At 32.5% G+C, this 72,089-nt stretch overlaps 2 protein-coding genes across 2 annotated transcripts in view; one reads left to right on the top strand and one right to left on the bottom strand.

Moving 5' to 3' along the window:
- Positions 1-7,017, top strand: part of LOC139503151 (uncharacterized) — an 8,598-nt gene extending 1,581 nt beyond the window's left edge. Inside the window, exons 3-6 of the mRNA XM_071292884.1 lie at positions 895-1,046; positions 2,006-2,131; positions 3,263-3,356; positions 4,534-7,017. Of these exons, the coding sequence (XP_071148985.1) occupies positions 895-1,046; positions 2,006-2,131; positions 3,263-3,356; positions 4,534-4,607 (446 nt within the window). The 3' untranslated portion in view covers positions 4,608-7,017. The remainder of the gene's footprint in view (positions 1-894; positions 1,047-2,005; positions 2,132-3,262; positions 3,357-4,533) is intronic.
- Positions 7,018-40,154: 33,137 nt separating this feature from the next.
- LOC139504329 (uncharacterized) lies at positions 40,155-70,954 on the bottom strand. Its single transcript, XM_071294399.1, has 17 exons — positions 70,865-70,954; positions 70,474-70,572; positions 68,226-68,330; positions 66,237-66,329; positions 61,746-61,821; positions 58,522-58,770; positions 56,424-56,735; positions 53,966-54,328; positions 53,130-53,239; positions 49,818-51,035; positions 47,140-47,179; positions 45,826-46,106; positions 44,575-44,602; positions 43,372-43,674; positions 42,513-42,788; positions 41,374-41,715; positions 40,155-40,416 (listed from the first exon to the last, which is right to left on the bottom strand). Exons 1-16 carry the CDS (start codon positions 70,952-70,954, stop codon positions 41,381-41,383), a joined length of 3,978 nt encoding a protein of 1,325 aa, XP_071150500.1. The 3' UTR covers positions 40,155-40,416; positions 41,374-41,380.
- Positions 70,955-72,089: the final 1,135 nt, after the last annotated feature.

Genomic DNA, 72,089 nt, shown 5'->3' with positions numbered 1-72,089 from the left:
GTCATTGAATGATTGCGTGTAGAAATAGATTATTCAATAATTCACTGTTCAATTCATGTCGAATATGAATGTAGATTCGGACGGTTCACAGATTTTAGTAAAACAAATTAAGGATGTTCGCTGCTCAGTTTCAAAATAAAAAAAAAATCATAAAACTAGTATATATTGATAGGGAATAAATTAAGGAATCAAAAAAGCATTAAAATATTGGGGTCAATGTGCTTGTTTTCGAGATATTAGCCATTTGAAGTTTGGCGGGAAAATGTTCTCTCTTGATTTTTCATATCGTTATCATTGACTAGTTAAGGTTCTCAAATACTATTAAAGAATAAATAAAATTTTATAAGACTTTTACAAATGGCTTATAATTATACATATAAAAGATTTATAAAAGGAAAAATGGGGGTTCATGGGGAAAATTTGTTAATGCATTCAAATGGATAACACCAGAGGATTCCGAAAATCTGACAAAAATTCCAAAACATGACAAGCAGACGAGAAAACTAACTGCCTGACTTTATAAACAAAAAATGAACGAAAAACAAAAATGCAGGCTCTTGACTTTATACAGCCACACAAATGCAGAATGTGGCGGGTTTAGATATGTCCTCTATCCTAAGACAGTGGTGTAACAGTCCAACATAAAAACAAACTATAACAATCAGTTGAAAAAGGCTTAATTCATCAGATGGTAACAAATAGAAGTACATCTAACAAAAACACAGAGTTAATGTAGATGTGGCCGAGTACTTTTACATTCGAACAACAAAAATACACAAAAGTACATATCTGAGAGTAGTAACAGTTTAGCAACTAATGAAAAACATAGCATGCATCTAAGACTGTGTATATTATCGGACTCCAAATCATTATTTTTCGTGTCTTTCATTAAAGCGGCCTATTTCTACAAAACATTATCGGTTAATGGTAAGGATATCAAGCTAGATATATGGGATACAGCAGGCCAGGACAGATTCCGGTGTGTAGCAGCAATGTTCTACCGAGGCGCAGCCGGAGCAATAGTAGTGTATGACATCACAGACAAGGTATGAATTTTTACAATATAGACAATAAACAATATTTTATTAGCACAAACACATTTACATTAAATGGTTATGGTATACAAAATTAAGACAATAAACTGACAATAGTTAAATTGATTATAATTATATTAGAGTGACAGTCAGTGGTATTCACAGCAAGAAGAAAAAGACTATAAATATCAACAGTTAGCACATTATTAATGTTCATGAACAATTAAGGCAGCAACCATTTGATTTTCTGTGGGGGGCTATGGTTTTTTTTTGGAAAAAAAAGTTTGTTTCCAGTTTTTGGAGAAAAAAATAATTTGTTTTTGATTCTGAGAAAAAAAATTGTTTGTTTCACCCTCAGCTGCCACTATATGTAATGCTAAAATTGAAAGAAAAAATTGTTTTCGACTTGTCGCAAAAAAAATTTAGATTGTTTTTCGCCATAGGCGAAACAAATTTAGTTTGTACAGAAAATCAAATGGTTGCTGCCTAAATAAAGAACACAAACATAACAGTGATCACTCTAAATTGACGATTGTTGCAAGAACATATCATAAAGAAAAGTAAATAAACTCATCATATATACCAGGATTAACATTTTATATTTACGCCAGACGCGCGTTTCGTCTACAAAAGACTCATCAGTGACACTCGAATCAAAAAATGTTTCAAAGGCCAAATACATTACGAAGTTGAAGAGACATGTATGATAAAGTACAAGGAAGTATAAAATATAAATTAATTATGTTTAGTTGTCGAGATGTTTATAATTGTAACTACATGTAGTGCTTGTTTACCAATTCTGGAGATATTGATAACGCAAATTGTCAATGTAAAATACCAAGTTTGATTTAAAGTGACTCTGTTGGTTGAATAAAAGCGTGGCTTTTCATAATAATCCTGTCTTTGTCTGTTGGTTTGATTATTGCCGTTTATCTGACATTTTCTGTTAATTTGTCTTTATTTGGTTACAGGAATCTTTCCTAGGGGCCCAAAGTTGGATAAAACAACTTTTACAGAATTCCAACAATCCAGTTCAGATTTGCCTCGTTGGTAATAAGTTAGATCTTGCAGACTCAAGAAGATCAGTTTCCAAAGAGGTATGAATGTTTTTAGTTTCACGATAAATCATCATTAACCAGTTATAAAGATAGAGTATATATTTAATTCAGAAATTATTGCGCAATAGTTAAAACTCGCAAAGATAGCAATCGCATTTTAGTCTGAAATATCAAAACCGTAATAATAAATCCACGCAGTATTTGTTTTAATGTACAGTAATGTAAGCTAAATACACAGAGTTACAGATCTATAATTACAACCACTTAATTGCAAATCACTATAGTTGCGCAAACAAAAGTCAGTATTTATAATGCTATAAGGAAAACAAATGAGAATGTTTTTGTTTAGAGATTAGTCGTGACATTGACAGCGAAAGAATTTCAACCCATGCATGATCTATTTTTTATTTAGAAGAGCGAATATGTTATTTGTTTCAAGACCAACGTTCTACCACTAAGTATTGCCTTTTCATCCAGAGACAACTACAATTTTGAGACCTAGTTATCGATGTATTGTATGCATGTTTTTGTTTGTTTTTTTAAATGGCGGAAGATATCAAAAGGACATTCAAAACTGACAATGTCTTGGCAAAAACGAGAAGACGGACAAATGCAAAAAACACTAAAGATCGAGCAACACAAATTCTACAAAAAATGTTGATGAATAATTATTCATTACCTGTATATGATAGGGATGCATGCACATTTGAAACTGGTCGTTATACAAACAACAATAAAGCAATCAATCTGACATCGGACTTCTTATGAACTAAATGTACTGTGCGTATTGTTGTTTGTTTGTTTGTTTTTTCTACATTAGCTTGAGGTATAGGGGGAGGTATGAGGTCTACAAAAACTTGTTTAACCCCGCCGCATTTTTGCGCCTGTCCCAAGTCGGGAGCCTCTGGCCTTTGTTATTGTTGCATGTATATTTTTTTAATTTTAGTTTCTACCGTACATTTCGGAGTTAAGTATGACGTTCATTATCACTGAACTGTAAATTTTTAGTTTAGGGGCCAGTTGAAGCACGCCTCCGGGTGCGGGAGTTTCTCGCTGCATTGAAGACCCATTGATGGTCTTCGGCATCTGTTCGAGTTGTTGTCTCTTAGACACATTCCCCATTTCCCTTCTCAATTTTAATCTAAATGAGTCGTTTATTATTTGTTATAGGAGGGTAAGTCCTTTGCTGAGAAGAATGGATACTTGTTTGTTGAGACGTCAGCAAAGACTGCAGAAAATATTGATGGCTTATTCAACCAATTAGGTAATTACAAAAATGTATCAACTCATACACTAGACTATTCAAACCAGGATCTTGAGTATGATGGAGTTGTCTATCTTTGTCCAAGTTTCATTTTTAAAAAACGTTCATCACATGATAAATTTATGTCTATGAGATAATATACGAATATCTTATTCGAACAATTAGGTAAATATCAACTCATACACTAAACTATTCAAACCAGGATCTTGAGTATGATTGAGCTGTCCATCTTTGTCCAAGTTTCATTTTAAAAAAAAACGTTCATCTGATCATATGATTAATTTATGTCTATGAGATAATATGCGAACATCTTTCTAGCCAATCAGACTTGTTCCTCCAAAATTTAATTATTACAATATATATTTTTCTAATTGTTTCAATAGTTTATTGTGTATAGAATTAATGCCAGCATCACACATTGGCATATAGACTGGCGTGCATCAGACGTACAGAGAAAATTGATTAGGTCCGTATAGTTGCAAGCCAGCTGAACGCTAACCAATCATTCAACGCGCGTTGCAAAAGTTTGAAGTACGTCGAAATGCAAAGATATACGCTTGGTGAACGCTGAAACTCCAGGAAATGTGTATGCAGCATAAAAAAAATTCATCCAGCTCAAGCGTTTGTCAAGTGTATATATGCCTGTACGCTACACGCACGTAATACATACGCTACAAGCGCGTTGAAAACGCTACAGATAAGTTTGAGACACGTTATGGCACGATTCAAGATCGTTAAACTATAACTTAAACGTATGCGGGTATGTTTGTAACAAACACCCGATAACTAATGTAAATGTCACAGACACGCCGAACGCACGGATTGTCGTCCCAAATACGACCGGGACGCGTCTTAAATGCATTCAAGAGACTATTTTCCCTCGTAGCGTGCATTACATCTACGTTAGACAAACGCCAGAAATACGCCAATATACGTTACTTGAACGCCCGATAAATGCCAAGGTACGCTTCTCGTAAGTCCAATACACGCTTCAAGCTCGTTGTGCACACGATACAGATATGATTGACAGGTTGAATGCATCCATAATAACTAGCGTATTGTCAGCGTAAACGATTTTTTTTCATCACCCGGCGTACGTCTGAGCTATACGCTATGCGTGACGCCGTTATTACTGGTTATATACATTTTCATTCAGTTCATTGTTTACTTCTTTTAGTGAGAAAGATAGTTAATGCAGATGGAGAAGTGCCAGCTTCGTATGACAACGACAACAATATCAATTTAACATAATTTTATGTCTCTACGTGGATGATGCCATAAAAAAAAAGAAATATGAAAAAAAGGGAGACTACTTCTCGAAAACAAACTTGTCACGGCCATGATATTGTTACAATTTGTTTTGAAATCAACTGGAAATGGAGTTTTTTTCTGATTAGAATTCAATATAACTTGTTTGTACCTCTAGGTTGGGTTGAGTATTTTTTAATAACCTATGATTGCTCATCTAATTAAATGCTTTAAACAGTCAGTCGGGAGATTGCGGACAACACAAACTCGTATTTGCAAGTTTTGGGAACTAGTGAATTATCAGTGTTATTTTTCAACACGGTGTAGTTGTTTTTTTTTATCTACTAATCTACCACATTTGAAGAATGAATTAACTCTTAGCCGACTTTCCAATTATTAGATATTTTAGTTTATGAATTGTCTTTAGCGATTCAGAATCTTTTTTCCTTAATATGCGTTATTCTGCTAAACAAGCGGCATTACTCTGAATACAACTTTTTTCTAAATTGCAATATTGTCCTTTTCTAGATACTTTTTTTTTGTATAAGAATCTTTATTTTTAGGACTAAACCAAATTAAGATAATTATTAATGGTTATTTTTCTATATTCTTTTCTTGTCTTTGATTTTAACTGTTTTTTCAACTGTACATGATATATGGTTAATTGCTTTTCTGATAAAATACCAATATTGTAGATTATTTTCTGTGTGTTAAACGAAGGAATTTAAAAACGGACATTTTTACATATTGTTTCGTTTGTGTGTTATTGTTTTTTTTGTTTGTTTTGTGTGGTTTTTTTTTCTTTTATTTTAATGTACACGAAGTACCTATTTGCCAGTTATGTCCGTTCGTCTATGGTGATGTCAAAGATATAAAAGTCCTTTAGTAAAGAACATAATCATAATTTGTACCAATCGTCACAACTCGGCTGATTCCTTACCTCATCTAACGATAGAAGGAGAGAAGCGGAGTCACCCGAGGATTGCCGATTGCAGGATATATCATTCGTCACAACTCGGCTGATTCCGTACCTCATCTAACGATAGAAGGAGAGAAGCGGAGTCACCCGAGGATTGCCGATTGCAGGATATATCATTCGTCACAACTCGGCTGATTCCGTACCTCATCTAACGATAGAAGGAGAGTAGCGGAGTCACCCGAGGATTGCCGATTGCAGGATATATCATTCGTCACCACTCGGCCGATTCCGTACCTCATCTAACGATAGAAGGAGAGAAGCGGAGTCAGCCGAGGATTGCCGATTGAATTTGTACCTCACTTGACTTTTTTATTCCCTACATCTCATACCCGGAGTCATTCCCTTTATGTGTAGTTTTGTAAGTTTGAATATGTTTTTAAGAATTGAATGCTTCTTTTTGTAAATTTATTGGGGTGTAAAAACGTTGACCGAAGTACATTTTGTATGAAGCGCGGAAGCGCTTCATTCTAAAAATGTACGCACGGTCAACGCTTTTACAACCCTATAAAGTTACAAAAAGAAGCATTCAATACTTATAATTACATTTTTTAGCTATGATCATGAAAACACGAATTTTATATATTTAATATTTAATTCACCTGTGCACTTTATTGTTGGAGCACGTGTTATCATGAGTGAAAAGTTGTATTGAGCAATGCAACTGCTTACGGAATAACATGTGATGTGCAGTTAGCCAATCAGAATAAAATATTATAATGAAACATACATCTAATGTAATTATACTGGTATGAATGTTTATAAACGTGTTTATTTATTATGTAAGTTATGATTTGTTTTTGCCTTTTATATAGTGTTATGTAGTACATGTACATTACGTGTATATGTTTTTTTTTAATATTCTTAAAACAGAACATAGCATGAAGACTATATATTGTCGGAGATTATGTTCTGTTAAAGACATGAAATGTGAGTTTTTATTAGAATTGTAAAACAATAAATATTTAAACATTACAAGTATTTGGATATTGCTTTTTTCCTCATTTATTAACATGCAGCTTGATCAAATCGATAAGTCAGTGATCTTGACAAAAAGCATGGTTAAATTTGAGACACTTTAACTTGGTAGATTATGTATGTGTTGTAGGTGTCATACCACCAATTACTCCCTCAAATTTAGAACGTACGAAAGTAGGCCTACTCGGACAAAAATAGTGCATTTGATGTCATTGTTTACCTAAACTAACCAACAAATTGGCAAAAATGAAGCTTTCGGTGAAAGGGAAATATATTAAGATCATTTTGAGCTAAAATTTACTTGTTTATGAGTTTGCATTCAAAATTGAGGATTGATGCACTCCATAGTATACTAATTTAAGATTTCCAGAAAACCAGGTTTTTTTTTAGTGGTACCTCTATTCGGAAGACCTTTTCTTTTTTATATGATTTTAAACATGTTGAAAATCAACATGTAGAAAGCTGATACATGTACGATTCAGGATATACCTGGTTTTAGGGTATACCTGGTTTCTATGAAGTTAAACTTAAGGTAAAATATTTAGAAAGCTGTGAAAATTGTAAAATTTGGTTGAACAGATAGGGACTTTTAATTGGTGGTATGACACCTGTACTAAGTTACTAGTAGTAGCCTGTTACTCAGTGATTGTCGTTCATTGTTTTATCTGTCATAATATGATTTTCGGTGTTGTTTTTGTAATAAATCAGACAGCTGTTAGTTTTTTTCTTGCGCTTCCCACACCGGCAGTCCATCCATTCGTCAGAAACACACCAGTACTCTCCGACAGTTTAACAGTAGTAAAGCTTTCGAAATATAGGTAGGGTTATTTGTGATTACAAAACATCACACAAATATATTACACGATGCTTTTCATAAATTAAATGAAAAAATATGAAGTGAACTCCTTTAAAAACTAAGCTTATAATGTCACAGTCTAATAGTAAACATATTTTTAGATTTTATATTTTTTATTTAATTTTATTAGAAATTAAATTCTTGGGATATGGTGATTCTAACTATGTGTACGTGGTTGAATCATATCTAATGTTATTGATTACAATTTTATAATAGATATATATATATATATATATTGCATCATATCTAGTCTTAGAAAAGTATTTTCTTATTATTTATTAAGTTTAGGTATTTCCCTAGCTTTGAACAGAAAATTATAAGGATAAAATTAAACTGTACTTCATTCACACATAAATTAAAAATAAAGGGTTCTTTCAAATGCTGGGAAAAAACGGTATTTAGATATCAGACTTTTGGTTTCAGTTTTCGTGACCGTCCTACCCGTTTTCGTTTTCACTTACAAAATACATACGGACAAAAAAATTGAAGCTAGATAACAAAATGTGTTGCGAAGCAAATCTGTAATGAAACAGTTCATAATTTTCAATGGCGATTTTAATCGCTGTGTAATAAACACACCATTTCACCCTTTTTCTAAATGTGCGTTATTGATAGGTTAGACAATTTTGAATTTGTGATTTCAACTGTATGAATTTGACATATTATTCTGAGTTAAAAAAAAATGACAAGCATATTTGACCGTTAAGCAAGTATCAGCAAGCATTATCTGATTTCAACAATTTCATGGAAACAAATGTTGATAAAACTATCAATATGTTTATACAGTGGAATAAAACGTTTTATCAAAGAGGAATTCTTATGATCGGCGAGCCTCGCGTTATAAATTTGAAAATTTAACTGTCTAGAGTGGATAAATATCGTATTACACTCGATGCAGTGGTAGAATCTATATTTAGCCAATGAGAATACAGAAAATGTATAGCCATATATATGATAAAAGAGCATATCAAAGTTCAATAAAAGAGAATATAAAATGTCAATCAAACAGGACCCCACTGGCCAATAAAAGAGGATATTTACATCAGAATTTAGGTGATGAAAGACCGACAAAAGACCAAAATTTCAAAACGAAAAGATGGAAATGGTCTGCATATAGCTCTACAAAAAATGAATAAACAGATTTCTAAAAAAAACAATATATACATGAATTGTACAGTGACTATAATTGTAGCTTTCTAAATTTGTTTCGGTATATAATTTGGTCATTGTTGAAGCAGTATGGTACTTATTGCCATATTTGCTAGTTTCTGCGTCATTTTGGTGTTTGTGGTTGGATGCAACCCACATCTTCTCATATTTAGATCTCATTTATTATGTTTATGTAAGCATATTTTATAAACGTTATATATGCAATTCAGCGGCCATATGTTGGCTGTTACTAGTTTATAAACCAGCCGTACTTATACCTTCTTCTTTATATAAACTATTAACATGAAAAACCGCAGTAGTACCTACTCCATTATATAATTTGTTTACGTATAAAACTGGCGATGAATTGGTGGATTGTGATACCTTGACAAATTGCTAAATTTGCAAAATGTTTATTCGTTCAAGGTGGTGGTACCAAAGTTGCACCTATTTTTACAGTTTTTTCTCAACTACTCTTAATTAAAAAATAATCAATTCAAAAGTTTCAATTCTGTGGTCATTTTGAGTACGTATCATTATATACTACATGTATATAGTTTCACAAATTCGTATTTTGCATTCATACTAAATCTTATAAATATTGGTTTAAACCGACTTATTGACGATCCACGATTCTCTGATAAGAGTATCTAACATACATACATGATGCGCATGTCGTTACTACAATTCCGTGCCTTTCCACGAATGTGACCTACCGCATTAGACTATTTACCGGTTTTTGATAACATAAGCAACTCATGTTGAGCAGGAACTGCTTACGTTTCCGGAACACATGAGATCAACCCCCAGTTTTCAGCTGGTTTTGGTGGGGATCGTGTTGCTTATTCTTTAGTTTTCTATGTTGTGTCTTGTGAACCATTATTTGTCTGTTTGTCTTTTTCTTTTTTAGCCATGGCGTTGTCAGTTTTTTTTTTTTTTTTTTTTTTTTTTTTGTTCTATGAGTTTTAATATCCCTCTGGTATCTTTCGCCCCTCTTTTTTAACAGCAGATCTGCAAACACCAAACAACTGATGTGTTGTTGTATTTCCTCGCATTTTGCTGACAATTTTAATTTAGTACATGCTTTTTATTCATTTTGTATGAAATGGATGTCTGTGACACACATGTATCTTAATTTCTCAATTTTAAAAGTATACTTTTTGTAGAAGTTGCATGCCTCGTTTCCGAAAAGTCTACTTTTTTCACTAGAGACTTACTCTGTCTATATATATTGTTAGCGTCTTGAGTGTATTTACGTTTATTTTGGCAATCTTATTAAAATATTGATCTCTGATTACGTTATACATGTATACATGTAGTATAACGTAATCAAAGATCAATATTTTATTTTTTTAGATTGGTTTATAAATTTGGCTATATTGAAAGACGTGTTCAGTAGCAAACTACAAAAAACACAAATTGTTTAGTCTCTAAGAAAACCCATAAAATGCTATTTGCTTTCTTTTGTGTAGAAAATGCTGAATCAGCTTAACCTCCAAAAAGGAAAATTACAAAAATACTGAACACCAAGGAGAATTTAAAACGGAAAGTACCTAGCTAAATGGCAAAATTAAAAACTCAAACACATCGAATGGATAACAACAATGTCATATTTCTGACTTGGTACAGACATCCAAGAACACTTTAAACCATACATGGTTTTTGTTTAGGGTTCATGTGGCTTAGCCTTATTTTCCATGTTGTGTATGGTATACTGGCATTTGTATTTTGTTGGCTACATTAGCCATGGCGTTGTTGGCTCATTTTTGATAAATGAGTTAAAATTTTAGCGACAAGTCAGGGATATAAAAATAATTTTCCATTCATTCCGTTGGTTGTTAGAGTACACCCTGCATTTTTTTAATTCATTTTTGCTTTATTATTATTAGGAATTAATATAAACTGTTTTATGTATTTCATCCTTCAATGTTTGTGTTTTTGGACAATGAAGTGAAGTTACAAGCTACTACATACATTAAATTGGGAAGTACCAATGTATCAGCAGTAAGAAGAAGATATTTTCCAGAAAAGGAAACATTTGCCATGTAAACTGCCGGTTCTAATCCGAATAAAGGAGTAGGAAAGTCAGTTTTCTTCTGATTGGTGCAATCGGATGTTTTATTTTTGGCGCAAATGATACCATGTAATTTTAAAACATGTGGCGCAAATGTAGCATTGGAGAAAAAAAATGTGGAGCAAAAGGACGCATTTTTGGCGCAAACGGATATCTCCCGCATTTTGTCAGTTTATACGGACTTTTATATAAACTGTTTACACTTGTTTCAACTTATAAGTTTCATTTTTTTAAATTATTGTACAGAAAGTACTAAAACATGTTTGCTTGATGGTCTTGATAGGAGGGTATCAATTTTTGTTTTTTTCGTTATGTTTATTAAGTCAGTTTAAATACGCCAAAGCCCGGTACGAGGTACTAATTAAGGCTCAATTAACAGGTTTTATTCACATTGACACATTAAAATGGCAGCTGCGAGCCACAATATGAAGATGTTTCGAGTGGGAGACGTCACAAAACCGTGATATACAAATTGATGAAAAGGTTATAAACATAGGGATAGAGTACGAAAGAAGACAGATAAACAAACCTCGGTATATGCCTTGCTCATTGATGAAGACTGCTTTTTTAATCCAAAAGGCTTCTAAAGTTCTTCTGTAAATTTCTGTTCCAAATAATTTTTCTATTGCGATAACTTTTAAATTTTTCATCGAATGATTATGTTGAATAGAGTAGATCGTCTGTTTTGTGTGTTGCTATTTTACTTTTTTAAAATGAGAGCAAACAAAACGGTCGATGTTTGAAATAAAATTATCGATATTATCTGAATATCGAATGTATAAACATGATAAAATCTGTGTTCTATTTTGACTGATCGTTTGCACAAAAAATGGATTACTAGTAAGCTCTAACAATTATGTAGCAAGGGGCAGAGAACCAACACATAGCAACACCCTTTGTGACATTAAAAATCAAGGTGTACTACTTTTATTGAAGAAAAAACAAGCACTTGGACCTCCATTGTTTTTGCAATCAATCAAGTAATGTTTCAAGAACGCTTTACGCACAAATTTTAAGAAATGAATTATTAAAGATCGATTTTTTTAATGTACTTCTTAGAAGACGCAAATATATTGTCAATTTCTTTATTTCCCGATTGTTACAGCTTATTTCCAAATGCATGTAGAGGAAGACTTTGGTTAGCTTGCTTGCTTTGTTTGTAAATTGTACATTTATATTGGGATAATGTTCAATTAGATTTTAATATGATATATACAGGTTTAATTATGTCATATATATTGTTTGGAGATTTCAATCTTAATTACAAAGCTTGAATTAACAAATATATATACAAACAAAGCAAGCAAGCCAACCAAAGTTTTACTCTACAAGCATTAGGAAATTAGCTGTAATTTAAATTCAGAAAACAACAACAATAGTTGTACACGGTGGAGGAATGCGGCTATGAAAAAAAATATGTTGTTCCCTCAAGATATCGTGTTTCTAATTAACTACATGAATTTATAAATAAATGAATATTTTTATTGCAGAAGCAAACGCAATGCTATAACAAAATAACATAATACATATGTTTTTATATATATATATAGCCATGACGTTGTCAGTTTATTTTTTATTAAGAGACTGTTCCTCTGGTATCTTCGCCTCTCTTTATATTTAAGGACAATAATGACAGTAAACATGCAGAGAACAAAAAATAAGGTCATACATTTTGTAGCAAACATAGAACCACAACTGGTATAAGACCGGAATGCCTGTTTCGCCGAACTGATATACTGAATACTTTTTCCAAGGCCCGACTGCAACCATCCTGCTGGGTGTGGCCTTTATGTCTCCATTTGTCGATTTTGTCGCAACTTCATAGTTACTTCAGACTAATTCGTAGCTTTTGGTTGATTTGGAACCCCTCACTTCCCTTGTCAGTTGGCTGAAATATTTCAACTTAATATTTGGATAAACATTGCTTGTTTGTCTTTTTTCGTGTCGGTCATATTGTAAATGTCATTGAATAGCCGTATGGTTGTTTACCACAAGAAATCCGTGAGGTTATGCTAATTAACCATGTACAACAAACGAGAATTTTAAATGTCTATTTTTACTGACAAATCCCACATCAAATATATAAGTTCATAGCTTTGGATCCATGCAATCATTTTGAAAAAGACACGATTAATGGCGAAAATACGGCATCAAAAATTTCCAACCTTTTAACTTTAACTATAAAATATCAGGAACTGTTTAAAATGTGCATTTTACACTTATTTTATGTTTTTAGCCAAAAAAAGGTCTGAATAGATTTTCGCCGCGCACCCACAGGCACTTGTCTCAGAATACCCTCTTTAATTACCTTATCAATATTAAGGTCTATCGCTATTTTGTGCAATTTTCTTTTGATTTTTTTTTTTGCGATAATTTTACATATCATGCTACTCGCTTGACTGAGATTGAAATTATTGCTAGAAACTAAGGAGGCACGTGGCGTTGCTAATGAAATTGAAATGAAATTGACAACGTCGTCATAGGTAAATTAGCGATAAACAGATTTTAAATATGAGACAAGTGCCTGTGCTTGAACCGCTCGGCGAACTTTATATACTACGCTCCCTTTCCAAAATTGTAAACTCGTGATTATACTAAATCCATCAACCACAAATGATATAAAAACAGTAGTTTCCTTTATTTAGGAGCCATTAGAACTAATGAAAGGAGACCAATAACTGTTTTAAACACGTATATTATTATTGTCGGGTTTTTCGTATGTTTGTTTTGTCTGTGTACATGTACTGTATTTGCTACAACCAAAATTATTTTTTTGTTTATTTCGCAAATAAAGTATAATTATTATTATTGCAAGCAAAGCATGGACATCAACGCGTATTGAAAGTTTTTCTATATTTACTTTTATCAAGACATTGTGCAATTCAACAAATTAAAATAATGCTGCATCAAACATGTAAATTTAAACTTGCCTTACATGTAAAATTACTTACGAGTCCGGAGAGCAGATCGACGGCTATTAACGTAACCAAATTAATAGCAGACTATGATAATGGCTTAGAATACACACACACAAGAATGTCACATATGTTTGTGAGATCTCAACTCTCGGCAAAACATGTGACACTTAATTAGCACAACAGTATTAATTAGTATGTAAGGTTTCAATTGCCTCATCCAATCAAATCGACAAAACAACACAAGTTATACTTACTTTCAATTTGCAATTAAAACAAAACTTGTTTTTGTTATTTGTAGATAATTAACTTATGAAGAGATAAAATAATTTAAATTCTTCTGAAACTCAATCTCTTCCGAGTTGTTCTTTCAAATAAAATAAAACAATAATTATTCTTAAATCTAAAAGTTTAGATTGGCAATTTATTTTTTCTCAGTGTGATGTGAAAAAGCTAGGATGTGGAAAGTGCTAAAAATATAACAATATTATTATCCGACCATAAACTAAGACCAATACCACACATAGGGCCTTCTACGCAGCGAGAAAATCTACTAATCCGAAGGCGAACTCCAATTACATGTAACTTACACCCTAAAATAATGTATATGGTCCAGCACTTTTTACTACACACTAAACTCCTATCTTGTGATTCATAACTTTTATATATTTGGAAAAAGCATTGTAAAATCTTCATCTTGGCAAGGAATAAGAACATTTTATCTGAGGAAATATATACCGACTGTCCACCTTAACGTATCTAAAAGATCAAAGTAGTACTTAGGGTGCAACCATTTAAATTTAAAAAAAGAAGGGGGGGGGGAGTGTTTGACGAAATCAGACTTTTTAAGATGGATTCAGAATATTGTTTTGTCGTCTGCTTGTACAGAATATTTTTTTCATCAATTCATGATTCAGAATATTTGTTAACCACCGTACCCATATTCCAAAAAAAAAACAAAAAACAAAAAAAAAAACACTCATTGATTTTAATGGATGTTCACTTATTTGCTCTAAAAAATGTAGATGAAAACTTAATCATCAAAAATCATTCTACGGCCATATAATAGTAAGTTACATTTCTACATATAACCCTTGGAACAGCTATCTGTTGAGTCAGGAGCTAACCTGGAGCAAGGCAAAATGTCTGTCCCAATTCAATATGCGCTAGTCCTAATGTCCCGGCCTTCACCTGGTCACCCCTTACACTACAAAACCTTCCCTTTATAGGTATAGATACATAGTTCTCGTCCTGAACATACACGATATATTTCAAGTTCAGTAATTAAGAAACAAATCTATTTTGAACTTAATTTTTGACATTTATTTAGGTTGACATTATCGTTTCCCTTCCATTGACACGTTTAAACTTTAATATAAACAACCTTGTCTATTTTGACCCTTACTTACTATATTAATTTTGTTATTTGTTTACATTGAAAAAATCTGCTCTATACCAGAGCAAAATCATAAAAACATTATGTCTATTTAAAGAGATAGTATTTTTATTAATAGAGATATCATTAGATCTATATAAAATTATTATTTCTATTAATAGAGATGTTTTTGGCAGGAGTCCACGGCGGCAGAGACTCATTGGTACTGTATTTGTTTAATATAATCGAAAAACAAAGAATATAGTGTTACTGTGTATATTATATTCATGACAATAAAATCAATATATACACAGCAACAACAACAACAACAACAACAACAACAAAAATACACAAACGGGTGCTACAAAAAAGTCACACCTGACTGCAAGTTTAAGACGGCCCCTTGCACCGACTTGAGCGGATTTATATATGTATATATGTTGTCTGACTGTACATAGGTATAATATGTTTTCAAAATTTTAGTAAATGGCTTAAAATGACTATAACTCCACCAGTGTAAACTGTCATTTTTCTTTTAATTGACGCAATCGCATATTATATTTTAGGCGCAAATACTGTGTAATTTTAAAACAGGTTTCGCAAACGTAGCATTATTGGAGAAACATTTTACAGCCCCAGTCACACTATCAGGTTTCGACAGCTAGGTAATTTAGTACGTTTAGAAATGCTACGTTTTATGTAAAAAAAAAAAATAACGGTCCGTACATTGTACTAGATTTATGCCACGTTTTGGTACGTTCTTTTACGTATTGTTACGTTTTGTTAGGTTTTTCAATAAAAACACGGGGCACGTTCTAATAAGATCTATACGTTGCATTACGTATAAACTACATTATGTCTAGGTCACACATTCACGGATCACCTCGCCGGATCCTCTAGGGAGTAAATCTCACGGATGATCCCTGAAATGGGGTTTCCATAGTCTAATACGGATCCATTACAGATACACAACGGTATGACCATACCCGTAGCCAGAGGGGTTCGAGGGATTCGGACGAACCCCCCTTGAAAACAAATAAGCACTGTTAAAGTCAACGTTCGGTTCGAGTTGTGACTGTTAAAGTCGAGTTTTAGGGTCCAAATACCCCCACCCCCTTGGAAATCCTGGCTACGGGCCTGATGACTACGGGTTTTGACGTTACTACCACGGATAATGAAGGACGGGGTTCGTTTTGGCGACATGAGTGATACGGGTTCTTACGATAAGACACGGTAAAATACGGAAATGACACGGTTTAGTACGCAACGACACGTGTCTTGACGTATGTACTGCGGATTAACAACGGTTCCTACGGTATAAGTAAGAGTTAGTACGAATGAGAACGGTCTGAAACGGAATAGTACGAACAGTCACATTTTTACAATTTACTTGTTATTCATCATTTCTATATGGCAGTTAATAGAGATTTTTTTTCGATCTTGTTAAATAAATCATTTATCTGTCTGTCCGTTATATGTGGTGTTCTTCGTAATCCTCGGACCAATGATATGTAGCAGTTCTAGAAACATATTTAGGACTATTCTTTCAAAGTTCTTAAATGTAGCTGAATTTTTCGCACACAATTGAGCCATAAGGGGATCAAACTGGCCATGGATAGGGAAGTCAGTCCCTAGGTCACCATCTACTCTGCCTCCTGTCATCTCTACGTCTGTCATAAAGTATCTCGACCCTGCCCTATCATTTTGTGCCATATCAATATCCAATTCCAGCCAATTATTTACAAGCAGCTGTTGTTGATTATTCATGTTGGATACTTATTATGTCTACCACAACGTCAAGACACAAATATAGTAGCTATAGGGCCCTATAGGTATGACGTATTTATACAGATGCTAGCCTTATGTTAGTTTGGCCTCAAATCCGTGAATACGTGACCTAGGCATTACGTTTTACTATCATGTTTCAGAACGTATTTCTAGGGGTTAGAATGTTTCTAATTCGGATTTCTACTGTTGAAGTACGTTTTCGCACGTTTTCCTACGGTTATGTATTATATGCAGTATCACGTGTCACTACGCTGTGATCATTGATTTATGAAACTGCGTCATGAATTAATAAAATTCAGCAAACAAACAGAGAAGGAGCAAAGTAACTCCAGAAGAGATAATTTAACAGAGGTTAACTTTATTGATATAAATACATGTATATAAAAAAAAACATGTTTATAATTAACTCCGGCGCATTTTTGCGCCTATCCCAAGACCTTTGTTAGTCTTGTATTATTTCTAATTTTAGTTTCTTGTATATAATTTGGAGTTTAGTATGACGTTCATTATCACTGAATTAGTATATTTATTTGTTTAGGGGCCAGCTGAAGGACGCCTCCGGGTGCCGGAGTTTCTCGCTGCAATGAAGACCTATTGGTGACCTTCTACTGTTGTCTGTTCTATGGTCGGGTTGTTGTCTCTTTGACACATTTCCATTTTCAATTTTATCTGTCTTTTCGATTAGATTATTCGATTCCTTAGGCTATTTTATGGTCTAACAATTTTGATTATTTTGTACTCTAAAAGCAAGGTTTGGGGTTCTTTTTTTCAGATAACATTTTTGTTGAGAGGATAGATGAATCATGAAAAAAATTCAAAGCCTTAGTGGGAACCTTGTCAATACTTTCCCTTTTGTGTTAATTGCTCTTTTGGAATGTTTTAAGTTGCACATTGTCGTTTTAATTCCAATGTTCAACCTACCGTAATTTTATTTAAATTTTTAGTTTGTTTCAAATCACTGAGACCGTTCTGGCGAGGACCAGAAGCAGAGAAAGGGGTCGTATTAAAGACCGCAAAGTTAGTCCGTCTCCTGATAACTTCAACTGGAGTTCCAATGGGAAATTATAGTTTATCACCTGAAATAATCGATCTGAGAGTTAATATGAATCTTAGATGATCTTAAATAGTATTTTTAGAACTTTCCAACATAAACATAAAATATCGAGCCTCTATACAATGTATGTTTAGGGACGATTTATTTTTCATTTACAATCAAGTTATAGATGATGACATAGCACAATGTTTTGGACACTCTAAAATTCTAAAATGCAGTTTTTAGATGTGTTGGTATTCAGCCTAAGATTTAGAGAAGCAGGAATCTTAGACTTCACGACATTACGAAAAAAAAAAAAAAAACACTGAGGCAATCCAGTCATAATCAGAGGATAAATGCTTCGCTTAAGAAGATACACGAACGCCCCATCACAGTTGCAAACACAAAATGCGTAATTTTCTGAACGCTTTATTAAAAGGATTTTATAATAGAAATGAAATTAAAACTGTTATGCCGGAAGTAGCTGCAAAACAAAAAAAAATACACATTAATGGTAAAACCGAAATCTGTATTACAGTCGGTTCCGTTGGTATTTTCAAGACAGTAAAATAAAATTAAACACATAAAGAATAATTCAAAACACGGGGATCAATTACAAAATGACGAAGAGGAAAACTTTTTATTTGATAAAGACCCCTTTTCGTTTTCCGTAGGTATACAATCTCTGAAGACACAGTACCATCTGCAACTCTGGGCAATTAACATGTTACAAATTATGAAAACGTATTCAATACTGTGTTTGATAAATTGATAAACATGAAAAACAGAAAGAAAAGTATTAGTAAAACCGATCACGAGGTGTCGAGCTCCTTATAAAAATTACAGTATTTAAAAAAAAATAAGTGGGCTTCTTGACGATGGACACGGCCACGGTCAATTAGTTTGTTCTTATTGGTCTAAATAGATGTTCACAACACCTCGTGATCTATGGAATTGGGATAGGACTTGACAACAATTTATTGTACAGTAATAACTGTGTAACAATAATCCACAATTTATCAATTCCATCCGTTGTCTGTCCTTATTGCTCTTAGACAAACAAAATATTTTAGAAATTGGCGGGAAATATGAACACGTGGACTGGTTTGATTATATGAACATACGTAGTAATACCATCGACACGTAATTATACCTAGTAAATCCGTAATGAAACCTTCAATGTAGGATAGGTTAAGAAAGTTATTTAAAAATTTCAAAAACTTTAACCACCGAGTGAATATTTGTGGGCGACGCCGTCGACGAAATGTAGGATCGCTATGTCTCGCTTTTTCGACAAAAGTCGAAGGCTCGACAAAAATGTTATGACCACATTGACAAAAAACAAAGACAAGTGTCACCCAGTACAAAAAAATTCATACGTTCAGACACTAGAATTTACCGTCAAAGATCGAGAGTCTAGCGTCTAATTCTTGACAGTATTAAACAAGGTCTAACATTTTTTTTTCTCTCAATGATTTACATATACTTGTTTCCAAACAAATAATCGGTTCTTCGCAATGATTGCAATAACAAAAATGTTCTCGCGATAAACAATCCTCTTGCCAAGCGACCTTCAACTCGAATATTTGAATTTTTTTTTAATTTCAAAACATCTGCCTGAGCAATATCATATAAACATTACTTGTTTAATAATTTGCGTCATTGATGACAAAAAACACACACAAAATAAACTGACGTATGGTAAAGACATTTACACTTGCAGTTTACCATTTGATGGTACTAAAAAAAACTGCTCAGACAAACATAATCAAGGCTGTCTAGCGTCTAGTCCATAGTGATCAAAACATCTGCAAATTTTGTTGTCATTTTTGTAAAAAAAAAGTCATGGAGCTGTGTCCCAAAAAATGATCATAACAAAATGGAGACTGGAAATGGGGAATATGTCAAAGTAACAACAACCCGAACAAAGAACAGACAACAGCCGAAGGCCATCGATAGATCTAGATCTTCTACGAAGCGAGAAATTCCCGCATCCGGATGCGTGCTTGAGCTGGCCCCTACATATAATTAAAAAAAATACCCGTCTGCAATAACCTATTTTTTATTTTAGGTGTAAATAAAAATTTATGCATACACGTACACTATCACTTCATATATTATCTTACAACCTGCATTTGTGGCGTTTAGCTAAACAAACACTTTTGATAATTTATTACAAAACTACGGCAGCACGCTCGTAAAAACAAGATTTCGCCATTACATAATCATATGTTGAAATATTGACATCTTGCTTACATTTTCATTCTATACTAGACTAAGTAACATCTTGACTCCGTTTGTCAGTCTGTCTGTCCGTCTGAAAGACTTTAATGTGTCCAACTTTTATTGATTCTACAATTTTTTCCTATCTGGTACATATACATGTATGATGCTGCTTTATAATGTTTAGTTATAGCTAACAAGCAAGTTACATGTGCATCAAATTTAATTTGGCTTTTATCGCTTAAATTTTTCTCGACATTTTCGTAATTTTAGACATGGGTCAGTCAATAGGGAGTCAGAGTTCAATTATGTCTTTCGTCACATTCTGTGATTAGAATTTTAAATAGGGCCAAAACTGACTATGCGGTATGGGCTTTGCTCATTTGTTGAAGGCCGTTTGGGAATATATAGTTGTTAATTTCTGTGTCATTTGATCTCCTGTGAAAAATTGTCTCATTGGCAATCACACTGCATCTTTTCTTTTATATTGTAACGTAAAGAGATAGTAGGATGTTATAGTTTTTGGGGCCTTGGTGGTCGAGTGGTCTTAGTAGTTAATATTTTAATCACTAGCCAGTCAACACCTAGGTTGTGTGATCGGACCCCGCTCGTGCGGGTGCACTCTACTCCAATCTTAATTGACCTGGAATGTCAGTTTTCCTGTCGAAGATCGGTGGTTTTCACCGGCCATTCCGGCTTCCTCCACCAATAAAAACTGCTCGCCACGAAATAGCCTAAATGTAGTGCTTAAAAGTGGCGTTAAAACACAAAAAAATCAATCAATCAATATTATAGTTTGTATGGTTTCTCTCATTTCTTATATTTTACAACATCAATTTCAGCACGCACCATTGGACTGATAGAAACATGAAAAAAAATGTATTTTCTTCTTTGATCTTAACTTTCATTAATTGAATAGATGAGAACAACAACATAGTCCCGTGTTTTAACACGTGAATTTTGTTGTTTTTATTAATTTCTACATTCATATCAGATTCTCAGTTTTGAATCACATGATCATCACATTTTATTGTTTTGGAGTACCAAACTGACAACTTCACACGCCTTTCGGAACTCTCTTTTGACACTTTCGGTCAATAGATTTTGATTCGATATTGGAAAACAAAAATACGCCCTAAAATTTTCACACGTACATGTATATTATAAAATAATACAAATATTGAAAGATATTTAAATATTTAGTGGCATTCAATTGACTTATTATTCTAAGAAGAGACAAACGTAAGACTTGGTAAACTTTTTTGTAAGTATTGGTATTATAAGTTAACTGTTATTGACTTTCGAACTGTGCTGCATGTATATCTGAGGTAGTTAATGCACACATTTGCTGTGCATTATAGCACAGTTAGAACATAGAGAGTCTACCCATGTTATGTGTTAAGTATATAATGTGTTCAGTGATTGTTAATTTCTTTTGATGATTCGTTTTGTTAATGCGTATAATGTAGACATGGATGTAAGTTATAGGTAATATTAATACAACTATAATTATCATTGGAGTCAGAATGAAGTATCCTGGAAGGTTGACAATACTTTCTGCTGACTACAATTTGTGAACTACAACGTAAAATTTACGGCTAGTAATAATCATGGTTAATATATACTGTAATATTATGTTTTCGTCTTGAGACATACATTCTTGCCTCTAGTCGTTAGCAGCCACCCACCATTTTCGTGATAATTTGACTAACATTACATGTATAACAAATTTTGATTGACTTAAAAACTGTTTCATAACTCATTCAGATTAATATTACCAGCCCATTTTTCTACTAGAATATTGGATTTGGTATTATTTAAATAATTTGATTAACACTCAGATCTGTATCTGATTCAAAACTTATATTTTTCTTGTTTTATCATTACAGATCCTGAGAAATAGTTCATCAAAACATCATTCATCAAAGCAGTCAAAACCTGTCTGATCAAGGAAACGGTATCCAAAATCTGACACAGTGATTCAAGTCTATACTTATCGGAAAGGAACGGACATATCATTGTTGACCAACTTTATGATAATAAAAAAATATAAACGTTGAGATCATTTAATAATATCCCGTCTGCATCCAATGAAAAGGACGGCAAATTGACAAAAAAAACTGTTGTTATTAATTGTTAGAAAGTAGATAGCTAATTGACAATCCTCGGGTTTATCCGCTACTCTGAATCGGCCGAGTTGGGACGAATGAGTATACAGCATGTCTTCTAACGAATCAAACATTAACGCCAACTTGGACTCAGAACTTTCACCTACCACGGTTTTAATTGTAACAATAATTTTAATACCGGTATGTTCTGCAATATTCATATTAAACGTTCTCGCTCTCGCAGTTCTCGCGAAATCGAAGACACTTAATAAAAATAGATTTCATCGTCTGACTTTGTATCTCAGCATCAGTGACATCATTGCGAGCATCTCGTCATTATTCCTCATTACTAACTTGCTGCTTAAGGTACAAGGCGTCCATTTACCTTACATATGTTTCGGAAGTACTCTGGTGACATCGTTCACTGTATTGTTCTCTCTGGTGCAAGTGTTGTTTATTTGTATTGAACGTTTGTTAGCCACGTTTTCGGATACACGGGTAAACAAATGGAGCAACGTTTACGAACTGCTGGTTTTCGGTTCGTTTGCTATCACTGTCGCGTACTGTTGTCTTATTCACTTTGGATTTGAAGATACCAGTAGCAATGATGGCTGTGAAATGAAATCCCTTTTCGGTAAAAATCTTTGGAAACTCCAACTTAGCCTCGGAATCGTACACTTAATATTATTCATTACTATGTTAATTGTGTATGGGATTCTAGCATGTAGACTACGGAAAAGGTACTCTCCTTTTAAGCCGTCACGATATAGTCAAACAGACAATTTATATCCAAGATTGACTTTTTTTCGACGCTATAGTATTGGAAACAAAAATAACTTCGAAAAAGAAGAAATATCAAATGGCGGACGAGCACAATTGGTTCAACGTCTCGAAAGTAATGCGTCCAGTCTCAGCAACAATCGTGCAAAAAATTTTCACAATGCTCTGCATACGCTTGGTTTGATAATTATAGTCATGATCGTAAGCAGTCTACTTCCGGGCATGGTAAATTTGATGTCCGCCATTACAACGGACGTTATAAGCCATAACGTACTGACATACGTAAATGGGCTGTTCTTGATTAACCCTTTGTGCGATCCGATCATCTATGTTCTGCGAATCAAAGAGTTTAGGAGTATTATAACACGTTCAAAATGAAAATACCGATAATATCCCCGGCGAATATCGTAGAATACCGGTTCTCATCATTGCAGCATCCGGGTGTCTGAGTAAAAGCCAAGCAGGCAAAGCACAGGAAACCAGTTTAATACATGTTTAAAAGGAAAGTACTGATAATATCCTATGTGAATATCGCTATATGCTGGTTCTCAACCTTGCAGCATTCGAGTATCTCAGTTAGATTCTAGATTGGTAATATCCAGTATGCCTTCGGAATATACAAATATAAAGAATTTCAATAACGGCCAAGTAACTTACTAGAGCCAAGCAGTCACATCACAACAGGGTACCAGTCTTTAATCGCTGTTGTAAAAGCTGCGTCTCCTTTAGAGACAACTTGATCTTTTATCTGCTTTACTCATGTGGGGAGAATGACAATGCCTGGTTTTGTGATCGACGTTTGATTTGAAACAAGTTTGTTAAATAATTGTTTTAAAAATGTACGAGGCTTATAATTTGAAGTTATACTGGTTAATCTTAGAATTTTTATTGTCATAAGCTCCGGATAACAATTATCAAAAGTGTTTATTGTTTAAAATTTACACTGTTTCGTATTGCAAATTTATATAAATGAAATATATTTCGAAACTAACAAATGGCAGATTTTATGTTTGATATCTTTAATAAACAGTGTTAAATATCCATTCGTTATGTTTTTGTATAGAAGGGTGCCCAGTATCGAAAAAGACGTCTAGTTAACGAGTTTATTAAGTTAACAGATAACACACGGCTATATGTATATATGCTAACTATTGCAAAATCATTATATATTATATATGTTGTACCATCATTCTTGCTATTAATCTCACACTAGCAGACACAACTGCAGTTATTTTAAAGCTGAATCAAGTTTGTTGTTCGTCTGTAAAAGTGTGTCAGGTCATATATATAAAAAGTCGTCAAATTCCTGACTGGAAAAAGTTTCTTTGAGTCAGTGAAAACCAACAGGCCTTAATCAGATTCCTTTGCGAATCGATTGTTCAGCATCATACAAAGGGTAGATCAACAGTTACTATGATACATGTGGAAGTCATATTCTATCAAGGACCCTAAGTCTGCTCAGAAGGGGTATTCAGGTTTTAAGAATTATTTTGTACGCCCGATGAAGTAGATACGCACATGATTTCACATGTATTCACCAACATTCCAACTGACTCCATTTTCAGAAAACGACATCTGTAACAAACATAAACTTTTAGCTACCGCTTTTCAACCAGAACCAAAAACAATGAAAGTCCCAACTATGTATTGGCTTCCGAAACTACACAAAACACCTTACAAATATAGATTTATTTCGTCTTCATGCCATTGTTCCACTACTAAATTATCTATTCTTCTTACCAGTACACTTGGTACAATCAAAAACCTGATAATAAATTGTTCAAATAAAGCCTTCGAAAATAGTGGAATTAATTACTTTTGGAGTGTCAAAAACTCGTTGGTAGTACTTGATAAATTGCCTGCTTATATTGGTGATTTTGAATCTGTTCAAAGTTTTGATTTTTATACCCTATATACCACATTGCCTCACATTCTCATTAAGAAAAAATTCACACACCTAATTAAATGGCCGTTTAAAAAGTCAGAATGTGAATATATATGTTCAAACTCTTTTAGGTCATTTTTTAGTAGCAATAAACAAAAAAAACTATGTCAATTGGACATGCTTTGATACTATATCTGCTCTTGAATTGTTACTAGATAACATTTTTGTTCGCTTTGGAGATTCCGTATATCGTCAGGTTATCGGAATTCCAATGGGGACTAACTGTGCACCACTTATTGCGGACCTGTTTTTGTATTGCTATGAGTTACAATTTATGACAAAAATCAGCAAAGACCCATCGAAACAACATCTGATACACAAATTTAATAATTCTTTTAGATATTTGGATGATATTTTAGCTCTCAATAATGATGACTTCAGTATGTATACTAAAGAAATGTATCCTGTTGAACTTACTTTAAATAAAGCTAATACTAACAATGACCACTGCCCTTTCCTCGATCTTGATATATATATATATCATTAACGGAAAGCTTAATACTTAAATTTATGATAAAAGAGATGATTTCTCATTTCCTATCGTTAATTACCCATTTTTAGATGGTGACGTTCCCTTGTCACCATCTTACGGAGTTTATGTATCTCAACTTGTACGATTCGCTCGTGTGTGTAATAATGTTTTAGATTTTAACGAGAGAAATATATGTATTACTGAAAAATTATTACACCAGGGTTTTCGATATCACAAACTAGTCAAAACATTTACTAAATTTTAGCATCGGTATAAGGACATCATTCATAAATATAGCTCAACATGCAGACTTCTTATACGTTCAAGTATTTCACATCCAATATTTTATGGAAATATTCTTTATAAAGCACGAAAATGTCAGTATTCACCTCAGAAGCTAACAAAACCTTTAAATAGACTTATTAAGAAGGGATATAGTTACGATACTGTTGTCAGGTCATTAAAAATTGCATATTTTGGCGTTAATATTGATTCACTTATAGGGTCTTTGCATCGGAACTAAACACATTTATTCTTAATAAACCAGTTGATGGCATGACACGGGTTATGTTCTTTTCATATATGTTATAATGGTATGATACTAAACCCCTCACGGGGAGGATTGTGGCCGATATTCATATGATGAAGACATAATTTTTCAATCAGTTTAATTGAGGTCCGGAGCTGGCATGTCAGTTAACTGCTAGTAGTCTGATGTTATTTATGTATTATTGTCATTTTGTTTATTTTCTTTGGTTACATCTTCTGACATCAGACTTGGACTTCTCTTGAACTGAATTTTAATGTGTGTATTGTTATGCGTTTACTTTTCTGCATTGGCTAGAGGTATAGGGGGAGGGTTGAGATCTCACAAACATGTTTAACCCGTTGCATTTTTGCGCCTGTCCCAAGTAAGAGCCTCTGGCCTTTGTGAGTCTTGTATCATTTTAACTTTTAGTTTCTTGTGTACAATTCGGAGTTTAGTATGGTGTTCATTATCACTGAACAAGTATATATTTGTTTAGGGACCAGCTGAAGGACGCCTCCGGGTGCGAAAATTTCTCGTTGCAGACGAAGACCTGTTGGTGACCTTCTGCTGTTGTCTGCTCTATGGTCGGGTTGTTGTCTCTTTGGCACATTCCCCATTTCCATTCTCAATTTTATTTAGACGAAGAGTTCGGTGTGAAAGGAATCAAGGGTAGGATAATAATAATGTCACAATATACAACTGTTCCGATCTTATGCGTTCATTACTCTATGCACCATACGCATGAGCTATCGTTTCAAACAGGCACTATAACTTTCAAAGAAGATTTACGCTGCTATATACCTGTCCACGTAATATGCCATCTGTAATATTCTAACAGCCGCACATGCTGCAACATGATATAACATGCTGCAATACAACATAATTGGCCCTATTCGGTAAGCGCACTGTTTTGTTTAGTCTTAAAGGACCCGGATGATTTTCCGATCTGTCAAACCCTTCTTAGGGAGCTACCATTTGATTTTTATGGGGGGGGGGGGGGGGGGATGAAATTTGAAAAAAATAGGCAGGACAGGAATTTTGAGTAAAATAAAAGGCAGGATGAGACACTTGCAAAAAAAAAAAGTCAGGATAACAATTTAGGTAAAAAAAAGTCAGGATAAACTAAAAAAAAAAGGCAGGACCGAATAGAGTGAAAAATAAAAAGGCAGGACAGAGATTACAACTAAAAAAAATGCAAGACAAAATTTTACATCCTAGCCCCCCCCCCCCCCCATAAAAATCAAATGGTAGCTCCCTTATTGCGACATCGATGAATCTATAGCTGCAGCTATATTAGGTTATTGTTAGGTTGAAATGTCTCAAGTCAAAATAAAAATAGATCATTGTGACCTAAACAAATTGACAGTAAAATTGGCTACAATTTAAAATTTCTCCCTGTGAATCTACTTTTAAAATAATATGGGATAAGAGCTTCACTCCAGACGTTAACTTGATATCTTCCCATAAAGCAAAACTATCCTAATATTCTCCTCTTCAGTTCGAATGTGAAAAGAAGAATGAATTGTTCCTGTCTATCTCGAAGTTCGGGTATCATCCGAAATTCTGCAAGATTTAGTTTGTACTTGGAAGGGGAAATCTGTGTTTTCAAAGGGTTGCATTTGCTTCGAACAAAATCTATCATGTACAGATTTATGCTCATGTCAGGCAAATGACATATGTCAAAATGTAAATACTCGTCTGGTTGCAGTTAGAAACATTGATGACAACGGAGATGACGATGTATAATATCAGATTTCATTTTTCTTTATGTTCCTTATAAATCATTTTTAGCTATCGAATGAAAGTGAAAATTAAGCAGTCCGTAACAATAAAAAAAAAACATCTACTCAATTTTGAAATCGTGGGAATTATAGTTATATTCTATCTAGTGGGGATTCCGAAAGATATGTAAAAAATAAATAAAAAAAAGACCCTGCAATATGTGTTCTAACCTTGGCGTGGTTGGTGGATACCATAGACCGTATAGTTAATTCTAGCCTCGATCATAATTTTCTATTTGCATTTGTTGTTGTTTTTTTCGTGTTTTTGTCATGCTGTTGTCTGCTAGTCTTCATTTTATAAGATTTTAATGATCCTTTGGTTCTCACGCCTTTTTTGTTTGCAATTGTTTTTAAAATACATCGGTGCTGTACGTAACCCTCTCCCTTATGATATTTTTGGAATACTTGTAGACATTAAAGCAAATTGTTGCTCATTTAGTTATCTATATATATGTAGGATTGAGTGGTTTACCTGTTTCTAATAGACGTTTTGTTTTCATAACTTTACCCCCCCCCCCTTTTCTCTGTTTGCAGTAGTTTTTACTTTTGTAAACCAAAGCTATACACAGAGCTTTATATTCAACCAAGTTCGAAGTTAATTTCGAAACAAAACATTTATATATACTCTTTCACACCCAATAACAGAAATCTGATATTTATTTAGAAATTGACGAACACCTTACTGTCAAAAGACGTGAAAAACACATTTTGTTTGCGACAAACGATTAAAGTTGAGATCTAGAAAACATCTTTGGATCTTACTTGTAGCGAATTGAATACAAAAATTTGAAATTTAGAAATTGAAATAGGTCAAGGTCACTGTTATTTAACAGCTGTTTAAAATTTCAAATGTGTACCCTATATGCAAACAAGTCAATTTAAAGTCATTTTTTGCGATAAAAATATGAAATAAGTTCTAAATGTAGTAAAAAAGACATTTTTCTATAAATTATTTTTTTCTACCTTGCTCCAAATGCATAAATGTAGGAGAACCAAGCTATCTAAATGTGACACGCATTTTTCTTGATTTTTTGCTTTGAACTTTGACCCTGATTTAAAAAAATCGTGACCACCACAGACAACGACGACAACGCTATTTTGATGAGACTTGCTTTCTCTTTCCAATGATATGAAATATAGCCGTAAGTTATTCCGTTAAGACAAATCGATCAAATTTGTTGATTCGGCACCCTACTAATATTGGTGCGCTATTTTCAATGTATATTCAAATACGGCACGATCATATTAATATATGCGAGTATTAGGTAAAATAACAATAACTCTCGACAACATTAGTGAGCCCGAAGCGCTTTTCCAGGAACGTTCAAACCCATACATTTGAAAACTTATAACGTTCAAGTGTTATCTTTTTCAAAAGCTTGTCTGAAGATAACCAGCATATGTTGAATGTGATAAGGAGTGATCAACTAGGTGTTAATTAATGTTTTGGTGTAGATTTATGATCACGGTTAAGGTGCGGATACAGGTTGTTTGTTGTTAAACTATTGTCACAAAAATGCATGGTACATGTATATGTGTAATGACATCGTTTATAAAACAACACACAACTGGAAAGGCGTGGTGTTATGGTTAGCGCATCGGACTACTACCATAAAACAGGGACGAAAGATACCAGAGGGACATTCAACCTCATAGATATAAACTGAAAACGTCATGGCTAAACATAATAAGACAGACAAATAATAGCACAGAAGACACAACATAGAAAACTAAAGAGTAAGCGTTCCTGGTTAGACACCCATTCTGGGGAGAAAATTTTGTTTGACTATCAAAGGTTATACAATTAAGTGCCCCAAAATTGATAACTTTAAGGTTGAAAATATCTATATATTATCTGTTTAGGAGATAACTGTATTACATTTTAAGCCATGACGGCATCAGTTGGTGATTTGATGGTCACAAATTAAGTTTACTGGCGACGCGTTTTATTCAGCTTCATGTCTAAGTGCCTGTTAAAAATCAGCAACATTGTCTGTGAATGTATGTTGCTTCAAAACATGCTTCATCTTAATTTATTTCATTTTTCTGTTTGTAAAGATATAATGTCATATCTTTGCTAACTTATTGTATGTTAATTGAAACATTTTGTATACTCGGAGATAGAAAGAGCTCGGCATACATGTATTGTATAAACACACGTCTATTGTTAACGTTGAAGGGCATATTGTTTAATCTTGATGACCGGAGTTTTTAATGACATTGACTGGCTATACGGCCCTCGCACGGTCTGTAATGTCAATCTCTAGATGTCCTTCGGATTTTAAATTGTGATTTTGACCTAAAAATAACTTGTTTTGATATCGCAAGGTAGTCAGCTGATTAAACCTGTCGAATGTTTTATTCACACTTTAAGAATTAATTATTGCTAAATATAAATTGTTAAAACAAACAACCAGACAGACTGCAGACAATCAACCTTGATATAAAGTGGTTTGTTATTTAACCCTTTCAATGCCAAGACCAAATTTCAAAATTGCCATACATACATTCTCAATATAGCATTCATAGCATTTATCTGTAAATGTTAAAAAAAAATCTTGTTTTGTCTAGACTGATTGAAAAATGATGTGTCAAAAGAGTACATAATTTTGTAGTCACAGGATAGTGGATATGCCAGGAGTGTGAAAATTGGGTACAGTCATATCTACTGATACGACGTGTTTAGAGGGTGGAAATGGGGTACATGTGTACCAACACCATGATATAAGAGGATAAGCTACATGCACATCTGTTCTAAATGGTCTATTAATATTTGTTGGTTCATAGAATCATATTCAAAACAGTGTAGCTGTGGCCATTGATTGACAACCTTAAATTATCCCATTGACTGGGGCAGATTATGTGAACGTTTGTCTGTAACAACCGCTGCTCACTATGTAATTGTTAAAGGCAGTTAAACTGTGGTGTCACAAAAGGTTCTCAACACCTAAATAAAGAAATTAGAAAAACTAATCAGGAATAACACGATGTTTTGATAAATATCAATAATATAAATCAAAACATAAACTTATTCCTGATTAATTTTTCGAACTATTTTAATATTAAAGGCGTTAAGAACCTTTGGTGACCCCACAGTTTAAATTCTATAATAAGTAAGTAGTGAGCAGTTGTCGTTACAGACAAACGTTCACCAAAGCTGCCCCAGTCAATGGGATAATTTAAGGTTGTCAATCAATGGCCACAGCTACACTGTTTTGAATATGATTCTATAATGTTTACGATATCAATACGCAACAGACTAATTACAAATAGATATAGGAAGATGTGGTATGAGTGCCAATGAGACAACTCTCAATCCAAATAACAATTTATAAAAGTAAACCATTATAGGTCAATAATTTAATTTTGGATGTAACGCGTCTTCTGATTGGCTGACGTTATTTTGTTATGAGCCCATAGACATAATTTAGTCATGTGACCGTGACGTCATCAACGTTTTTTCATGGTTTTCTACGGTTTGTAAAATGGAATTTAGAATTAAATTATAAAAAATGACTGTAATAATTTTTCTGTCTATTCGAAATAACATAAAAAATGTGGTGCACACTGTTACGCGCGTTATTCAGTGTGCACCAAACTTTTGATGTTATTTCTTCATAGACAGAAAAAATATTACAGTCATTCATTACTAGTGTAAAACCATTTAAACGGGAAAACCAACGATCTAATCTATATAAAAACGAGAAACGAGAAAAACGTATGAACTACATAAACACACGACAACTATTGTACATCAGCTTCCTGACTTAGAACAAATGCAAACATTTTCAGTGGGACTAAAAGTCGGAATATGCTGTGAGCTTGCCAGTTAGTCAAGATAGAATAATTTCCGATCAAATTTCCAATGGCTTATATCTCGAAAACATGCACATAATAATTATATATTCCATTTTTGATTTTGAAATCATAAAGTACTTAAAATTTTGAACACCTTAAGCAATGACAAATGATCTAAGATGGATTTGGGTTTTTTTATGTCCTGCTGGTCATACAGTCCCTCATCGACTTCAGGTTTTATTCAAATAGTCAACTTTAAGAGTTAACGTTACTGGTGTAGGTAAATTAAGAAAAGCGCTTCGGACGTTCATAATTTATAACATGTTGCTTTTCTATTTTAAAGTACAGGGTTGATACCATTGCTTGTGGACAATCAGTTTCCGAGGGCTTCATCAACTCGGACTTCGGTACTAACACGATTTACAACAAATCCTTCTTAAATCGTTCGTTTTAAATTTAAATTTTAAATAAATTTGAACTTATTGTGGATCAGATTCTTTTTTAACATGTTTTTATTTTTAATTTTTTTTAAATGTTCACAAATTGTTGCATTGTTAGTGTGATAGCACTGTTTTATTGGTACATGCTAATTGCATTACTCAAGAAGATTTAAGCCATATAAATTTTGGATGAGGGAATTGTATCCTTAGTATCGAAATGGCTTATGAATTTATTAACTTAGAGCTAATTCCCTAATGCTGTGGAGTAAGATTTTGGTTGGCTTGCTTGCTTTTTTGGTATAGTATAATGCAATTGCTCAACGATGTAATTAAAATTGACATCTGCAAACAATATAGGTACATGTAAGCATAGTTAAACTTGCATATAGTATATTTAAATTTGATTGGACGTAATACTAAATACATTTGTACAATATACAAACAAAGCAAGCATGCTAACCAATTCTTACTCTACATGCATTAGGAAATTAGCTCTAACAATTACATTTGAATGGAAACCCACGCACGTTGTTACACAGGATAAGTGTCTGTCTTAGACTTAATTTTAACTTGACATTTCATTTGACATTTTCTTTTTCCCCATTCATTCATTATTTTGAAATGTTATGATTATCCAGTCATTTTGATTTTTACGCTACTTTCTGGCAATAAATTCACCTGCTTTGTTAAAATTGTATGTAAATAGAACTTCTATAAAAAACTTTGTCAAGTCTAGTAGACTGTTATTGTTTGTTCGAAATTCACTTTGCACGTCTAGCTTTCAGTAACTGTAAAGATAAATACACCTGCTTTGTTAAAATTGTATGTAAATAGATCTTGTATACAAATCTTCTTCAAGTATGGTACACAAAAAATAAAAATGGATCAGAAGTGGCAATTGTACGGAAGCCGATAAGGGCCATTCAAAAAAAAAAATTTGATGTCGTAATTACGACATAGCGATATCGTTATAACGACATGTTATGTATGTCGTAATAACGACATGTTATGTCGAAATTGCGACATGCTATTTATTTTTTTGAATGGCCCTTATCGGCTTCCGTACAATGGTTTAAAGCAGCATTTAATTAACAAAATCAATTATAATATTAACATCTTATTATACAATTATGATTTAATCGATCCTACAAGTGTTAATTAAGAAATGATTCCTTCATGTCATGCTCTTTGTACATTTTTACATGGGTAGGCATTATATTTGACCACATTTTACACCTCGTTTTCTCTCTTTGACACATTCTCAATTTCCATTCTTAATTTTATTATACATTATGTATCAGACTGGGTACAAAACATTCTATGTTCAGGTTGTTGTCTCTTTGACACATTCCATATTTCCATTCTCAATTTTATTATACATTATGTATCTTATTTGGTACAAAACATTCTATGATCTAGTGGATGTCTCTTTGACACATTAAAATTGAGAAAGGAAATGGTGAATATGTCAAAGCGACAACCACCCGACCAATAGAGCAAACAACAGCCGAAGGCAACCAATGGGTCTTCAATGTAGCGAGGATTCCCGCACCCGTAGGTGTCCTTCAGCTGGCCCCTAAAATATGCATAATAGTACAGTGATAATGGACGTCATACTAAACTCCGAATTATGCACAAGAAACTAAAATTTTCATTCCCCATTTCCATTCACAATTTGATTATACATTATGTATCCCATGTTGTACAAAACATTCTATGATCATGTTGTTCTCTCTTTGACACATTATCAATTTCCGTTCTCAATTTTATTATACATTATGTATCAGACTGGGTACAAAGCATTCTATGGTCAGGTTGTTGTCTCTTTAACACATTCTCAATTTCCATTCTCAATTTTATTATACATTATGTATCACACTTTGTACAAAACATTCCATGGTCAGGTTGTTAAATCTTAATTCTATTATACAATTTGTATCTCACTTGGCACAGTGTGATACACAAGTTTCCTTTTATGTTAAGGAAGCTCGCTTGTCATGTTTTGAATTTTTTTTTTCAGATTTTCGGAATACTCTGGTTTTATCCATTAGAATGCCTAAAAAAATGTCATTGAGTCCCATTTTTCTTTTTATAAATCTTTCACATTTATAATTATATGCCATTTGTAAAATTGTAATAAAATCCTTGTTATTTTTAATAGTTTTTGAGCACTTAAACTTGTGTATGATAAACCTATAAAAAATCAAGAGAGAACATTTTTCCGCCAAAATTTCAATGACTAATATCTCGAAAACAAGCACATTGACCTATATTGTTTTTTTGTTGTTCTTTTAGTTCCTTTAATAGTCCCCTATTATTATATACTAGTGTTATGAGAAGCTTGTTATTTTGAAACATAGCAGTGAACTTCCTTAACAATAACCATAAGAGAATGTAATTGTTTCTATAAGGATTGGGATGATATAGAGACATGCTAATCAATCAACCTTTATTTTTCTATTTCAAGTGTATGGTAAACTGGTGTTTGTCTTTTTGAAGTTTATTTTAGTGTTGCTATTGTCCAGTTTTAATTTTATTTAAACTGTTCTTTCACAACTAAAGTTTTTAGTAGAATTAAAAATATACATCTTCACCAAAAAGTAATATTAAGCTCCAAATATGAAAACCAATAGTTATTTCTGTTTTTCAAATTATTTGATACTCAGATTATTTATAATATCTTGATATACATACATGACATAGAAAGATCTTCAGATCTTAAGATACAGGATCTATGTACGTATAACCTACTTCCAGTTTTTTTTGTAGCAACTATGAATGGTTGATATATTTCTGCTTGTAACCAATGTGCTTTCTATTTCATCTGCCAGTTCAGTAGTAACAGAGTCTTCTCGTAAAGCTTTTAGAAATGTGTGTGCGCACTTAACCCTTCTAACCTTGAAAATAGTCAGCGGCCAAACAGCACAACATAAGAACAAGTTTAACCATTAGCTAATTACAGAAAATTATAAACAAATCAAACTTCTTCATCTGATCTCATATATTGATCCTAAGGAAAAGTATATCTACGTGTCATAAAAATTCCAGGAAGGTTTAGACAAAATTTAGACATATAAAATTCCGGACATCTACTTTTATATATATGTTAAATGCAAAAGAAAACAATAATTACTCTCCTAACCATAAAAAAAGCTTTATCAAATTCTATGAATTTGACATAGATATAGATGTCTTACAAATTGAAATCCAGACTGTATCTAAAGTCTAAATTTAGCATGTGTTAAGTGTAAATAGCTGTTTGCTCTTTAAATACTTTATCAATATTTAATGGCTGCCAAGTTATCAAAAATAATACAAGTGTTTAGTGCGACGGGTTCATTGTTATACTTTCTCCGTTACATTTTTGTAACTTTAAAACCTTTATCGGGGAGGAGTCAATGTACTGGTAACCGGAACTTTGGAAACACCAAAAACCGGTATCTTATATCTGAGAAACAGTCTATTTATGCCCTCAATTGTAAAATTCATGCATACATTTTTTTATTCTTAAAAAACGTGTTCACCGAGGGTCATCAGTTCTTCATCTTTTATTTGATACCTAAATAACCAAAATATGTTCTTTTTCACCAGGCTCTAGTTGATGGTGTATCATCTTACATAGTGTAAAGTAAAAAACTTTAAGAGTATCCAAAGTTTTGCTCTGAATATATTTTTATTGGAAAAAGTAAGGGTACAAGTTTTGTAAAATTCCATGCTAGATTCAAAAAGTTATTGATGTCTGCAAAACTCTAGCAATAGACTGCATCTAATAAGGTTAACTGCAAAAAAGTCCAGTTATCAGTACAATACGGAAAAACAAAGAACAAAACAATACCATCAAATTTGGATTTTATATAGTCCTTTGTTCATGAAAACACTTTCATAAATCTTCATTAGATTAATGTGTGAAACAAATACACCAAAGAATGAACTTACACTCACAACTTATTATTACAAAACTGGTAGGAACACTTGTAATTCATATATGATTAAAAAACATCTGACTTTATGTACTTTAGACTATACATACATACATTTCATTATAACACCATTGGTAGAAAAAATGATGAACAAGTTAATTCATATCTAATAAAAAAAAAACATAATAAAGAATATATATTACAAAATTCAATATAACGCAACACTTCTTTACAATGGTAGTTTTCTATAATTCTTATAAAAAGCATGTGCACTCGTATCAAAACATAAAAAAGACACCAAAATGAACTAATCTAAACTTTTGTTTTTAAGTAGTCACTGAACCATATAAGGACAATTGACATTTGTCAGTAGGAATTTCATAACATAAGGCATTTATATACAAAGTATAATGTATCCTTATCTTCTAATTTCTTAGATAGTAGGCATTTAAATAGTTAGTAATCACTAGCCCTATGTTGCATTATCTGCAACAGAAGTCGTAGGCGCGAACAAATCTGTATCAGGTGGTTATAGCCATCATATATTATAATTAAAGATTGCCATTAGTGTTTCGGTTGTTTATCAATTAAACACTGTCTCAGGTGGTTGCAGTTCTCATCTATCAGAATTAATGAATGCCTCTGGTGTCAAAATCTTATTATATTGGAATAAGGAATTGCCATTAACTGACGTTTTTTTTATCAGTTATAATTTAAATATGCCTCTGGTGAGCGCGTTCTTCGTCTGTTCATACAATAGAATGTCTCTGATGTTCGTGTTCTGTAACAGGTCGGAACAAAATGATAATCATATCTATAGAAACTTCCAATAACATCATGTTTGCCAAGTTTGTTGGAATTGGAAAAGACGTTTTGGGATATAATTGGAAATGCGTCCCCCCAATGTTGTCATGTTTGCTATCCAATAATTATCATGCACATTTACAAAGAGTCTTTAAATGATAATTTTCCGGCTATTTTTTGCATGTAGATGACAAAAAAAAAATAAGTTGTCTTACTATAAAAAGATAACCGAATCTAATTGAAAACATTAGCTGTTATTTTTGTATGAGAAAAATGGGATGCAGTCAAATTAAATAAAATAACGAAAAATAAATTCTTTCGTTTGATCTCATCTTGGAATTTCTCCTTTTTTGTGTCTTCTTCCTCCACACTATATGCACCTTTGTGTATTTCTAACTTTCACAGTTTTAGAATAATTTGTTTCTTTCATGAAATTTATTGATTTAATATAAAAGTAAGAAGATGTGATAAGATTATCAATGAGACATCTCTGCAATACAGGTCAAATGACGTAAAAGTTAGCATATATAGGTCAACGAACGTTCTGCAACAATGATCAATATATAGGTGGACATGAATTATGTTAATGACGTTTATAAAACTACATAACTACCGACCAGATGTATGTACAAAGCAATAAAAAAAAAATGTTATACAGGGTTGATTTTGTTTTGATTTAGGGTCCTCTTACTAGCAACAAACATATACTGAATGTGACACCATTAAACGTGCAAGCTGTATAATGGAAAATATAGACATCTCTACCATAAACAAAAACATATTACTGTAAAATACAAGGGCACATAAGTTAGGTCAAATGTATTTTTGGTTTCTTAAGGTATCATAAATAAGCATCTAACAGGGCAGGCAACAAGCCCTACAATAAATATAGAATTTAAGTCAAACTAATTTGTGATCCCCATATCATACATGTGAATCTTCACAGCGCAGTCAACAAACCCTGATATCTATGTAAAAATAAGACAATTGAAGTTGTTGGTTTTTTAAGTATCACCATGCAGCTACAAAGCGCAGGCAATAAACTCTGTAATCAATATAAAAAAATTAATCAAATAAATTTGTTGTTTCGTTAGGTATCATAAATAAACATCCACACAGGGCAGGCAACACGCCCTGCAATAAATATAGAATTTAAGTCAAACGAATTTATTGTATCATACATGTGTATCTACACAGCGCAGGTGACAAACCCTGATATCAAGAAAAAAATTAAGTCAAATGAATGTGTTATTTCTTTAAGTATCTTACATATACCTCCACACAGCACAGGTTACAAACCCTGAAATCAAGAAAAAAATTAAGTTAAATGAATGTGTTGGTTTCTTTAGGTATCTTACATATGCATCCACACAACGTAAGTAACAAACCCTGAAATCAAGATAAAAATTAAGTTAAATGAATGTGTTGTTTCTTTAGGTATCTTACATATGCATACACACAACGTAAGTAACAAACCCTGAAATCAAGATAAAAATTAAGTTAAATGAATGTGTTGTTCCTCTAGGTATCTTACATATACATCCATACAGCGCAGGTAAAAAAACCCTGAAATCAAGATAAAAATTAAGTTAAATGAATGTGTTGTTTCTTTAGGTATCTTACAGATGCATCCACACAGCGTCGGTAACACACCCTAAAATCAATATAAAGTTGTAAAATTAATCCAGTTCATGTATTGTTTTTTCAAGCTATCATGCATACCAGGGATGGGCACGATTACTGACAAATGTAATCGATTAATAATCGATTACATGAAGGATTTTTGTGTAACGATTAATAATCGATTACTCTGATTTTTGTATGTAATCGATTGCAATCGATTACTTTATTAAAAGTAATTACATTACTTTTCGATTACAGTCAAGAACATGCTTAATCTTTTTTTTTTAAATTCACAAAGTATGTTTAAACACAATTATGTTGCTCAACGTTTGTATAGTGGAAATTTAGAACTTTACCAAACACAGCATTTAAAGCTTTGTTTCCAAAATATAAGTTGACAGTTGTTTGTAGATGGGATCTCTTACTGAGGATCAGAAATATTAAAAAAAATCTTGACATTATGAATTTCAACATGAATGAGAGATGACATCACGTTGCATCAATCAATTATTCATAAAAAAAATTGCTTTCGTACTGACTTAAGTTAGATTTTTTGTTTTTATGCATTAAACAGGTATATTTTAACATAGGCAATTACAATGTTGGAAGTTTTCCATGGAAAAAAAATATAAAAAGGTAGACTAATTAATTTGTTCAGCTAATTTTAAAGATCAAAATCTATAATTATATTGAATTAATCCTTTTATTTAGATAACAACCATATTTACAGGTTATAAAACTGCCAATGGAGTACAATGTATAACCTGGGGCAAAATAATATCAATCTCTTTTTTAATTAGACATAATTGAAATGAAAACAAAGTCTGTATATTATTGATAAGAAGACTTTGATCATCTGATTAGTGAAGACAAGAAGTTTGTTCAGATTTTTGTATTCTTTAATCAAATTATAAACAATATATATTTATAGTGTCAAAAGGGGATACATGTATCTGTTCCGAAAAGAAATTCAATGGATAGCTATTGTTTCATTGTCAAAAGGATTTTGTGTACTTTCTTAATTTTTATATATATCGTAACTTTATAAGGAATCAACTTTTTGTCTATTTTGAGCTTAAATCCCAGCTCTTAATGAAAATTGTGTTTAAGGAATTTTAATACAAATGAGCTTACTACTCTAATGTTGTACAGAACTCTTATCAAAAATTATGCTTTAATGAATTTTAATACAAATAAGCTTACTACTTTAATGTAGAACAGAACTTAACTTAAGACATATTTCTTATTTTAAATCTATTTTCTTATTTCAAATCTATATTCTTATTCTATATATAAAAGGTCTTGAATTATTGAAAAGCACATAAACCCATTTGTTTCAAAAGCTAGTTATAAGGAAAGATTCAGTAGGGGATCTTGTTGATCATAATGCAGCATGAGACAATAGATAGAAATTAAAGACAGTTGATAAACTCTTAAGTTATATTAATACATTCTATTTTATCTGTACTACAAAATGATGAATACATACACATTTTCATTGAAACAAGGTTATATTTCATGAAACTATTTTACTAAAGTAATCGAAATGTAATCGAAAAGTAATCGATGATTACATCATAGTTTTTGCTGTCATCGATTAAATTACGATTACATGTAATCGAAAATATCTTCGATTACAGATTACTAGAAAAAATATAATCAATTACAATCGATTACGATTACAGATTACGATTACCCCATCCCTGATGCATACTACTAATTGTTTTCATTTAAATCAACAGAATACTACTTGACTTTATATCATCATAATGTTATGTTGCATTATATATTCTTAGATAATCTACAACATATCACAAAATGTTAAAACCAGTACCGAATAGTTTACAAACTTAGATTAATATCAAATTATCTATGAAAAAAAAAGATAACATATAAAGTAGTTATGATAAATACAATTTAAATCAGTCGATAATAATTTGTTACCCTAATATCTGTACAAAAAATTAACATAAAATATAGATAAATATTTACATAGTTTTATCAGTTAAAAAGCAAAAACCACACAATTTTAGAAAACAATAAGATATTGAGTTGTTAATATATATGGATTTACATAGACTCAAGTGAGAATGATTTTTTAATCATCTTCTGCCAAACATATTCTTCCCTGTTATGTTGTTGCTAAGCATGATACGTTGTTGATATTGAAAACGAGATCACACGTGTCAATGGTGTGATACTAGCACGATTTCTTGAATTCCGTCTCAGGAATTTTATGCTGTCTCTGAAAAACATAGACATATCTAATCACAGACATTGAAAAAAAAATTAAAAAAAAATAATCTTTTATTATATATTTCATAACGAAGGCCGATTTGTTATCACTTATGACATATTCAGTTTCAATATAATGAGTCTGTTACAAGTTTTATATTTAGATTAAATACTGGTCGTTTTGATCAAATTAGGTCTTATTCTTATAATAATAAAATGTATTCCATTTCTTGTAAACAATCTCTTCATTCTTAATAAAAAATACCAGCATGGTGTCGTATGTCATTTTGCAGCATCACACTTTAAAACCTCACATTTGTTTAATTTTCCCTTCGGAATGTTATAAAAATTAAAAAAATGGATTAGATTTTAATGTGAAAAATGTAAGTAATTTGTAAATTATTGAAGAAATCACACATTCGTTTTTTTATAAACTTTAAGGTAATATAAATCGTTTTGACTTTGAACGTTAGCAGTGACCATATAAAAACAGATTGAACTATCGTAATATTGTTTCATGATGATGGATTATCCAATCAAGTAGAGGTATTTATCATATCACATACATGTATCACTGATTCGTATCACACTTGGTACAGTGTTAACAATAACCATATTAAAGAGAATGTAATTGTTTCTATAAGGAATGGGATGATATAAAGTCAATCGTGTTAATCAACCTTTATTTTGTGTCAAGTGTATGGTTGACTGGTGTTGGTCTTTTTGAAGGTTTTTTAGTGTTGCTATTGTCTTTTTAATTTTCTACAATAGCTCTTTGACAACTAAAATTTTTAGTAGAATTAAAAATATATATCTTCACCAAAAAAAAATATAAAGCACCAAATATCAAATCAATAGTAATTTCTGTTTTTCAAATCATTTGATACACAGGTTATTTATAATATCTTAGTATACACAGAAAGATCTTCAGATTTTAAGATACAGGATCTTTGTACGTATAACCTACTTCCAGTTTATTTGTAGCAACTATGAATGGTTGATATATTTTTGCTTGTAACCAATGTGCTTTCTATTTCATCTGCCAGTTCAGTAGTAACAGAGTCTTCTCGTAAAGCTTTTAGAAATTCAATAAATCCCTTTTCACTCCCATGCAATAGAATGTCCATTAGTTTTCTGTTCTTTTGTATTTGTGCTGGGCAGGCATTTATCATTTGACTATCAGCTATTGTCAAAATATCACATGATATTAAATGATCTACTATTTTCTCATGATTTATACAGTCAACGATAGTTGAGTAATTCTTCTGTAGACGAACTCTATAAACAGGAACAGTCCAGTCGGACAATCCTACAATTTATAGATTAGAAGTTTTTATTATCACTTTAAATACATGTGTTATAAGAATAAACAACGAGAGTTTCACGGGATATCATAGATCATGACCGCAAAAGTCGTAAATTATTTAGGAAAATCCGAGTAGAAATTTTTGAGGGAAATCTCAGCATTAAAATAAGACAAACAATTATCGAAAATGTAAAAACAATTAAATTCATTTGTTTTACATTGTCTTATCGGGGCCTATTATAGCTGACTATGCGGTATGGGCTTTGCTCATTATTGAAGGCCGTACGGTGACATATAGTTGTTAATGTCTGTGTCATTTTGGTCTTTTGTGGATAGTTGTCTCATTGGCAATCATACCACATCTTCTTTTTATACTGTATGTTTTTTTAAATCATTTAAGTAAATGATGGTTTATACAAAACACGGGTCATCCAGGTTAATATTGTAATTATATTAACGACAAAACGAAAATTCAAACAAAGAATACAAACCCCTAATATTAACAATGGTGTCACAAGAATTGTAGGGTCAGCCTATATGAGACTATCCTTTCCACATTTATTCTATAGGTTTTTGCATTGTTTATTTTCATATGTTATGTTAAAAAAAACTGTTGCTTTTTTTCTTTTTGCGCCATGGATTATCTCTAGTCTACCATCAACTTATTGATTGATTGTACTTTCGGTACTTTCACTTTTACAAACAAATATTAGATCTTTTTTAACTGGAAATGTATCAAGAAGATCAATGCAATACAAAGACTGCTATTTGTGTATTTTCATATAAAAGACAGCTCATACCTTTATTTTGAGGTTCTAATGCTTCACTTGAGCCCTCTTCCTGTGAATTAGATTTCAATTCATCTGCTAAATCTGTGTATCCACTTTTCCGTAGTGCATCAACGAACACGGTATAAGTGGACTCTCCCCTTTTATTTACTATTTCAAGCAATGCTTTATTCTGATCATCTTGTCTAACGTGCTGCTCAATGCTGCGTCTGTCATCGGATGATATCACTAAATGTGACATCATATAATCTAAAGTCTGGCTGATATCTATGTCCTGTATGATTCTCTCTGTATATTTGATTAGATTGTTATTAGTATCAGAATTAAAATGATTTAAGATTTTGTATTTTTTCAATTTCGTCTGATATCATTATTGAGATAACCACTGAAACATGAGTCCACTCACAACAAAATTAAGAAACCACGTGCTGTTTTCACTTTAAAGCAGAAGCGTTTACAGAAAGTGCATGTGAATTATCGCCGTTCAAAAAAATTACATGCTATGCTGCACCTTACTGTAGGTTTATTTAAAACCAAATTTTCCTTATTGAGTTGGAACGTTTGGTTTATCATTATTTTCAAATGTCTCATTAATAATGATTATAATAAAAATAACTCTTTATTTAAAGAGGGTTACACAGTTAGCTATGACACTTATTTGGGAATTTTGTTAAAAATAATGGCGGTAACGAAATACTAGAGACTAATCATATGATTGTGACCAGTATCTCACATGACAGTAGATTTTAAGTGGTACATTATTGGAAGGAATGTAAGTTTACGCGAACAGACAGCTGACTCTTAAATGTAATAATAGTTCATGTAAAAAAGTGATATCAGACTAATGGATTAATACTTAGACTGTCCGTACCTTCCGCTTGTTCCGGTAATCCTACTCCATATGTTATGTATGGTAAAACACTACTTAATTCAAGGCGTTGGAGAGCTTTGAATAGAACTTCATATGTAGCTTCTGGAAGTCTCCTCCAATGGTTCAGGACCGCCTCTGTTTGGCTACGAAGATTTGTAACATGGTTTCTTTCAATCTGTTGCATCTTAACCACTTCAAGTCCAAGTTCTATTCCAAGCTGATAAGTTTGATTACCTATATGATCAGGCAGTTGTTGTACACTTGAACCTAATGGTCTAAGATGCAACATGTCTCTTGGTTTGTCTAAAATATGTTCACCCAAAAAATTATTCATCTTTTTTATTTCAAAATAAAATAGAATATATCGCCCGTTAAAACAGTACTGCCTTCCCGTGATTTTGCAATGGTCTGCGTAATACATTGTAATAGTCTATAAACAATTGACCTTAGTATAACATTGATGTTGATAGTTCATCTTTTCCCTATGATATCCACGTAAATTGTTAACACTTTTGATTTAATAGTAATAAATCAACAGTCTTTCACTTTATCTAGTATTCCTTTCAACATAATAAGTGAACAAACACAAACATTGCCAAAATAGTATTTGAAGGGCATTAACTCAAGTACCAAGATGATTAGTTTTGAAATGCTTATCAGAACCGTTCAGAAATGTAGGTCCTCAATACTCTTCAATTTTGTTAATTGTCTGTTTTTTTTTTTGTTTTTTTTTTAATTTATTCAAAGGTCAATGAAGGGTCTTTAGTAAAGAAAAGGCGTGTCTACTTATTCATGGTATCTTTGATTAGTTTTACCTTTCTACATTGGCTAGAGGTGTGGATGAGGATTTAGATCTCATAGACGTGTTTAGCCCCGCCGCATTTTTGCGCATGTCCCAAGTGAGGAGCCTCTGGCCTTTGTTAGTCTTGTATTATTTTTAATTTTAGTTTCTCGTGTACAATTTGGAGTTTAGTATGGCGTTCATTATCACTGAACAAGTATATATATTTCTTAAGGGGCCAGCTGAAGGACGCCTCCAGGTGCGGGTAAATCTCGCTGCATTGAAGACCTGTTGGTGACCTTCTGCTGTTGTCTGTTCTATGGTCGGGTTGTTGTCTCTTTGACACATTCCCTATTTCTCTTCTCAATTTTATTGTACTGAATTGTTTTTAAACGATTTAAATATTAGTAATGTTCACTTACCAAACTGTTTTTGAACTTCTCTTGATATCTAAAATAAGAGACTTCAATTTAACAAATATTCTTGAATAACTAGAGGTAAGATATTATCTCTTTATACACTGTATGGATATTTCTTTCCAGAAAAAATGTAATTTACATGAATTATCAACGCGTTTTTAAAATACAAGTACAATCATAGGGCTGTTTCACTTTTTTTTACTATAAACATGGCGTTGTCAGATTATTTTCAATCTATGAGTTTGACTGTCTTTGTGGTATCGTTTGCCGCTCTTGTGCTGTCTAGAATAATTTCCTATGACATGTATAGTACAACCCACCATTTTTTATCTTAAAATGTCATGTACCAAGTCAGGAAAATTACCATTGTTATATTATAGTTCGTTTTTGTTTGTGTTACATTTTGATGTTGTGTTTCTGTTGTGTCGTAGTTCTTCTCTTATATTTAATGTGTTTCCCTCAGCTTTAGTTTGTTACCCAGATGGGTGTGTTTCATAATAGATTGACGAATTTCATACAGCGGTATACTACTGTTGCCTTTATTTTTCCTAATCATGGTTGATTTTATAATGAAACATTGGAGGAAAATTTCATTATAGGAATCTAATGAACGGAAAATTATCAATGACATGTATAATCTATGAAAAAAGAGCAAGATCATTAAAACCCTGTCGGAAAAACTTACACCAATAACAATTTATCTATACACCAAAAATATTTGACATGTGACTCATCAACTGATTTCAACAAATTAACTGAACACAAAACAATTATGTTGACCAATGTATCATGCACCATGGTTTATGGCATGTAAATAATGTACGAGGAGCATGCACTCTTTACAATCAAACAATAATACAATATGGTTCACTATTAAAAATTATATAAGAAAGAAGTAACTTACTATGAAAACTCAATATTGGCAAGCGAATCATGACATTGAGGATAAAAAAAACTAAGTCAACGTTGTAATGGACAATTTAGACTACAAGGACATTACAGCCAAAATATATTTGATATATTGCTTCAGTATTTTATTTTAAACTTAATTAAAGTCAAGTTTTCTGTTAGACACGAAGGTCTTACCACGAAAATGCATACCTTACATAGTTATCCCCTCGTTAAAGATAAGGGATACTTTCATGGGATTGATATTTCTCACAATCAGTTAATATATCAAGAAAGGGAGATCAAGAATATTGATCATATAACATAAAACATCGGAAAGCAATACAAGAGGTTGCACACGTTTACCTGACATAATTTGTGGATGTCGATATCTTCTTCTTTCAAACTGTTCTGAAGCTGCTTAAATGTAGCATTTTGTGAACTCTTTTTCCAGTCATAAAGAGCATTCATTTTGACATCAAAGACCCATCTGTTGCTTGATTCCTTAATATTATCCCAAGAACTAACTGGATTTTTTTCCTTAAGGTGGATATACATTTTTCTTGTTTCTTCAATTGTCATTTCAGCTGCTAAGCGTCCCAAGTGTCTATCATTCGGATTACTATCTAGCCATGCCATATCTAGACCTGTAATATATTGTAACTTACATAACTAAAAATTAAAAACTTTGCATTATGAAATGCTAAAAAAAAATCTCATTTATCTTATTTTTATTTAAATATCTGCTTAATTTAGACTAGTACATCAACATAATTTTCATGCTTGATGTACTAGTCTAACTAAGCACACGAAAAATACTGAGCAGACGTGTAAAAGAAAGAGATAAAAAAACATGAGCGACCCAGCAACCCAACGACACAAATAACCAGAGGACATGCAGTGATTAATATATAGCTTCAACAATAGACAGAAATGTAAAACATATGTAATGCCCCTTAGATTCCCCTCGACAAATATAGTTGTAAATCAATTTAAGAAATAATGTCTTAAACTACCTGCCAACGCCACTAGGTTCCCAAAAAAGCAATGAATATATCATATAAAGATAACATTGTTAAATTCAAGTTCAAATTTAGAACCTAAACACTGAATTTGAACTTTACTTGGTAATCAGTATTCTGACTTCCATCCAACAAGGTTTGTACTTCTACATACTGCATACAAACAAGAGACATGTATTTGATTTGACCTGGAAAGGAACTAAACCCTTGACTACACACGTTTTTGGTGAGGTTCTTATTCATTCTAACTCTAAATATAAATGGTAGGTCTCACAATATAAAACAGTTTAGATTTAATCAACATTTGAACTTTCATCTTACGTAGTCAAAACACACTTAGTGATTCATATCATTTGGCATGTGCTAATGGTTTACTGTTGAATTTTTTTAATATCCAGCATCTGATTTGCTTTTAATTTTGTCAGTAGGTTTGTAATCATGGGGTTACTGCTTTATTGTTTTGTATACAAACTATCCGATTTTCCTTTTTTATTTATATTTGTCAACATATTGTTTTGGTTGCCTCATTGTTTTGCTCAATCCTTTTTCATATAAAAAAAACCACGAAGACATTTAGAATAATTTGTTATAAAGTGTTATACTAGTAATACAGACTAGCATATCAAACTTATAATAGTAATATTAAGAAATATCTTACCCGGACAATCTTCCTGGCATATGTCAGCCTTCATAGGTAACTGTAAGATAAGTTAATATATCTATTAACAAATAAATTATGATATCTCTACACTTAATATGATTGAGGTGTGCAGCACATATTGATGATTTAGTCTTGGAGAACAAAGTTTATTGTTACATCAGAAATGGGTATTTAACTACTCACCAGTAACTAAGATATTTCTGTTATCATCATTTTGCGTCAAATGTCAATTGTCTGCATAGAGCCAACACTAGTGATTGAAGCCCTTTCTTACTAATTTAATTTGTATTATGAGCGAAAAAAGGGGGATGCACTTAAAAAAGATGAACCTGATATGCGTTGATAGTATAAATCAGAACGCTTGCTTTCACCTTTTATCGTCAAGGCCTTTTCACATAGCTTTTTGTACGGCATGGATATAAGTGATCTACTTTTTATGCTGTATAGTAAGCTTATAACATGTACCTTATACTTTTTCATTTTTAGCCATGGCGTTGTCAGTTTATTTTCGATTGACGAGTTTGACTGTTCTTTTGGTATCTTTCGTCCCTTTTTTATAGTATGCTTACATTGGTAGACAATGGTGTAAATGTATTTTGATCAATCAAATTTAATAGAAATACAATACTAATTTACGCGAGGAGAATAAATTGATCAAATAACGTCATAAATATAATGAACAATATCAAACCAATCCGAAACAGTCATTTTGATATAAACAGCTGGTATTGGTCAATGTGTAAGAAACGAAGACTGCTACTCCTCGTGCTAGGTTTGACCTTAGGTTGATTTGGATTTATATTTATGTATAATTTGGTAATAAAGCCCGACGACTGAAACACCCTCGGCTTTCAAATATTCAGCATTGAACTTTCCTTATTAAGACTAAATCAATTAAGCACTGCGGACAAAAAGTGGTGTTTTTGTATTGGTTCTTTTAAAGACTAAATAATACCTTCTTAAGCCGTTAATAGTACATCAGTCAATTGTCATACTTATCCACTACGATAAAATCAGAATATTTAAAACAATTCTATTGCAGTCAATTTAGATCTGTTCAGTCTACATTAAGATTTTTTTTAAATAGTTTTATCTTCCTGTACACATCAACAGCATACTGAATTGTTAAAAAAAATCCACTGAACTTTACTGAATTAAGGTGGTACCTAACACTACAGGGAGATAACTCTGTAAAATCAGCTAAACGTTCAAATTACGTTGTGATGAAAGGGGAATATTACGCTTCTCAATGATCAAAATAAGTGTTTGTGAAACTGTTATATAACCAGTGTAATTTTTTTCTGATAAAACGTTTGGTTCAAATCTTTTGAAATTTTTATATTTTTGTCAAAGGGTCAAAGTAAATACTGTGTCAAACTTTTATGAAAATTAAACGAGCCAAATAAATTTTCGTTAAAGTGTTGGGTACCACCTTAACTTCAAGAGAATTATCTGAAAAGTACTGAGTGACCGGAAGGATAAGTACTGAGTGATCGGAAGGAAAAGTACTGAGTGATCGGAAGGATTAGTACTGAGTGACCAGAAGGAAAAGTACTGAGTGATCAGAAGGATAAGTACTGAGTGATCGGAAGGATAAGTACTGAGTGATCGGAAGGATAAGTACTGAGTGATCGGAAGGATAAGTACTGAGTGATCGAAAGGAAAAGTACTGAGTGATCGGAAGGAAAAGTACTGAGTGATCGGAAGGAAAAGTACTGAGTGATCGGAAGGAAAAGTACTGAGTGATCGAAAGGAAAAGTACTGAGTGATCGGAAGTAAAAGTACTGAGTGATCGGAAGGATAAGTACTGAGTGATCGGAAGGAAAAGTACTGAGTGATCGGAAGGAAAAGTACTGAGTGATCGGAAGGAAAAGTACTGAGTGATCGGAAGGAAAATTACTGAGTGATCGGAAGGAAAAGTACTGAGTGACCAGAAGGAAAAGTACTGAGTGATCGTAAGGATAAGTACTGAGTGATCGGAAGGAAAAGTACTGAGTGATCGGAAGGATAAGTACTGAGTGATCGAAATGAAAAGTACTGAGTGATATTGGAAGGAAAAGTACTGAGTGATCGGAAGGAAAAGTACTGAGTGATCGAAAGGAAAAGTACTGAGTGATCGGAAGGAAAAGTACTGAGTGACCAGAAGGAAAAGTACTGAGTGATCGGAAGGATAAGTACTGAGTGATCGGAAGGATAAGTACTGAGTAATTGGAAAGAAAAGTACTGAGTGATCGGAAGGATAAGTACTGAGTGATCGGAAGGAAAAGTACTGAGTGATCGGAAAGAAAAGTATTGAGTGATCGGAAGGAAAAGTACTGAGTGATCGGAAGGAAAATTACTGAGTGATCGGAAGGATAAGTACTGAGTGATCGAAGGGAACAGTACTGAGTAATCGGAAGGAAAAGTACTGAGTGATCGGAAGGAAAAGTACTGAGAGATCGGAAGGATAAGTCTGAACATAAAATGATAGATTGTAGACATCTGCCAAAATTTCAATGGCTAATATCCTGAAAACAAGTGCATAGACCCATATTATTTTTAGTAATCCCCTATCAATATATACTTTTCATATGACTATAAATCAAAATGACCTGTCAAGTTTAAATTCATTTACAAGTGAACTGACTTTTCATCTAACAGCAAAAGGTTGAAAAAAATCTATAAAAGAGAGTTACCTTGTCTGCAAACCATTTGGACACAATATTAGTCTTGTGTATTCTATTGTGATCATGGCATGTCCATTCTTCCTTAGACATGTTCGATCTCAACGTGTGGTCAAAAAAGCAAAGACCTGACCCACAAACTATTCCAATTTGAATGGTGAATGGCAAATCTCTAGTACAATCAGAATCATCTGAAACTGAGAAATAGAAATTGGAAATGTTTGTGATGGCATGTGTGAGGCATTCCTGAGCTGTTGATGCTATTGTATGTACAATGGAAATTTGGCTTTCTTTGTGAGAAAGAGAAACTATGATTCTGTTTCCCTGAATGTCAATTCTCATATCGTGTTCATTATCAATTGTAACATCAGCACTGTCTGTGAAGATCATCAAGCGACTGGATTTAGTGCTGACTCGAAGTTTCCACATTGATATAAAAGTCGCAATGAATCGGTAAAGGATAGCAGGGGGTACAACTTCCTCCTTAAACCTATAAGCCAGATGTATGCTTCTGTCAAAATCTATCTGTTGGCTGTCTTCTCTTTTGGTGCTTATCATGCATGGAACTAAGAAAAATTCAGATTCATTTTCGTCGTCTTTTTGTCTACAAATTATGTCCAGATGAACTAACATTTCTACCATATAATCTTTATGCTCTGAGATCTCCTTGAAACAGTCTTGTTTCCATATTTCATGTAAATCCTTTTTCAACAATTTTCCACTCTCTTTGAGGTCTCCTAATATTTCAATGAGATGTTCTGGCCAAAACTGTTCGTCAGTAACGATGGAACGTAGCACGTCTACCAAAAATACTGGATCAATGATAACATTATCTCTCAAGCAAGCTTCATCGAAGTAGATCAGTTTTCCCAGGGCATGGTTAACCTTCAGGAACTTTTGTAGCTGATCTGGGGTTAATGCATGTTTTTCATTCTGCTGGTTAAGGTCATTCAATTCACCAATGGATAGTACTTTCTTTTTCTCCTCTACTTTTTTGGCTAATTGAAGTTCAAGGGGTACAAACTTTGTTGGCATAGGTTCTCCACAACAAGGATGGTCTAATGCAACTTCCACCAACTGCTTCTTCAATGTGTCTAATTCTTTGTCCTCTTTGTTTCTTGCATCCACAAAAATAAGTGGTTGATATTGAAGATGTTGTTTTCCTCCATGATTTTCGAAGAGTTTTTCGATTGAGTCTTCTAGAATTCGTCTCTGTTCCTCAATATCACCCTAAAATAGAAACAGATCAAAACCTTATATTTACAATCCTCCTTCATTATTTTCTTTACAGGATAATCTAAAATTTTCGTCTCCTTGAATTTAATCACACTTAACCATTGGATATATTAATACAATAAGACTTTTGACGATTGCTTAAAATAAAAATGTTAACGGTAATAGTTCAAAATAATAATGTTTCATTGTTTAGAGAATTCCATAGGAGATAACAATTGACCATTTAAACTGTCACATGGGTACTTACTGATGTTGTTAAGTGGGGAAAAGCCATACAAATCCATTCCGACTACATTACATATTTCTAGCAACAGTGGCCATGATTATTGATGGATCAAATCTCAGATGCACTTTGGTTTATACAGAATGTTCAGGTTAGTTTTGTGTGTAGTTTGTAACACAGTGATGACTGCTGTACCAATATTTTGACTATTTTATTTAATATTTCTGTTTTGTTCACGCATCGTTGTAAATATAACGGAATTTGATGAGACTGTTGTAAAAGTGAGAGGTTTAGTGCTATAAAACCAGGTTCAATTCACCATTTTCTACATTTGAAAATGCCTGTACCAAGTTAGGAATGGGAAGTTGTCGTCCAATCGTTTGATGTATTTTGTCATTTGATTTTGCTTTGTGATTAGAGATTTTCCGATTGAATTTTTCTCGGATTTCAGTATTTTTTGTGATTTTAATTTTTTCAGAGATCTTGATTACAACTAAAATGTGTCAACAACTTTAATTTTTTTTTATTGAGATTAATTAAGAGTAGAACAATTAGAAAATAATTAAAACTAGAGGTTCTTAAGAGCCTGTGTCGCTCACCTTGGTCTATGTGCATACATGTATTAAACAAAGGACATAGATGGATTCATGACAAAATAGTGTTTTGATGGTGGTGATGTGTTTGTAGATCTTACTTTACTGAACATTATTGCTACTTACAATTTTCTCTATCTATAATAAACTTGGCTCTTTCGTTACACAGAGGAAAATATTTTGTAAAAATTTACAAAAATTAATGAAAATTAATGAAAATTATTAAAAATTGACTATAAAGGGTAATAACTCTTTGAGGGAGGTCAACGGACCATTTAGGTCATGTTTACTTATTTGTAGATCTTTAACCATTATTGCTGTTGACAGTTAATCTCTATCTATACTAATATTCAAGATAATAACCAAAAACAGCAAAATTTCTTTAAAAATTACCAATTGTGGGGCAGCAACCAAACAACCCATTGTCCAATTCATCTGAAAATTTCAGAGCAGATAAATACTGACTAGATAAACAATTTAACCCCTTTTCAGATTTGCTCTGAATGATTTGGTTTCATAGTTATAAGCCAAAATCTACATTTTACCCCTATGTTCTATTTTTAGCCATGGCGGCCATCTTGGTTGGTTGGCCGGGTCACCGGACACTTTTTTTAAACTAAACACTAAACACCCCAATGATGATTGTGACCAAGTATGGTTAAATTTGACCCAGTAATTTCAGAGAAGAAGATTTTTGTAAAAGTTAACGACGACGGACGACGGACGACGGACTTACGACGGACGCAAAGTGATGGGAAAAGCTTACTCGGCCCTTCGGGCCAGGCGAGCTAAAAAGAATTAAGTGGCAGGTACACAACTACAATTCATTCTTCGAGGTTTAATAGATGATCTTTGTTAACAACAATAGGAGCTGATAGCACAAATCTAGTTCATCATCAATAATTTTTTGTTGAAAATAACTCATTTCTAAGGTAAAAAAATGAGGGAAACAAATCTTCGAACAATTTTGTAATAGAAGTGCATCACATGTTTGCAATCTTTCGGTGAAAATTCAATAACTAAGGCTGAAAACTTTCAGAGTACAGTATACTAAAATGTGTACCATCTAGTAAATCAGACGGATGATCAAAATACCACAAAATATTTCATTGTGACAGGTTCATTTTTCAACATACTTCAATCTTGTCTGTAGTTTTGGAGATATAGGGGAAACCCAACGGATGGGTTCTGTACACAACATTCAATTGCGACTCTGTCTTACATGGCAAAGTATTAGAGCTACATAGTTCTTTAAATTATGTCAGTACTTACTTTTACTTGATCTTTGTGTGTTGCAACAAATTTGATTTTTGGGTATCCTCCATTTTCAGTCAAAGTCTTACAATATGTAAGGACTGAATTAACCCAATGGACGAGATAAGCTGCAACGAACACATATACATGTTAATATGTTTGAAAGTGTAAAATTGTCTTTCAATAATTAATGATCAATAAGCTTTTATAAGTAAATGAAAATAATTGATTCCCACAAACACTATCTAATCATATCAATCTTTTCAATTGTTACATGTGTTAGCAGCATTGTTGAATTTAATACAAAAACAAATTGTAGATCATTTCAGTAGTTAGATTAATTATTCCTTTAGGAAACATATTTTGTATTCCTGCTGACATAGCCTCAAACAATACTGTGTTATTTGCATGAATCATAAACTGAATTAAGCAACAACAGAATGTAGGGATAACATGTAGGCATAATCATTCTTATACATATCAGCATTCACGACAAGGTGATTTTAGAACATCACAAATCGATCTTCCGCTTCCACTCCTTGTGTTTAGATTTAAAAAAAAAAACCCAGAACAATGGAATTCTTCCCTCTTTATACTGGATAAAAAAAATCGATTTAAAAAAAATAATAATCAGTTCATCTAGATGTTAAATTAACCAATACTAGATCTTGTATTGCTGACCCTGTTGCTGTATAAATCTTTGCAGAAGAGCCTATTGTTTGTTATATTGAGACCTTAGATATTCAAAGAGAGCTAAGGCGATCAACAGTTAACCTATATTGAAATACTATAAACATATCTTATTTGAATGTAAATAGATAGATTGTCTTGACTATTTATAAATGGTACCATACCTGCTGTATTCCGTTGATTTTTACAGCCAGGTAAGTCTATGTAATCAGGTATTTCTTCGTTGATACCTTTACTTCCATTGAATATCAATACAAAAGTGCCTCTGCTAGATATGAAGAGTTGGTGTGTCAAGTGATATATCTTTTGACCGCCAAAGTCCCATAAATCTATGGGGACAATTACCATTTCGTAATTGCCTTTATTACATTCAGATCGGATTAGTTGAATAATTTCCTCCTCTGAAATGTCCTTGGCAGTCAATTTATCTTCAGTGTCTCCCTCTCTCCCAACACTATCATCTCTAGTAGCTACATGCATCAAAGCACTTTCATCATTTGAAGATTTAAGATTTGCAACATTTTTACCTGAAAACAACATATAAGTTGATCTGTGTATGTAAGAATTGATAATTGAAACAAGATAGTCGTGTATTTTGTTAAAATTAAACTTGTGTTTCCTTAATCACATATATCATGCGTGTAATTGATAAAAAAAAAACAATATTCAAAAAGAATAATTGTTCATTCAAAGTTTGTCAAACTAGTTTTGTTTATACAGACATAACTATATTCGCAAAGCATTGTTGCACTTTTCAAATGATTTGCCTTTTGAAATGTATTGCACTGATATTAATTTTTAAACAGACATGTATGAATACAAATAAATCAATGATACAAAAAAAAAGATTATTTTATAGGTCCTCAAAATGATACATGTACGGGCTAGACCATTTTACACTAAAATTTTAGACAGGGGAATACAATATAGTCATTCCTTGAACTTTTTACATGTTCTAGGCAGTAAAAAACTTGTTAAAATTGGTCATGCATTTTGTTGTGAGGGGTGTAATTAGATGCAACCACGTCCGGAGAGGATATGTGTCGCAAAAAATAAATGGTGACAGCTATGTTCATGATGTTCTGGCAAAAAGGTTAGTAAAATAAATGGTCGACAGTTCGCTATTTGTTATGACTCAGAATAAATGTTGTATAAAAACTTCAACTTAAAAAATTTGAAAATGGCCCTTTTCTATAATAGTAAAACATAAAACATAAAGATACATAGTAAGATAAAGCATATTAAAGAATCTTTACAATTAAATTTCTGATGAAATCAACATAACATAAGTTTATTTAGATTTCTTCGGACTAAAAATAGACTAAATTGATAATAGGGACATAAGGCCATACTTTAAATACACAGTTCGATACGGCATATCAAAGAACTTAATGAATTATTGTTTTGTTTAATTTGAACAATGGTTAATGTAGACTCCGATTTGGGTCGATTTGAAAACCGGTTCTTAATTTTAAAATCTAAATACATGTTAAGATTCAGCTTTTAAAAAAAATCGTTAACTTCATTTGTTTTTCTATATCAAAACAAGTCTTATTTCGGATACTATAGACAGTAATGAGAACCAATTGAAAAAAAGGTCCACAATCCAAAATAAGAATAGCATTTTAAAAATACAAAAGAATTCAAGTCTTTGAATTGTCCCCCTCCGAATAAAGAAAAAAGCAATTTATACAAAGTATAAAAAAGTATCGTTTAGTCCCTTTAAGTAAAAAACATGTTAGGGCCTTAACCCCAAAAATCCTTCGAAACTATCCATTTTCAGTACGGAGCATAGTGGTTTTAATTTCCAGAGAAACATAGACTTATACTCAATTTGTTGTCAGGAACTATGGGAATCAAAGTCTTTCTGGTCACTACTTCCTACACAGTTTGCCATTATCCGAAAAACAATACCTAACCTTCCTTTGTTGTATGACACCTTTAGCTATATTTTATAGACAGCCATAGACGTATACACAAGCTATTGTCCAGAAACATTTGAATCTCGTAGTTTTTGGTCCTTTTTAACAGTTTGGGCCATTACCACCAAAATAAATATCGTATAATTTCACATATTTCCAAACATTTATACCCAAGTTCTAAAACATAAAAAACGACTTTTTGTTGGACTCATTCATAAATAGTGGTACAATTTCATAAAGATCCATATATTTATACACAAGCTATTGTCCAGGAACATCTACATCCTATTTTGTTTTGGTCATTTTAAACAGTTTGGGCCATAACCATCAAAATCAATCCCAACCATCATTCTGAAGTATAAAAACTCATCATAGATACCAGGATTAAAAAGTTATAGTAACGCCAGACGCGCGTTTCGTCTACAAAAGACTCATCAGTGACGCTCGAATCCCAAAGTATTGAAAAGGCCAAATAAAGTATGAAGTTGAAGAGCATTGAGGTCCATAAGACCTTGTCGTATAATGTAAAGATATCCAAACATTTATACCTAAGTCCTGAAACATTTAACTGTTTAACTATGTTTTTGATTAACATAAACTGTGACAAAGACAAGGTTTTGGAACAACACAATCAAGAAACACCACATGTCCACACAATATGGCATGATTTATATTCACACATAATACTAACAACAAATACCTTTCAATACTTTCTGTTTTCGACTTGGGAGACTGAAGAAAGCTTTCAACCTTGACGTTATTGTGCGTACACCTGGAGTACTGACATAAGACGTAACACCACTACGATCTGGCATTTCCTCTTCACGTTTCGCAGCCCCAGGACTCGATATAACATGACCTGAACTGGATGATATAGAACCTTTGTTTTGGATTTCCTCCCTGTGTTTAGCATCATCAGAACCTGGCATCTCTCTATTAAATTTTGCGACATCTGTAATTGCCATTTCTTTACTCCTTAGCAAACTTTGCACAGTTGCATTCAAGATAGTCCCTGAAATAATACATAATCTGATTGATTTATTTAAAAAAAAAAATTTCCACATTATTTGATTTGATCATTACAAAACATAAATTCACGCCAACTGAGGAAATACTCTTAGATTAAGACATATGGTTAAGAAAGGCATAACATGGTTAAATATAATCACATTACAAAAGTAATCGATGAAAACAGATTACTGATAACGATTACCCCTGCCCTCATGACAGGCAGCCAATAAATTGTAAAACATTCCAAACAAGTACGCTAAGGGTTTTTTAAAAGGTTAAACTATGGTTTAGGATTGATTTTTCATTGTTGTTTACTTAACATTCAGTGACAAATATTTAATGATATTCAGGACGAGAACAGGATAACAATAAATGAAATAGGTAGGACCAGTAAAGGAGGCCGTCCAGGATGAAGGTCGGTAAAATTTGAGCTGCCACTTGAAAACTATGGCATAATAGATAGGGTCAGAAATTCAAATGACATTCTCTTTGCGCGAGGCATCGAATTAAATATCCCCATTTTAATGATTGTATATTTTATACACCCCATACAGCCAAACGGATGCCTCTCTTTCGGCAGTGTTTCACTGCCGTTCGAAAAAAGACCTATACTTTTTAAAGATACTTTTTAAATTGTTATTTGTATGGAGAGTTGTCTCATTGGCACTCACACCACATCTTCCTATATCTATATATGGTGACAATATTTCTATTCACCCATGGGGATTATTGTATAGAAGGAACATCTTTAAAATGTATTTGAAGTAAGTTCTGCATTTAAACTCAGGAGTAACTGAAACATTTGATTTGCACTAATAATTTTTCAAAAGACTAAAAATCAAAAGTTAAAAACGTAGTTAATTAATATTCTAACGTGTTAAATTAAAAATATATATATTTATATATATATCTTTATATATAGATATTCCTAGTTTTCGAAATTCCTCTTAGCAACATTTAGATAACAAATTGAAAGTTTGAAAATCTTACAAGTATAGTAATTGAATAGAAATATAATGTTAAAATATTGAATTAGCCGACTTCTGCCTAATGACAAAGAAAATTATAGTCTTGAAAAGGAAATCAATTTGACGCTACAAAATATCGGTAAAATAAATCGTCGTCACAAGGCTTATCGGCCAATAATATGCATTTTTTCCATTTAAATGTGTTCATTTACAATTTCAAATTAGGTATGCCAAATAATGTACAGGCAGACTGTAAAAGGTTGTATGGAGAATATACAAGATTTTTTCAGAAAATAAAACATGACAATTTCACTGTCAGGCAATGTTTGAAAAATTGTGTTATCTCAGTTGTGCAGAATTTTTGACTTATTCATATTTGCCTTCAAGGTATAGATTTCTATATGTGTACGTCCTTAAATAGTGTCGAGTAAGGCGTATAAAACTATGTGCATAAACAGACAATTGTATATGCCTATCAGTGATTTTCGAACGTTTTACAATGTTTTATTATGGTACCCCAAAACAAGTCATATTCAGTATGTTTACGACGAATCAAACACAATAATGTTGGGCTTCCCACGGATTTACCACCAAAGGTCAAAGGAGTAAGCAGAGACCAATATATTAGACGGAAATCAACGAAAAAAACAAATGATTAAGTTTAAAACTGAAAGTGTAACTCAAGATACATATTTACCTCACAATATATAATTCGAACGTTGACCTAAAATATGGGTTCAATCTCTTACTCAAATTTAAACACATTACTCTGAGATGCATTTCCTAAGTCTCTTGTTTATATACTTAAAGTTTACATACCCTTTTCCAAGAAAATCCAACAACGTTCCTTTATATTCATTCCAGCTCTGCCAAGGTAAATCCATATACCATCTGTTGACTCTCGATGTTCTGGAGCCTCATCTCCCACTAGAATTTTGGCTAAACATGTCTTGCCGACACCAAATGGACCGGTAAGAAAAACACGGTTCCAGTAACATTTGTATGATCCGCTGCTTAACAGACCTTGAAATTCCATATCCGAAAAAATCTTTATTTCTGCATAAGGTCCTGCATGTATAAAACCGAAATAAATATAAGTTATGAAATTCGTATATCATTCTTATTGTTATTTTGCTGAAAAATATACAAGCAATATCAACAGGAAGTAACACGTAATCCAATACATATTCTTTAACTTTTATTAATTTTAGTACAAGAGTGCACACATTGAAATGTCTCGCCTGCATTACTGACCATTGGTTTTGTGTTGAGTCTTAAAGATAAAGGTTTTATTAAATGTATCACATAATCTTACGATCTGTGATTATGAGTTCAAGGTCAGATACATCCTTTCAGACGGACATATATACATTACAATATTTTGAAGACCAAATATAGTAGACCAATTGCTTGTGGTAATTAAAAAAACATGACCAAAAAACAAACACTTAACATTGAACAATGAACCATAAAATTGGGTCAGGTTCAGATTGTACCTACAATACAAACATGTATACTGTACAGTTATTCCATGCACAAAAAATAGCTGGCCTTATATTTGAAGTATTTGACTTGACTCGGACTTATTTTTTTCTAAATTGGCTAGAGGTATAGGGGAGAGTTCAGTTCTAAAAAAAAATATGTTTAATACCGCCTGTCTAAAGTCAGTAGCCTCTGGCTGTTGTGAGTCTTTTTTTGTATGATTTTCAATTTGATCAGTTCAATGCTATATTTTGGAGTTAAGTATGATGTCCAATATAACTAAAACAGTACGCACACATTAGGGTACGGGGTTTTCTCGCTGTGTTGAAGACCCATTAGTGACCTTTGGCTGTTTGTTTGCCTTTTGGTCGAGCTGTTGTTTCTTTGACACATTATAATTCGAAATTAAAAAATAAACAATATGCAAAAAACTTATAAGTAATTAGCTGATTTATTCATTAACACTGATTTGACTCAAATTCTCATATCTTATCTATAAAATACTAAACCTTATATCCAAATTACATGTGTACAATGAGTCATAAAAAACAATAATAATACAATAACTCGATATTATACATAATAAATTTGTATGTATTTTAGCATGTTTAACATATGCCATCAGTTGATCATCGAAATGATCTTCGAAAACTGCCGACAGTAATATAACCCGATATGAACATTAATGAGGCTATAAGTTGATTACATAGATAGCGACCTCGTCAAATTAGACTTATCTTGGTCTGTTTGATTTCTTGTTATAGTTTAGACTTAATCTTTTAATTTGTTTAATTGAGGTCTATAACCTGCATGTCATTAACTGCTAGTAGTCCTTTGTTGATGAATGTATTATTGCCATGTTGCTTAGTGCTTCTATACACTTATTATAATACCGGACTCGAACTTCTTTGAAAAAGAGGGACGAAAAATACAGAGGGACAATCAAACTCAAAAACCGAAAATAAATTGACAACGCCATGGCTTAAAATGAAAAAAAGACAAACAGACAAACAATAGCACACATGACACAACACATAAAACTAAAGAATAAGCAACATCAATCCCACCAAAAACTAGGGGTGATCTCAGGTGCTCCGGAAGTGTAAGTAGATCCTGTTCATCATGTGGCACCCGTCGTTTTGCTTATGTATAACAAATCTAGTAAATAGTCTAATTCGGTAGGTAACATTCATGAAAAAGGAAGGGGATTGTAGTGACGACGTAAGGAAAATATACGATATCATTTGTGAAACGGTTATTCCATAACGGTCAACCAACTCGTAATGGCGTTCGTAAAATTTACGAAATTTATTGAAACTGAGCTTTTCTATGCGAATTGATTTGTGTGTATTCATTCTACATTGGCTAGAGTTGTAGGGGTGAGATCTCACAAAACATGTTGGTTTTTTTCGCTGCATTTTTAACCTGTCCAGAGTCAAAACCCTTTGGCCTTTCTTAGTCTTTTTTTTTTAATTTTTAGTTCATTTATATGTTTTAGTGTTTAGTGTGAGGTCCATTATCACTGAGCTAGTACACGTTTTTAAGGACAAATTTGCGGATTTTTTTCGATGCGTTGAAGACTTATTGGTGACCTTCAGCTGTTATCTGTTCGAGTTGTTGTCTTTTTGACACATTCCTCATTTCCATTATCAATCATAAAAAAATATAATCATCGTTTTCCAGTATAAAAAAAATTTGTGGGTCGAATTAGACAAGGAAAATGGTTCACTAATGTTTAACTTCCAATGTTGACATTCTTTTTCTCATAATTCATGAATATAACTTATACGTTAAACTAATTCTAAAAGAAACAATCAAATGATAAAAAATATATAAGACATCTAGTCCCATTTATTGTCTGCGCACCCTTTCACCCAAAAATAATTACAATATTTTAATTTTTATATGCATAGATTCGGGGACTGTATATGTATGCAAATATAAATTTCCTTCATTGATTTAAATAACACAATTAGCCTTTAATAAAATTTCAAATAACATATTTATATTAGATATGTAGAGCATACATCATAACACTATAAACATGATAAAGTTTTGAAAGAAAAATGCATATTAATATAGAATTTCACGTCTATTTCTTTTTTACATTCTAAAAATCATTATATGATTTTCATGAATAAAAAGATTAGATTTCTTTTGTTAAACACAATTACTGTGGGCTTGAAGTAAAATATCAGTTATTTCCATGATTAAAGTTGATATTTCTAAGATTATAGTTGGAGTTACCAAGATAAAGGTTGATAGTTCCAAGATTAAAGTTGATAGTTTCACGATTAAAGTCGACAATTTGAAAAAAGAATATAAAAAAGAATGAATGAACCTTACATGATTCCGTAGCATAGACACATATTTTGGTACAAGTCTATTATTGAAACATAGAACTCTTATGATACTTAAATAAGTATGATGCTATCTTTTTTATATAGATACAATAAGTATCATTTGATCATATACAAATCTGAATGGGGTTAAATCAGTGGGCTGCTGTGTCATTCATTGTTGTACTCCACACATACCACTTAATCAAATTGAAATCTTACCTTTGACTAAATGTGTTTTATCTATTTGCTTTAGGGTTCCTGTGATCATTTCGGGGTCTTCCTTTGCCATGACAGTCTACAACACAGCAGATTACATATTCTGGTGATGAATAGCGTATTATTGATTTAATTTCAATACATGTTTTTATAAATCTTTAAGCTAATTTCTTATAGTACCCCTATATTTCTTTGGACAATTGGCATTTTATAACTTTCACTTACTTTTCATACGCTCCTCCTCCTACATAAATAGGATGCTGAGGCACAAATTAAACACTCGATGACCCCGTAATTTGCTGATCGAGAACAATTAACACCCGCTTCGTCCTGGGTTAACCGATTCTTATTTCCCTTGTTTTGTTTTTATTATCAGTAAACTATTTTATTGTATGACTTATGTCATGTTAATGTTATAAGTATATACTAGTTATTCTAGTAATGAATAGCATGTTATAAATTAAACTGGAGAAAAAAAGATGCTTAACTGTTTTCTATACATTTATAGTGTAATATTCAATATGTGCAAGTCGATACTGTTGCTGCTGGACTATTATTTCCAATGGAATATATTCAACTCAGTGGTTCGGTAATGACATAGTTCATAACAAACAATATTTTGTTTTTAAATCTTCCGTCAATAAATTCTGAAATGTTAAAGATACTACAGCTTCTACTTCCTACGACAAGTTGACCTTGTACGGATGTTTGCCATTTAGTCTTCAATTGCGACATTCAATGATTGTCAAGTATTAATCAACAAAACTCATTTTGAAGCATACAACATCACATTATATTATAACTGAGTTTTTTAACTCATGTTTTTTTCTTCTTCAAAAATTTAGACAATTAGAACTTCCTACACAGTGGGGTTAGTTCGTAGTTATTTCACATCAAGCAGACACGCTATATACTTGAATTCACTGAGATATAAGCCAACAAAGTTCAACTTGTCAAATTTTATGAATGCAACTATTATTTTTGCCATGAAAGATAACATTGTTCGATATACTAAAATTAATTTTCATTTTGATGTATAGTTCTATAAACATGATCAGGTCATTACAAGACTAAAATGGATACCTGATGGTAATTAAGCATGAACAAAGTAAAACAAAATATCATTAAAAAGGCTCATTAATAACGAAAATACATGTTTTTTTTCAGATTTTTTGCTAGTCAAGTACACCAACTAGGTCTAAAGTAGGTCAACCAGAATGGAACTGATATGAATTCTGCAACTTGTGCGCCGATTTGTATATTGTTAAGGTCTGTACCGTCTTCAATAATGAGCAAAACTCAAATCATATTGAAAACTACTGTAAACAACAACTGAATAACAGATCCCTGACTTAATGATACATACAGAAACTGGCATGGTTAACATGAGTGTGGGCACTCAAACGTCCCATATCCTCATCTCATAGCACAACAAATGAACCAACAGTTATTAAAATACCATCAATGAGGGCAAACAATTTGAGGCGAATACAAAATAAAGACATTTATGTTTATGGTTCATTATATTTGGGCACATGATTTTTTTCACTAAAGATAAAAACATTGACTTCATTTGGAAACAAGTTATGTTTGTGCAGTGCCATAAAGGAACCAGTTATTATATTTAAAAAGTATAACAAGAATATCGAACTCAAGTATAAATTTAAACAATTCCTGTTTTTTAATAGAATTTTTTTTTCTTCTAATTATCCATTCTTTTTCAAGAAATGTAGATTCATATAATTTATTAACAATATCTATTTTATAAAGCAACAACTAAAGCGTATACAAGCATGTATGTGCACCTTTGTAGTATACAACAGGAAACTATTTTATATTTGATTGAATGTTGTAAATTCGATACTACTGTACTAAATACAAAGTTTGAGAGAGAATTGAAAAGTTGACAGTGTGTATGTTCATTTGCAAAAACAAATACAAAAACACATTGGAGACGTTTCTTAACATTTGCAAATGATACCTGCATATCGTTTTACCTTTTATTTAGAGTTTTAGTTTGAAACCCGGATTTGTTTTTTCTCAATAGATTTATGAATTTCGATCAGCGGTTTACTACTGTTGCCTTTATTTATAAGTTTTTTTTTCCATTTATCTTGAATTTAGGAGCAAAAGTGTGCTTATATAAACAAAAACAAAATTTGTCCATACAAAATTTTTAATCGACTTTAATCTATCCAAAATAGTGTGTATCGTTTACTTTAAATGTCATACACCGATCATATTTCCCTCCAGGAAATTTACAATTAAAGTATAATAAATTACCAATGTATTAATTTGCAGCAGAAAACATCAACTTATTTTTAAGATGATGCTATTAGTTAATAGTTATCAAAGGTACCAGAATTATAATTTAATACGCCAGACGCGCATTTCGTCTACATAATATTCACCAGAGACGCTCAGATCAAAATAAATATACAGCCAAACAAATACAAATTTGAAGATCATTGAGGAGCCAAAATTCTAAGAAGTTGTGCCAAACACGGATAAGGCAATCTATGCATGGGATAAAAAATCCTTAACTTTTTTCCAATATATCAAAGTTTGTTAAAAGGAAATTTAAAAAAATGCCGAAATAGTTAATATTCATGTCACATTATACCTGTACCAAGTCAGGAATATGACAGTTGTTATACATTCGTGTAATGTGTTGGAACTTATGATTTTTCAATTTGATTTGAAAATTTTTTATTTGAATTTTCCTGGGAGTTCACTTTTGTTGTGGTTTGACTATTTATAAATCTGCAAATAAACTTTTATATAATAATCTCGCGATGTGTAAAACAGAGACATAATATGGCTTTGCATATTATGTTATATACGCATTATACAAATGCAATAAATACACAATAGCCAGTTTGCTCAGAGATATGTCACACCTGTCGGGGAAAAAGTGCAGAAAAACACAATCTGATTGACATTGCCTATAATTTTAAAGTGTCTGGCCCAACTATGGGTATGGCCTTGAAATATAGTTAACAAACTGATATTTTCAGACACCAATTAAAATTGATAGAAAATATTGTCTATTGTAAAAAAATTCTTTCAGGCTAATTTAATCATACAACTTAGCATTGAAAATCGTTAATTGATTGAAAGCCATTGGACCATAACCCAACAGAAAATGGCATCGAAATAGTCGTCAAACGCATAGTTAGCATCTTCACAAAAAATATTCATGATCCATAACAAAAAGTTTATATCACAATGATTTCCCTGAACCAAGGCCTTGAAGGCAGTGCCGCATAATATTCACCAAACTATTATATAATGATAGCCATACAGCTTCACACATACTAGTTACTAGTAATATAAACGATTGATCACCAGTAATTCATGTCAATTTATCTCTATTAGAAAACTTAAAGTTTAAAATGGCTAATAAATTGAAGGTCTCTAGATCATGGCTGAGGGGACAGATACTTAAAATAGTCATCAAACTGATATGTTATAATGGTAATGCTACTTCGAAAAAACGTTGATCTGTCAAAAGTTCTTCCTTTTTATTTTTCCTTTATTAAAATAACTTAAAAATAAAACATTACATTGAAAATAACTACTTAAGTTAAAGTCACTGGACCATGGCCTCTGGGGAATGACCTCAAAATTGTCTTTAAACTGATATCATAAGTGATATGGTTCACTACTGACCCCCTACGGATTCGTATAGGGTTATTGAAAAAACTAAAGAGCGTAAGGCTGAAAGCCGAATCTATTACGGATTTTATTCTCGGTGTATGGGTCAATGGTGAACTGTATAACGTATCTATTGAACATGGGGTCTATCCTGGGGCGTTATTTAGAAAAAGAAACAATGAAGTACAAACACACCAATATACGGTGTGACCATAAACTGTATACGTGAAATCGTGAACCAATCAGGAATTTTACTATCCCCTACGGATCCATAGTGTCATCCTTTGATTGCGTTAAACCCATCACAACCATATGATGTACACGCGGTGCGATAAGTAATGACAGAAAGGAATCTTGATGTAAATTATATCAATGACCTGTCACAGGGAGTGTCTTTCAAACTAAAGCAGAAGATTTTTCAATTGAGTATGCCATCATCAGCCATATCCGGAAAACATTCCCTTTCTGGTTTTCAGAGGCGTTCGTCGTAGACCAAAAACAACTATACAAGAATCCACAGAACCGTTTGCCTTCTCTGTGATAACTGCTGTCAATATTAAGAAGTAATTATAACTGCCAAAAACGTAAGTCCAATTTTTAGATAAATACACCAAAGATAACTTTTGTTTTCTTGGTTTCAATGAGGCTTTTGATCAAGATTCTTAACTTTCCATTGACATTTGACTTATTCTTTTATCTCTGAAGAACTAAATTTCAAATTGTATGTAAATGATTTAGCAATTATACCACAGTAATTTTTCCTTTAATGTATAAAATTCTAAAATCAAAATGAAAATGTACACTTTCTTATTTTTTCTTATCCAACAAAACATGTACCTTGAGGTAATCCATTATTTCTTTCTTCCTCTTTTTTATCTCTGGAGAATCCTGGCTGTCCTCTGCTGCAGCCAGCATAAATGGAGTCTCACCCTAAACGACAATAATTCGTACCTATAAAGTTATGTCTTCTTTCAACTTTCAGGTAATATTTCGACATCTCTATGCATTTGTTTGTTTATATAATTCATTACAATATTTTAAGAGTGTCGTTTTAAATTTGTTCAATGTCTACTCATTTAGGATAACCTAGGGTAAGAGACAAACCAGAAATAATGATGTGTAGACATCGGTGTTGCTTGATTATGCGCATGTATATAATTGGTTTAACTGTCACCGTAACATATTATAGCAGTATTAATACATCAACTACTATGTCCTTACAATTGGTACTTTAAAAGTAACAATTTATAACTAAGGGTTGCGTCTTAAAAACGTGTTTAAAATTGTTAAATTGGAGACAGTCATATGTGTGACAATATTACCATAGTGTTTACTTGTTTAACTGCAAGTTCCAGTGATTAAATTGTTATGAAGTGGTTCATTGTTAGTTTTTATTGACATTTGAATGTTTGATTGGTCCTATTGGTGACTCTATAACTGTAGTGTTTAATTGTTCATGCCAGTGAGTATTGTGCAATGAAGGGAGTTTGTTGTTGGTAAGACATGTTGACTGTCCCATGTTTGATTGGTTATACTATAGAATTATAGTGTGTAGTTGTTTAATTGCCACTGATTATAGTGCAATGAAGAGAGTTTGTTGTTGGTAGAAACTGTTGACTGTCACGTGTTTGAGTGTTGAGTTATGATTATGGTGTATTGAGATCGTCTATTGTTACTTTTTAGTACCTGATAACTGTCATTTGTGATTTTTGCGTATTGAGTGTAAGATAAAAGCACTTTGTTTATACTAAAATGACAAATTAAAAATATATGTAAAGCATTCAAATCCATAACAACGGAATACATTCAAATCAGTTATTGAATTCATTTAGGGAAAGGCCTGAATGGTAACCCGAAACATTGGGATAGCCATTTACCAATTGCAATGTCATTTGATTTGTCTTTATACTCTGCTCAGCCAATGTAACAGTATGAACTTACCTGTAACTTGCCTGTAAATCCAATTAGGAAAAATATAAAATCGGCGGAAATGAAAAAATGAAATCGGCGCAAATGAAAGAATGAAAATTTTTATAATCGGCGCAAATGTCATACGCCCTTGAGTGTCTTTAAGCAGTATCTGATCACTGTCACGTGTTTGATTTGTTACTTGCAACGATATGAGCTGAATGCATATGTGTGTAATATGTGTCTTGTTTTGGTACTGGCTTAATAGTGCCTTTTGTGTATCTATCTTTTGGTAGTAATTGATTACTTTAATTCTTGTGATTGATCATTTGCTTTGGTGTATGCTGAATGTTGGTTTTTGTGTATTAAGTGGTTTTTGGTAGAACATGATTGATGTCATATGTTTGCTTGGTGACTGATTTCGATAGAGGCTGCATTCTGATTTTTGTGTAGTATCTGATTTATTGTCATGCATTTGAAAACTTGCTTTGTGTCAGTGATGATTTAGTGTTAGTGTTTGGGATGTAATCGAAGGGATTGTGTATTGGTGGCTGTCATTGTGATTAGTTGGTATGTGCATAAGCTGATTATGATTTTATTTTAGTGTAAGACGACTTATAAACAATATATAGAAAGGTGTGGACGATTTTTTTTTTGTCTATGGCTTTCGGTCTTGTAGTATGATTCTAGTTGTTAATAATCATAAGAAATATCTTTGTTTTTTATTTCAAGAACAATTCACAAAATTCAGTACGCCAAATTAAACAACATCAACTACATATTTATTTTTTTCAAAACAGTTTTAAACTTAACACTTAATTTATAAACTTTACACTTAATATATCAATTTAACACTTAATATATAGTGTCAAAGATTTCCTCGGGTGTTATAACATAGTAAATAATGCCAAATGTTACCGTAGATGTTATGACCAGTGAACTGATTCCTCCTTCTTCTATTAACCATTTGGTGACATGTAAATGTCCATACATAGCAGCCCCGTGTAATGCTGTGAATCCGTACTATAATATCAAAATTGAGTCTATAAATTTAAAGTGATATTCTAGACATTATTGCGTTATTAATATCAACAAAATAAAATATATGTTATAATGCCCCTAAAATTTGCAATATCAGCATATAAAAATATGTAATATCAACATATAAACTGAATGTCGTAAACTGCAAAATAAAGTGTTAACATAAACCAAAATATTTTCATATCAGAATCAGTGGTAAAAACTCAACACCATGTGCTATTGTGAGATATATCATTTCATGTTACAAATATATTACGTTGTTAAAAAGAGGGACGAAAGATACCAAAGGGACAGTCAAACTCGTAAATCTAAAACAAACTGACAACGCCATGGCTAAAATGAAAAAGACAAACAAACAACAGCACACATGACACAACATGGAAAACTAAGGAATAAACAACACGAACCCCAACAAAAAACTAGGGGTGATATCAGGTGCTCTGGAAGGGAAACAGACCCTGCTCCACATGTGGCACCCGTTTTGTGGCTTATGTGATAACAAATCCGGTAAATAGTCTCATTCGGTAGGTCACATTCATGAAAGGGAAGGGGATTGTAGTTACGACGTAAGGAACATATCCGAAATCATTTGTGCAACGGTTATTCCATAACGGTCAACCAGTTCGTGATGGCGTCCGTAAAATTTACGATGGGATGATTTGAACTTCACCATTTGGAACTCTTTGTTTAATAGCTTCCTTGTGAGCAGCACTTCTATCAAGAAAATCATGATAGGAAATGCAAGCACGGGAATATCGTAATAATTGGGAGATATATACCCCGTATGCAGGTGCTGCTGGAATGTTGCTACTTAGAAATAAAAAGTTCACAATTGGAAAGCTGAAATCATCTCTTTTGTCGAAACGTTTTGTTTTCAACCGACCCTCATTGTCAATTTCTAGATGTAAGTCAAGATATGAGGCCGACTTAACTGTATCTGTAGTATCCTTTATCTCTAGCTCGATTGGATAGATGCGTTCCACATAGTCACCAAATTTTGAATTATTTAGTTAAAGAACATCATCTATATAGCGGAAAGTAGAGTTAAAGGATACTGCTAACTTCTTATCTTTCTTCCTAAGAAGTTCCTGCATGAAGTCAGCTTCATAATAATAAAGAAACAAGTCAACAAGTAGAGGGGCACAGTTTTCCCCTTTGGATTGCCGACAGTCTGTTGAAAAATACGTCCTCCGAATGTAACAAATATGTTGTCAATCAAGAAATCAAGCATCTTGATTAAATCAGTTTCAGATAATTTTTTGTTTGAATCAGAGTGTTCCTTTACAAAGTAGAATTTATCCCTCCCAAAGACAAGATACTTGTATCTACGTTGGTCATTCTTTTTTATGAATCAAAGCAATACCAACTCTTAGTTTGGAATGTGGAATACTTGTGGAAAGTGTAGAAAAGTCAAATGTTTTAATACTGTTACAAGATGAAAGAGAGTTAGATTGTATGTACTCTAAAAGGTCTTTGGAATTTTTAAGTGTCCACATCTGATTCACGCCCCCTCTAGAATAGGCAGTTTCACAATAACTTTGAGCCCGTCTTTGTTTGCTGATAAAATAGATGTTATAATTTAGACAGAGGTTTCATGGAGTACTTTGGAAGACCCAGCAATATACCGTTGTTTGTAAGGACACTTATGTAGTTTAGGTATCCAATACAGTGATGGAAGATCCAGTTCTTCATCTTTGGCCGTAATTCCAAAGGAACACAGAACAGACCTATGATTATCCAGGATTTACTCTTTGGTAAGTGTCGTGAAGGTATATGTTTAGTTTCCAAGTGAATTGTCAATACCTAATTTGTTTATCAAGCAGTTAATGTAATGAGTTTTACACACAGAAACGATGTTGTTTGGGGCTTAAAGTGATGCATAAACTATTTATATCAATGGATTTAGAAAGACTTGTATAATTATTATCATCTGACCAAACATGTTAACACAACTTATCAGACTTTATCAAGATAACACCTTGAAACCTCACTCATAGATTCAGTGCTAGTAAAATGATATTTCATCGTATACATTTCACAACTTGTGTCGTGTATCAAACCTGTCTGATTAAATCATTCAATATCAACAGAAGTAGGATCAAACAGAAAATATATCTTTCATTACCTTTGATCTGGAATGTATATTACATCCAACGCTGGCCAGATAACATATAATATCCAGATGTCCTCTTCCAGCAGCAACCATTAATGGCGTGACGCCATCCTGTTATATAAAAATATAATAAACATCAAAACTTGTATAAAAAACTAGACAATGTTGTGTTATAAATATAAATACACTATGAACGAATGATATATATCACATAAATCAGTGATCTAAACTGAATAAAATGAACAGTCACACTTGTATTTATATAATCATCAAGAGTGTGTAAATTATTATATCCCCTTTATTGGGCGGATTAATTTAACAGTGCTAGAATGACGGATATAACTATTTTTGGTTTTTAAATCGAAGGTGTCATAATCAATGGTGTAAGAATGATGGATATTACCATTGGTGGTGGATCAATTGAAGGCGTAATTATCAATCGTGTGAGAATGACGGATATTACCATTGTTGGTGGATGATTTACAGGCGTCATTATCAATGGTGTGAAAATGACGGATATTACCATTATTGGTGGATGAATTGAAGGCGTCATTATCAGTGGTGTGAGAATGACGGCTATTACCAATATATGTGGGTGATTTGAAACCGTCATTATCAATGGTGTGAGAATTACGGATATTACCATTGTTGGTGGGTGAATTGAAGGCGTCTTTCTCAATGTTGTGAGAACGATGGATATTACCATTATTGGCTAGTGAATTGAAAGCGTCATTATCAATGGTTTAAGAATGATCGATATTATCATTATTGGGGGGTGAATTGAAGGCTTCATTATCAGAGGTGTGAGAATGACGGATATTACCATTATTGGTTGGTGAATTGGTGGCTTCATTTTCACTGATGTAAAAATGACAGATATTACCATTATAGGTTAGTGAATTGAATGTGTCATTATCAGGGGTGTGAGCATGATGGATATTATGATTATTGGTGGGTGAATTATAGGCGTCATTATCAGTGGTGTGAAATGATGGATATTATTAATATTAACTGGTGAATTGAAGGCGTTATTATCATTGGTGTGGGAATGACGGATATAACCATTATTGGTAGATGAATTGAAGGCGTCATTATCAGTGGTGTGGGAATCACGGATATAACCAGTATTGTAGTGTAAATTGAAGCGTTCTTATGAGTGGTAGGAGAATGACGGATATTACCGTTATTTTGGTGAATTGTAGGTGTCATTATCAGTGGCATGACGATGATGGATATTATTAATATTAGCGGGTGAATTGAAGGCGTTATTGTCAGTGGTGTGGGAATGGCGGATATTACCATTATTGGTGGATCAAGTAATGGAATCCTCATCAGTAGTGTGTATTAGTGGTTTCACCTTTAATGGTGAATGAATTTAAATTTTATTATCATTGGTAATTTAATTCAGGGTGTCATCAACAGTGGTGTGTGAATTAGCATCACCAATTGTTTGTAAATGAATTTAAAAAGTTGTGTTAGAATATGGAATTTCACCATTATTGATGGATGAATTGACCGAATAGGCATGAGAGGTTCATTATGTGATAGAGGGATATCATATGCTTCATGAATGAATTGAAACAGTCATTATCAGTTGTCTATGAATTACGGATAACACCATTTATGAT

This window comes from Mytilus edulis, chromosome 14 (genome assembly GCF_963676685.1).
Source record: "Mytilus edulis chromosome 14, xbMytEdul2.2, whole genome shotgun sequence".
In the NCBI taxonomy this organism is placed as follows: domain Eukaryota; kingdom Metazoa; phylum Mollusca; class Bivalvia; order Mytilida; family Mytilidae; genus Mytilus; species Mytilus edulis.
This window is presented reverse-complemented; position numbering and strand designations above follow the sequence as displayed.

Bases quoted from the DNA above. Each gene is read 5' to 3' on its own strand.
- LOC139504329 (XM_071294399.1), bottom strand. From the start codon at position 70,954: ATGACGCCTGTAAATCATCCACCAACAATGGTAATATCCGTCATTCTC. The intron at 68,331-70,473 runs GTAATGAAAGAT...TTGATATTATAG, and splicing joins ATATACATTCCAGATCAAAG to TACGGATTCACAGCATTACA. The intron at 66,330-68,225 runs GTAACATTTGGC...ATTGTCGTTTAG, and splicing joins CACTGGTCATAACATCTACG to GGTGAGACTCCATTTATGCT.